Source organism: Pyrus communis, chromosome 6, assembly GCF_041283825.1.
Source record: "Pyrus communis isolate YQ-2024b chromosome 6, ASM4128382v1, whole genome shotgun sequence".
Lineage (NCBI taxonomy): Eukaryota > Viridiplantae > Streptophyta > Magnoliopsida > Rosales > Rosaceae > Pyrus > Pyrus communis.
Genome location: NC_142570.1, coordinates 20,164,294 through 20,236,382, shown reverse-complemented (window position 1 = coordinate 20,236,382; position 72,089 = coordinate 20,164,294). Strand labels below are relative to the sequence as shown.

The 72,089-nt window shown below is 37.7% G+C and overlaps 3 protein-coding genes, 1 long non-coding RNA gene and 1 pseudogene across 8 annotated transcripts; 4 read left to right on the top strand and 1 right to left on the bottom strand.

Moving 5' to 3' along the window:
- Nucleotides 1–2,933: 2,933 nt before the first annotated feature.
- On the bottom strand, nucleotides 2,934–5,601 carry LOC137709947 (increased DNA methylation 1-like). The gene is made up of 8 exons (XM_068448922.2): nucleotides 4,855–5,601; nucleotides 4,671–4,770; nucleotides 4,474–4,553; nucleotides 4,065–4,303; nucleotides 3,829–3,915; nucleotides 3,613–3,712; nucleotides 3,273–3,471; nucleotides 2,934–3,155 (listed from the first exon to the last, which is right to left on the bottom strand). Exons 1-8 carry the CDS (start codon nucleotides 5,599–5,601, stop codon nucleotides 3,046–3,048), a joined length of 1,662 nt encoding a protein of 553 aa, XP_068305023.2. The 3' UTR covers nucleotides 2,934–3,045.
- Nucleotides 5,602–26,032: 20,431 nt separating this feature from the next.
- On the top strand, nucleotides 26,033–29,998 carry LOC137709948 (ATP-dependent caseinolytic protease/crotonase family protein). 4 transcript variants are annotated; one of them, XM_068448924.2, is made up of 8 exons: nucleotides 26,033–26,229; nucleotides 26,340–26,376; nucleotides 26,469–26,707; nucleotides 26,842–26,878; nucleotides 27,083–27,318; nucleotides 28,256–28,292; nucleotides 28,502–28,776; nucleotides 28,934–29,998. In XM_068448924.2, the coding sequence occupies exons 1-8, from the start codon at nucleotides 26,146–26,148 to the stop codon at nucleotides 29,603–29,605; spliced, it is 1,617 nt and encodes a 538-aa protein (XP_068305025.2). In that variant the 5' UTR covers nucleotides 26,033–26,145; the 3' UTR covers nucleotides 29,606–29,998. The 4 variants fall into 4 exon arrangements, with proteins under 4 accessions (XP_068305025.2, XP_088552036.1, XP_088552038.1 ...); XM_088695910.1 differs by having other exon boundaries at nucleotides 26,106–26,229; nucleotides 28,502–28,785; XM_088695912.1 differs by lacking the exon at nucleotides 26,340–26,376 and having other exon boundaries at nucleotides 26,141–26,229.
- A 4,423-nt stretch (nucleotides 29,999–34,421) lies between these two features.
- LOC137709736 (putative enoyl-CoA hydratase 2, mitochondrial) lies at nucleotides 34,422–47,645 on the top strand (annotated as a pseudogene). The gene is made up of 8 exons (XR_015963673.1): nucleotides 34,422–34,714; nucleotides 34,826–34,994; nucleotides 35,194–35,268; nucleotides 35,766–35,856; nucleotides 36,010–36,061; nucleotides 36,420–36,523; nucleotides 36,603–36,679; nucleotides 36,999–47,645. The product of XR_015963673.1 is annotated as a putative enoyl-CoA hydratase 2, mitochondrial (transcript).
- Nucleotides 47,646–50,499: 2,854 nt separating this feature from the next.
- LOC137710685 (ubiquitin carboxyl-terminal hydrolase 3) lies at nucleotides 50,500–54,401 on the top strand. The gene is made up of 9 exons (XM_068449784.2): nucleotides 50,500–50,729; nucleotides 51,485–51,616; nucleotides 51,760–51,798; nucleotides 52,179–52,284; nucleotides 53,063–53,121; nucleotides 53,226–53,300; nucleotides 53,418–53,466; nucleotides 53,583–53,659; nucleotides 54,044–54,401. The coding sequence occupies exons 1-9, from the start codon at nucleotides 50,655–50,657 to the stop codon at nucleotides 54,140–54,142; spliced, it is 711 nt and encodes a 236-aa protein (XP_068305885.2). The 5' UTR covers nucleotides 50,500–50,654; the 3' UTR covers nucleotides 54,143–54,401.
- A 3,280-nt stretch (nucleotides 54,402–57,681) lies between these two features.
- On the top strand, nucleotides 57,682–58,192 carry LOC148696416 (uncharacterized). The gene is made up of 2 exons (XR_015963671.1): nucleotides 57,682–57,803; nucleotides 57,961–58,192. It is a non-coding gene; the product is annotated as an uncharacterized LOC148696416 (long non-coding RNA).
- The last annotated feature ends 13,897 nt before the right edge of the window (nucleotides 58,193–72,089 follow it).

The window sequence follows — 72,089 nt, the reverse complement described above, 5'->3', positions numbered from 1 at the left end:
CCAAATCAGGAAAATCGAACTTGTTACGGTATGACAATCCACTGAATGGAGGGAACAAGATTGTGATTGGTGCTATGGGAAGGAATCATCCATAAGCATCAAAGTTAGAACATTCGGATTCTAAAACCTGGTTTTCATGAAAAACGTCGGGTTTTCATAGGTGTATTGTTTTAAGAAAACTTCGGGTTTCAAAGGCACTAAATTTGAAACTACAGGTTCAATTTAGTTTATGAACGTTTAGTTCATAAAAGAGAGGTTCCTGCAAGAACACAGAATGCAATATGTTGATTTAAGTGTAGTGGATTTGAGGTTCTTTGAGAACTCAAGTGTGAGCGCTTCGGGAGTACGAAAGGATGTCGACGGTTCAAAGAAAAGAAATAAAGTATTGAATCGTTAATGTCCAAAAGTGATCTTCAGGTCAATAATTTTAGATTCATTATCAGATTAATAGACTACAGGTCACTTTTAATTAATTCAATAGATCGAGACCATTCGGGGTTGATCGTAGAAGCAAAAATAATAATAACATTCGGGTTAAAATTATTTAAAATGCCAAAAATAGCATTGGGTCGAAAAAAGGATGCAGCCCAACACACTTTGGTTGGTTGCAATACATGGCCCTGTAAAAATTTGCAGGCCTTTAGTTTCGGGTCATGGCTACAAAGCAAGGGTGGGCCACGGCTGAGATAAACAGCCCATCAAAGCAGGAAGAAAAAAACTTGGCTTCTTTTGGGCTTGGGCAAGGCTGCAGTGCAGCCCAGCGTACAAAGCAAGCTACAAACTTGCAATTGAAAATGGGTCGGGCTGGAGGAAGGCCCAGTAGCGCAAAGGCTACTGGCGATGGACTGAGGTGCGAGAAGCCCAACACATTTGCTGGCTTCTGGAATTGACAGGGAGCTTGAAGCCCGTGCACCAGTGCACCCAAGTTGCAAGCTTGATCAATTTAAGCCTAAAAAAACACAGTCTAGTCGCATCCCTAATTGCTTCTAATTTCTTTCGATTCTTTGACTCACAAATTCCACATAGCATAATTGAATAATGCATGAAACAAATATATATATTGACAAATATATGAAACATATACAATATATATATCGGAAGGTAAATATAAATGTAGGGGGTTCATGCATCATGTGGAACGTTTTCATGCTTCATGGTTGTTTCAAATATCTTACTTTATTTTAAGCGTACCTGATTGGCAGAAAACGATAAAAGCCTTTGAATTTGTAGAAGTTCCTTCTCGGAAAGCCGGAATTGCATCTTCAATGGGTTGTATCACGTTCAACAAAGAAAAAATAAATTGAATCAATAGCATGTAGATCAATTCAATAAAAAAATAAATTAATCATAAAAAGAATGATTAAAACGTAATACTCTCCTGATTGAAGAATAAACTCTCTTTAGTGTAGCGTCAAGAGCGTGCTAATAACGTGTTGTAAGTATAATTTACTGAACAATTATGGAGGCCATAAAGAGAGAGAAAGGTGCGGCAATAGTAGAGAGAAGAGAGTGATGTGTAATTGTGGGTGTGTGTTATTCCACCCCATTATGCCTTTATTTATAGTAGCAGGGAAGGTTAATTTCCTTACCCTTTAGGATTACAACATTTAATTGGTAATCTACTCCTAATAGGAATATAAGATACATTCTCATATCTACTAGGCTTTACACAATCACATTCTTATTCCTATAGGAATGCAACACATTAGGTATTATTTATATTTAATTTTAAAATGATTTATGACCGTACGATGTACAATGAACGGTCACGATCACGAAATCCCTAGGATCCTAGGAAAAGGATTTGACGAGGATCCTTTTCCCTTAATTAATAACCATGAAGCCTTCAGATAAGTTTTTGTGGTGATAAAAATGCAAAAAGGTAGTTGAGAGATTTTTTTTTTTTTAAGGAAAACTAATGAAAATTGTTTGAAAATTTTGGGTTTTAACAATAAGGACAAAATAAAGAATAAAGTGAATAGTATGAGTATTGACTTTTTAGTGTAAAAATATGATTTTTCGTTAAAATGAACAGTACCGGAAGCTTTTCGTTAAAGTTCTATTTTTTTTATGCCTTTCAATTATAAGTTACACTATTGAGATATTGACTAGCAATTATACGAAATTTTATGATCAAAATTGTTTCAATTAAATTAAAGCAAGTTAAAGTTTCATTATAAAACTAATTGGTAATAAGAAGTAGCTCACACTCTTATAAACCCTTGTAAGATTTCTCCTTTCACCGATGTGGGACTTTTTTACCTTCACATCCTCACACACCCCCTCACGCAGGGGCAAACCCATTAAGGGACAAGGGGGATCAGCTGACGCTCCAAGCTCTGGTAAATTACCACGGATGACTTTAGTGCTTCCCTTTTGAAGGTTGGAGTTGTTCTTCATATATGCCCTCCAACTATTTGATAAAATGCCTCAATAAAGAGTTGTTCTTCTTATTATTATTATTTTAAAATATTATATGGTCAAAGTGACGTAATTTTGAATCAGGTTACTTTATAAAAAAAAATTAATAAAACGACAAGCTGTAGCTTTAAAAAAACAAAAAAAAAAAAAAAAACCAGACCACAGGTTGCAGCAAGTCCCAAACACAGTTACATCTCCTATTCTCGAATCCCAATCCCACCAAACTCAATCCTAACGCCCAAAGTCCTAACACCTCGCATTGACTTTCTTTGTAATTTCATCATTGTTTGTTCGTTTGTTTTTTTGTACTCTGGTTTTGAACTCAATATCAGAGACGCAATCATATACTTTCAATCACCATGGCCACTGTGGCTAAATCCACCAGTGACCCCACTTCACTAAATTCGTCAATCCAACACAAAGGAACATATTTTATGCAGGTATTGTGCTTATGACTCATTCTGTACTTAAATGGGATTAAATCCCCATTTATTTTCTGGGCTTGTACGATAAATGATTTCAAACTTATTTGCATGCTTGACAAAGCTTCATGTAAGACAGAAATTACAGAAAGTATATACATGCAATGCAGTTCGCATGTTTAAATTACATTAAATGTTTGGTTTATGATGCATCAATATCCTCTTCTGAAGGGTCCTGATTTAAGTCAATGAAAGGCGGCCTTTCATATCTATGTTGATGGTGCTCATTTTGAACTACATCAACTTCCATGGCTGCAAAAGAAAAGCAAGAACAGATTAGAGGATGAACTTCATTACTTTATACAGTAAATTACTTCGTATGTCTGTTTGTGTAGTGGATGTGTGTGTATGTATGAGAGATAGAGAGACCTGCAGTATCTGCTTCCTGAGCATCCAACAAGCTTTTCTGTAGCCTGACAGCCTTCGGAAACATCAATGTGTTTGCAGAGACTATTTTCTTCTGCAGGGAACTCTTTATGTGGCAAAAATTAAATTTTTTAGTCCACATATCAACTACTTCTGTAGAAGCCGGAATGACCAGGTTTTCCACCTTTAAAGAGGAAAGGGCCTGAAAATAAAATCAGTACGAGGTTTGCTTAAGAAAACTAGGTCCATGACAATCACCAAGGAAAGGAAGGTTAACTAACATATAATCACAACGTCAAGATGTAAGGAACTTGTATATCTATCTACTTGTGAAACCACTTACAGATTCAATACAGACTAGAAGCTTCCGAAGCGCTCCTTGTTGCCTATACTTCGTTTGGGTTGCCACAAAGGGCATCTCTGCCATCTTCTTTCCATGTATTCTGTAGAAACATAAAGAATGATGTTCTTGTTCAAAATCATGTAAAACTATGAGTTAATATATATATCCATATGAGTGTGTATATATGCATCTTCGTCACACATGCATGAACAGTACCTTATAGATGCTGCAGAGATGATTTCATCATCCTTCTCCAGGATAGCAGTATAAAAACCTTGGAAATTTATTCGACTCAAATTGGACCTGAGAAAAGAAAGGATTTTACAGGCAAAACATATAGAACATCTGGAATTTAGTCATAAGGTGATGGTAAATGAATATTCACACTTCTTACCCATTTACTTGAAAAAAGGAACCAAAAGAATGAGATGATTAAGAACTTCTGTGCTTACCCCCGACTGTATATTACACTCTGAACCACATTGGTTCTAGTATAGCGGTCGATTATGGTCTCAAAGCATTGGTCCATAAGAATCCCTGCTACTGCAATCTTGGAATTGCATTCTAATTTTTTGTGCAAACTTTCAGCAGGACCTCCCAAACTTATATCTTCTCTCTTCAGAAGAGCCCAAGAATATCCCTCGTCCAAATGATTGGTGATCCCAGCTATCAACTCCAATTTATCAAAAACCTGTTACAGAAGATCATTTACACAAAATTTGATAAATGAATAAATCTCAGGATGCACTTGCTTTGCAATTGTTGCACTTGTTCAAAGACATTAATAGATTAAACATAATTCTCAAACAAAATTATGAGTGAGAAAGTTTCGAGGTATCTAAAATATACTAACGTGCGTACCTCACTGCAGCTCTCACCACAAAATGATGAACTTGAGCGATTGAGATCTATTTCATTTGGCACAGAGCAATTCCAATGAACTAGCATAAAAGTTCATTATTGTTAAGTAATGGCTATAAATTGTCTCTCATTTTGAAAGATTCACAATGCAAAAGCTAAGAAACAAATTATATGACAGTCAGGAAGTATAAACTTACATTTCTTCTCACACAGCGAACATATGAGGAACTTCCCGTCATCAGTTTCACAATGTTCGCAGATGCAGTAGGGACAAAACCATGCTCCTTCGGGAACACTCTGCAATTAAAAAGTTGAAGGAAATTGTAAAATAGAACCTTGGTCGTAAAAGATTGATGAAAAGATATAATAAAAGTCTCTCACCTCCATGTTCATGCATGAGGGATGGCATGCCGACGGACATTTTTCACAGCATATCAAATCTCCTCCATCTGCGCATATCATACATGAATCGTCGTTTTGGTCTGCTGCCATTGTTCGGTGCTTGATACGATTGAATCCAAATTGTGGTGCAGATTCAATGTGTTCTAGCCATGCCTCCTTCAAGCATTGTTGGAGGGATTTTCCATTGCTCTTGACCATCATGTGTTCGTAAGGCCTTCTCAAGTCACTTTTAGCATGTACCTCAAAATCCCACACCGTAACAATTTTGTAGCAGCAAGTGCACAAAATACCACCCCTTGTTATGAATCCAATCAATTCTGTCTGACCCGTATAGAAGACTGGCGAATTATCCTCAATCATATGTAGGTCAATCAACCATGATAAAATAGTTCTCTTATCCTCAAAATTATCTCTCCTGTGTCTTGATGATCCAGCACGATCTCTATTTGAAGATTGAGCTCGTGCTTTTGTCCTAGGCACACTACTCTTTCGAGGGCGACTTTGTTTTGGCCTATGCAACTGTAAATTCCCAGTTGAGCATGCAGTGAGCCCGGCCATTTCTGCCATTTGTTCAACATCAGTTGGATATCTTCTAGCACTTGAGGGCTTTCTTGTGTACTCAGGGTCAACAGAAATATCTGCTCCAGTTTCATATTCCGACTCTGAGCTGCTGCAGAAACTCGGATAGACCAAATTTTCTTTTCTCTCTCTCAGCTTGTACACCATTGTTTTAGACCAGCAATATTCCCCTTTTGTAATTTTGGTCTGGAGGAAAGAAAAGAAAAGCTTAAGAAAGAAACAATGAAAGAAATATATGCATAGATAACCATATAATCTGCAGGTTGATTTTTATTTGTTTCCATTCCTATTAATGGACTCCGTTTTCTCCTTAATTTTTATTCACAATTCACACTTATGTAATTGAATAAGCATAAAACTCAACAGCTAGCATTGAACAGGTATAGTCTGAGTAACTGTCAAAAGATATACAGGACTGGACAGTTACAAACACCCCCCCCCCCCTCCTTCCTCTCTATCTAGTATTAAAAGACTGCTTAATTGTATTATGACACGGAATACTTGGAGTTAACAGATGACGACTTGTTGCAAAACCGAGCTCAGTGGTGTTCTAGGATTCATACAGACAACCCCACTTAGTGGGATAAGGCTGTGTTGTTGTTATCAACTCAAACTTATGATGATCAACTGGCAAAGGATTTTCACCAGAGTGTAAGCAGCCTTGAAGTAGAGAAGAAGCCGCCGTCTCCATCCAAGTTACAAACGAAACAGATATTATCAGAGCAAATTTAGCTAAAGATTGAGAAGTACATGCTTCACAACTAGGAACGTACTAGACTGAAAAAGTAAGATTAATGGAATTATAATTGTATTCTTGACTCCGGGTCCGACCACCATTTCAGTATATTAATTCGACAGTGTGATCCATATCCGATAAATGATCGATCAACAATCAAAATACAGATCAAGAGTACTATCCAATATATCCAATCTCCTTTCAACCACATAACATATATGATATATAGATTGCCAAATTTAATTCCAATTCCTGAGTATGGTATGGAAAAATATTAAGCAGATTCGGATGTTAATGAAGGTCAATCTAATCCTAATCACATCACAGTAGAGAATAGCGAAAGCACAATCATCACTTATGCACTAAGAAACTTTTTACTGCTAACCACCACTTTTGTGCAGTATATATAATTTCTTTAGTTCTAATAACCACTCCCTAAAATTATCTAATATTTCATTTTCTTTTTTCCCTCCCAAAATTGATTTTGACTGTTAAGTCCTTAAGACCAAATAGAAAACAAATATTAAGATATATAATGAAACTATAAAATCAAATTTGTTGCAAAAAAATTATAAAATTAAAATAAATTCTATGGTTATGCACTTTAGTGTGGGTTCCATCCCCACCAATTTTCCTCCCTCTAAAAATATAAAATTAAAAATAATAATAATATAACCGAAGCAAAAAAAAAAAATATATATATATATATATATATTATATAATAACAAAAATCAAGGAAATTTGTTTAACAATTTTACCACTAACATTTATCTTAGATCATGTCTAAAATAAAATCAAAACTTTTACTTGTGAGATTTTTGCTTTAATCGTGAAAATCTAAACTCAAGAGACAACAAGGGGAACAATGAAGTAAATCAATCTTGAATCTTCTCAGGTCTATGAAAAATCAAAATGTAAAAGGGAGAAAGCATTACCTAAAATAGCTCAGAAAAAGACGTTACTCAAGATCCTCTGATCTCTTTCTTATCGGCGTCTCAAATGTGAAGCAATGATAACTACTAAAGTTCGATGGAACGGGGAGACCTACACCAACAGGGACGGCAGTCAGCCGATTCCTCTGTAGTCATCAACTTGTCTAAAACATAAAGTTAGGACATCCTAAACATCTCGATTTCAAACTTTCAGATCTGAATATGCGATGGAAATTTCTAAAGGAAAAAAAATAAAAACTAAATTGCCCTTTAATGGTGGTGGGAAGAAATGGTAAGTGGAAACGGCTAGAGACTTGTTTCAGGGAATACTGAAACACTGGGCAAAACTACGAAATTGCATGCAACTAGAGCCTAGTAAATGTCACATTTTAAAGACTTGGAAAAATGAAAAGTGTAAGGGATTTGGATCCTCTCCTGAGCAAAAGAGACGAAGCCTCTTGATGCAAATACATAGGCCGTTGGATTTTGATCCAACGGCTACAATTATTATAACTTTTAGAGGGGCTCCCTGTTTGTAGTCGTTGAATCAAAATTCAAAGACTCATGTGTTTGGGTCAGGAGGATCCGTCTCTCTTGCTCAAGAGAGGAGCCAAATCCAAGTGTAAGGACCAATAAATTCAAAATAAAATTAGTAACTACAATGAAATTTGAAAAAAAAAAAATTAAGAATCATTACTACAATTAATTAAAAAAAAAAAATCATGAAACACATTATATTGCCGCGAGGTTTTTTTCACATGACATAGTCTTCCTCGTGTTTCCATTTTTTTACACAGCGTTGCGTCGTATATGCTTAGGTGGATGACAAATGGATATCATGTAGACACACAACAAATAAAAAAAATTAAATTGTTTAAACAAATTAAAACGACTTAAGAACTTGAATTTTAAACACATATTGGTAACTAGATACTTTCTTACGCATAACGGTTCACTTCTTTGTTGCTGAGTTGTAACTAATGGAATCTCACAAAAAGCATGCCATAGTCGAAAGTAACCGTTAATTCTTTTCAGGAAAATTTTATTCAAATCAATTTATATTATTTCTACACCTAATTAATCTTTTTTTTTATCTTGAAATTTAGAATGTGCACAACTATTTTGTTTCTAGACCTAAAATAAAATAAAAAAAGAACAAAAAAATAAAAATAAAACTCCTCCATTAGGAAACTCTGACACACCCCCACCCCAATCGAGGTATGATGGCCGTCACATTAGGATGACGTAGCCATGTGCGCTGTGCGGAAGTGAACGTGATATGAAAATACGGATAAATAAAAACTTGCTCACTACTTAACTAGACTAACATATCAGTGCGAGTGAAAATGTTTAGAGTAAAGGACATACATAACCAGAGCGTAGGTATCAGAATGCAGTCTAGAAGTTTAATTACTAATTATACAGATCATAAAAGAAGCCCTACACTGGTGAATTTTTGTCAGAACCGCCGTGAAGTCCTCGTGAGCCACCGACACGAACTTCTATCTAGAACCTAGAGGGGCGCAAAACAAAAAGTGTGAGCGGGCAAAAAAAAAACTTTCAAAACCATTTATCTTTTCAAATGTAATAACCCCTCACTGTAAAACCCGTATAAGTTTCCCAAAAAAAAATACTGTAAACATATATGAAAACTATACTCGAGAATAACCAAACCATGTGTATGCCATGACAATCATCTCAACCATGAATAAGTAAGCCAAGTGAATTGCACTAATATAAAGTGACATATCAGCCGGAGTCACCTAACGTGACCTGTACAACTGAATCTATAACTCAACAATCAAATCAAATCTTGCACACAAGTCGGAACCACCTATGTGGTCTGTACGACAGGTTAGGTGTAAATAAGTACGCTCAAGTGCTACGATCACATGAAGGCTGTGCGAAGTATCGCAAGTCACCTACGAGTCGGAACCACCTAATGTGGTATGTACGACAAGCTGGCACCTGTCTTGGATCCAAGGTGAGCGTATAGTGCAGGGGGTGAGCAATCACATGAAGGCTAGGCCCTACCCTCGGGCGGAGCACTAACACCGGGGTGCAGGATATAAATCACTAAAAGCAACTCATCATAATCATACACGCTACCATCACAACCATCGCTATATACTCATCTGAAGCTTACATGAGCCTACACAGTGTTAAGCAGTAATATGCATAGCTATATTAAAGTATATTCTAATATGTAATGCATACGACATGGCATTTAAAACGTAAAAATCATTTAAACAGTTTCTGGGAAACATAAGGCATATATATGTGTGTGTGTGTGTGTGTGTGTGTGTGTGTGTGACCCAAAAGCCCACTCATTGGTATGTAGCCTGGTCGTAACCCCCAAGTCTCGCCTGTCTACGCTTGTCCTCTGGAAACGTCTCACCTATATGTGAAACAACATTTTTAATGTTATTTTTAAGCACATAACCATCACTATGAAATAGCTTCTCATACGTTGCTCAATTAGGGTGTTTGAATATACTATCGTGGCCTACTCAACACCCCGAGTATCCCCATGTTTTTAGAATAATTTTCCAATGTCTCACGTGCTGGCCACACGCAGTCACGTGTCTGGCACATTGACGGTAACCCTAACGCTATTAGGGAATATGCCGTTAAATAATAGGATATTCCATTAAATATACCTGACGCTGTTAAGAATATTCTGTCAAAGTTGACAGAATATGCTCTGTTTTCTCCGATGGTTCGTTGAATTCCGTCGCCGGCTGCCGTCTGAGTCGCTGAAAATTGGAAAATTCTTAAACCTTAATATCTTCTTCGTTTTTCAATCAAATTTCATGAAAATTATACCAAAATGAAGCTCTAAATGAGTAAAACATGTTCTTACCTGTTTAGAGTCCTAAAACCAACGGTATATGGTTGGAAAATTCTTCGATAGTCCGGCCAAATCTACAACTCAATAAACCCGAGTGTCCCAACGTCAAAACTGCTCCAAAATTGTTCCAAAGTGCTAGTAAAGCAAGAATAGTACCTTATTAAGTCCCAAAACTAGCCAAAACCTTCGCGATCACATCGGAGAAAATTACACCCCTCGTTGGAGCTTATAGAGTCTCGGGTTTTCGAAGTCAAACCACTCAACAAAAGGTATCACCGTGTTCTAGGGTTCAAGAAGAGTAAGAATCTGGAAACACCAAGTTCGATCCGTAGAGTTTTGGTTTAGTTTAAGGGTGAATGCTCTTGGTTGTACAAACGGGGTAGAAAATTTGAGAAAGACAGAGAGGATGTAGGTTGCACGTATGCGTGTGTGTGTGACCACGGGTTGGCCATATTAAAATGGCCTCAAGCCCTAATTGGGTTGCATGCTTTGGATTCATGCAATTAAACCTAACCCAATTCCTTTATTCTTGTACAACATCTCCACTATGTACCCAACTCGGCCCTAATTTTGCATCCACGTTCTCGTAACGTCGAATACCATATACTCACGTCGATGGAAAAAAAATGATTGAAGACTATATACATACATCCATGTCACAAGGCCCACAAGGGCAAAATAGTCATTTCAATGCACTCGAGGATAAAATATATTATAATTCAGGACGAGTCGTCACAACTACCCCCTTAAGAAAATTTCATCTTCGAAATTTCATACATTAACATAACAACTACTAATATCCAGAAAATAAGCGTGGATACATATCTCGTATACGATCCTTTGTCTCCAAGGTGGCTTCTTCCACCGAGTGGTTCCTCCACAAAACTTTCACCATGCGCACAGTTTTGTTCCTCATAACCTTATCCTTCCAATCTAAAATTGTTACTGGCTCTTCGTCATTGTCAAATTTGGATTAATTTCTAATGGCTGAGGAGGTAATCCGTGTGACGAATCAAAAACATAATGGTGAAGCATAGAAATATGAAAGACATCGTGCACTTTCGCCAGTTCTGGACAGAACTCAAGTCTGTAAGCAACTTCACCGACTTACTCTGTGATCTGGTAAGGTCCGATGTAGCGAGGACTTAGCTTACACTTCTTACCAAACCGCATTACGCTTTTCCCTGGGGATAATTTCAAAAATACCCAATCTCCAATTGTGTATGCCCTGTCAGTAGCGTGTCTGTCAGCTAGACTCTTCTGTCGATCCTATGCCGCTTTCAGGTTAGCTTTAATTACCTGAATATTCTAGGTAGTCTCATCAACGATCTCTAGGCCTACTAATGCCCTACCAACTTCTGACCAACATAAAGGAGTACAACAGGATTTTCCATAGAGTACCTTGAAAGGTTACATCCCGATGCTAGAATGATAGCTATTATTATAAGCAAACTCTATCAAATCTAAATGCTTATGCCAAGCATCACCAAATTGTAGTACGAAGATCTTAGCATATTCTTAATGTCTGGATGGTCTTCTCGGATTGTCCGTCAATCTGGGGGTGATATGTCGTACTATAAAACAATCTCGAACCAAGTGCCTCATGAAATGCCAGCCAAAACTTATAAGTAAACCTAGGATCCCGATCAGAAATGATATTAACCAGAACCTGTGGTATTTAACAATTCCTAATATAAACAACTCAGCTAATCGGCTTAAGGAATAGTTCTCCTGAACTGGTATGAAGTATGCTGACTTAGTAAGCCGATCTATATCACCCATATGCCATCATATCCATTTCGCGTACAGGGAAGCTTGTACACAAAATTCATGGTAATATTTTCCCATTTCCACTAGGGAACAGAAAGTGGCTGCATTAACCCAAAAGGCTTATTTCTCTCTGCTTTAATTTGCTGACAAATTGCACATCGACTCACATATTCAATAATTTCTCTTTTCATGACAGACCAATAGTAAAAAGGTCAAATAGTGTGATACATCTTGGTACTCCCAGGATGCATCGCATAGGCCGATATATATGCTTCATCAAGGATATCTTTCTTCAGTTCAGCAATATTCGGCACTTACATCCGTTTTTCCTGCATAAGCATGCCATCAGATTCTCTAATTCTAAGATCTTTCTTTTTCCCCCGTGACACTGCTTCAATTAATTCCTGAATTTCTCCATCATTTACTTGAGCCTCAAGTACACGAGCAATCAAAATCACCTTGATTTGAAAGTTAGCAAGTAAAGCTTCTTCTCGATCTTCCACCCCTAACTTCACTCCAATAGACCTCAAATCTGTGAGAAGAGGAATACGGAAAGCATGTAAAGTATTAATTTGGCCTTGGGATTTCCTACTAAGTGCGTCTGCCACTACATTTTCACGACCAAGATGATACTCAATCATGCAATCATAATCACTAAGTAATTCTATCCATCTTTGCTATCAAAGGTTAAGATCTTTCTAGGTGAATAAGTACTGGAGACTTTTATGATCTATGAAAATCTTGCACTTTTCTCCATATAAGTAATGTCTCCAAATCTTCAGGGCGAAAATGATGGTTGCTAGCTCGAGATCATGGATAGGGTAGTTCATTTCGTGTGGCTTCAATTGTCGCAAAGCATAAGTAATCACCCTACCATGCTGCATCAATACACAGGCTAATCCATTCAAGGAAGCATCACTATAAATCTCAAAGTTACCATCATCGTCTGGAAGTGCCAAAACAGGTGCATGAGTGAGACAATACTTAAGCTGCTGGAAACTCCGTCCACAATTATCGTCTCATTCAAATTTAACATCTTTCCTTGTCAACTTCGTCAGTGGTAATGCTATAATTGTAACAAACCGTCTATAATAACCTGCCAAGCCTAGAAAACTTCGTACCTCAATGACGGTTCGTGGCTGCTCCCAATTTTCAACGGTAGCTACTTTCTGAAGGTCTACCTGAATACCCTAGGCCGATATTACATACCCCAATAATGCCACTTGATCTAACCAAAATTGGCATTTGCTAAACTTAGCATACAATTGATGTTATCTCAATTTCTTCAAAATCAAAGTGAGATGTCGAACGTGCTCTACCTTAGACTTGGAATACACCAAGATGTCATCGACAAAAACAATGACGAACCTGTCAAGGTATGGTTTGAATACCCGATCCATCAGATCCATAAAAGTTACAGGTGCATTAGTTAATCCGAATGGCATCACGAGGAACTCGTAATGACCGTACCGAGTCCTAAAAGCCGTCTTAGGAACATCTTCACTTCTAATTTTTAATTAATAATACCCAGACCTCAAATCAATCTTGGAAAACACGCAGGCACCTCGAAGCTGATCAAATAAATCATCTATACGCGGCAACGGATAACGGTTTTTAATCGTTACCTGATTCAGCTGTCGATAATGAGTACACAGCCTCAAAGTCACATCTTTCTTTCGAACAAATAAAACTAGAGCTCCCCAAGGTGAAGTACTAGGCTGAATAAAACCTTTGTCAACCAATTCTTGCAACTGGGCTTTCAATTCCCTTAATTCAGCAGGAGCCATTCGGCACAGAGTTAGGGAAATAGGATCAATACCTGAAAGTAAATCAATGTTGAACTCGACTTCTCTGTCTGGTGGTAATCCAGGCAAATCCTCGGGAAACACATTAGGGAAATACCTAACTACTTGAACAAGAGTATCTTCATTCAATACTACGTGAGCCAAATACCCCTGACAACCTTTCGTCAACAACTTTCTAGCTCTCACGGCAGAGATAATGTTGTGTCTTAGTCCACCTCATTTGCCCACAAATGTAACCACAGGCAAGCCTGGACGATGGAAAGTAACTGCTTTTTCATAACAATCCAACTGAGCACGATTGTAGTGTAACCAATCCATGCCCAAAATCATATCAAAATCAACAATATCCAGTGGAACGAGATTAGCTGGCAACACGACATCTTCCACTAAAACAGGGCACGCTTGATATACCCAGCTAACATAACATGTCTCACCTCTAAGCATCGAAAACTCTAACTCGTAACCGAGAGGTGTAGGGTGTGGTTGTGTCGTCTGAACAAACATATATAAATAACAGAATGTGTGGCACCACAATCAATCAATACTCTAACAAAATAGTCAAGAATATTTAACATACCCATAATCAGATCGGGATTGTTCTGAGCATCCTACATAGTAATATGACGAACACGGCCTTGTGTCTACTATCATCCTCCACGACCTCTGTTACCTTGGTTTCCACGTCTCTGTGTACCTCATCCCTGACCAGGCTGGTTAAGCTGCCTTGATGATTCGGCACTGCTGGAAGCAACTTCAACATTCTGGGATGGTCCCCCGAAATACCACTATGATCCACCAGCTAGATATGGACAGTATGGTGCGTAACCTCTTGAATACTGAGCGTAACCGCTCTACTGATATGGATTGTGTGGGTACTGATACGGTTCTCTAGAATATAGAGCTATATCTCCCTGATAATAATATGCTCCACCATAACCTGTTTGGTTATGACCACTAGACCCTGGAATCTGCTGGATAGGAGTGGTGATGGCAAGGCAGATGGTTGGGATTTCTGCTGGTTTTATGGGCACTGAATAGCCTGATGTCCCATCTGGCCACAAGTAAAACATCCTATGTTACCTTACTTGCACTCCCCAAAATGTGGACTGTTACATTTACGGCAAAATGAACTACCATAACTACTAGAACCTCTTTGTCCCTGAAAGCTGGAATCACCTGAATGGCCTCCCCTCCGCGGCGCAGTGGCACTCAAACCCCTACTAGAAAAACTAGAACTAGTACCACCTCTCTTAAAACTCTGCGTCTTGTGAGGTCCCAGAGATGATTGACCTTTATCTTTACTATCATTTTTCTTCTGGCTATTATCTTTTTCTTCCTCTACATCACTGTCATTGGGCACATTTTCAGAATCCTCAATCCTCAATAAAATCTCATAAAACTCCTAGTATGTCAAATAGGGAGTCGTAGTCACCATTAAACGCCATTTCTTTCTAGTACCCAACTTAAAACGTCGAAGCATCCCTACAGGATTCTCAGCAATCTCCAGAAAATAACGAGACAAATCAGTAAACTTCTAATAATACTCATTAGATGACATCTTCCCTTACTTTAAACGTGTAAATTCTTTCTTCTTACTGTCTATATATGCTGGGGGTTCAAATCTCTTCTGAAATAACTGCTTAAAAATCTCACAGTCTGCAGCTTCCTCCGGTGTTAACTGAAAAGATTCCTGCCTCCACCAGGATGCAGGCTCCACACCTAAAAACCAGGTAGTCGTCTCAACCCACTTATCCTCAGGGAAATTTCCCTGCCTCTGCATCACTTGATAAGTTTTCTCGACATGATTAAGCCAACGTTCAACTCCCTCGAGCCCCTCAGTACCAACAAAGTTACTCAACTTTAAATTATATACTATATCCAGAAGAGTTCGTTCAGTAGAACAAAAGGATGACTGATTAGCATTAGCAATAGCTTCCCCAAGTTGAGTAATATCGAGGAAATTAGACTCAGAAGAAGTGCGGGGCTCTCTACGAGGCGGCATAGTTCTGACATAAGACATCAAAATAATCAAAATACTCACAAATTATGCAGGGTTGCCAAACCTAGGCTTTGATACCAAACTAACACGCCCCAACCCCAATCGAGGCATGATGGCCGTCACGTGAAGGTGACGTGTGTGATATGCGGAAGTGAACGTGATATGAAAATATGGATAAATAAAAACTTGCCAACTAATTACACTAGACTAACATATCAGTGTGAGTGAAAATGTTTAGAGGAAAGGACACGCATAACCAGAGCGTAGGTATCAGAATGCAGTCCAAAAGTTTAATTACTAATTATACAGATCATAAAAAAAGCCCTACACTGGTGAATGTCTGTTAGAACTGTCGTGAAGTCCTCGTGAGCCACCGACACGATCTTCTATCTATAACCTGGAAGGACGCAAAACAGAAAATGTGAGTGGGCAAAAAAAAAAACTTCCAAAACCATTTATCTTTTCAAATGTAATAACCTCTCACTGTAAAACCCGTATAAGTTTCCCAGAAAATAATACTGTAAACATATATGAAAACTATACTCGAGAATAACCAAACCATGTGTATGCCATGACAGTCATCTCAACCATGAATAAGTAAGCCAGGTGAATTGAATTAATATAAAGTGACACATCAGCCGCAGTCACCTAACGTGACCTGTACGGCTGAATCTATAACTCAACAATCAAATTAAATCCTGCACACGAGTCAGAACCACCTATGTGGTCTGTACGATAGGCTAGGTGTAAATAAGTATGCTCAAGTGCTACGATCACGTGAAGGTTGTGCGATGTATCGCAAGTCACCTACGAGTCAGAACCACCTAATGTGGTCTGTACGACAGGCTGGCATCTGCCTTGGATTCAAGGTGAGCGCATGGTGCAGGAGGTGAACAATCACGTGAAGGCTAGGCCCTACCCTCGGGTGGAGCACTAACACTAGGGTGCAAGATATAAATCACTGAAACAACCCATCATAATCACACTACCATCACAACCATCGCTATATACTCACCTGAAGCTTACCTGAGCATCCACAGCGTGGAGCAATAATATGCACAGCTATATTAAAGCAAATTCTAATATGTAATGCATACGACATGGCATTTAAAACATAAAAATCATTTAAACAGTTTCTGGGAAACATAAGGCATATATATGTATATGTATATGTATCTATATATATATATATATATATATATATATATATATATATATATATATAACCCAAAAGCCAACTCATTGGTATGTAGCCAGGTTCCCCCAAGTCTCACCTGGCTGCGCTTGTCCTCTGGAAACGTCTCACCTATATGTGAAACAACTATTTTAATGTTATTTTTAAGCACATAACCATCACTATGAAATAACTTATCATACATTGCTCAATTGGGGTGTTTGAATATACTATTGTGGCCTACTCAACACCCCAAGCATCCCATATTTTTAGAATAATTTTCCAATGTCCCACCCACCCCCTCGCGCCGGCCACACGCAGGCACGTGCCTGGCACACTGACGGTAACCTAACATGGTTAGGGAATATGCCGTTAAATAATAGGATATTCCATTAAATATTCCTGACGCCGTTAAGAAGATTCTGTCAAAGTTGACGGAATATGCTCTGTCTTCTCCGGTGGTTCGTCGGATTTCGTCACCGGCGGGCGTCTGCGTCGCCAGAAACTGGAAAATTCTTAAACCTTAATATCTTCTTCGTTTTTCAACCCAATTTCATGAAACCTATACCAAAATGAAGCTCTAAACAAGTAGAACATGTTCTTACCTGTTTAGAGTCCTAAAACCAACGGTATATGGTCGGAAAATTCTTCGATAGTCCGGCCAAATCTGCAACTCGATAAACCTGAGTGTCCCAACGTTGAAACTGCTCCAAAATTGTTCCAAAGTCCTAGTGGAGCAAGAATAGCACCTTATTAAGTCCCAAAACTAGTTAAAACCTTTGCAATCACGTCAGAGAAAATTACACCCCTCACCAGAGCTTATGGAATCTCGATTTTTCAAAATCAGACTACCTAACAAAAGGTATCACCGTGTTATAGGGTTCAAGAAAAGTAAGAATCTGGAAACACCAAGTTCGATCCGTAGAGTTTTGGTTTAGTTTGAGGGTGAATGTTCTCAGTTGTACGGACGGGGAAGAAAATTCGAGAAAAAGAGAGAGGATGCAGGTTGCACGTGTATGTGTGTGTGTGACCATGGGTTGGCCATATTAAAATGGCCTCAAGCCCTAATTAGGATGCATGCTTTGGATTCATGCAATTAAACCCAACCCAATTCCTTTATTCCTTTACAACATCTCCACTACGTACCCGACTCGACCCTAATTTGACGTTCTCGTAACATCGAAAACCACCTACTCATGTCGATGAAAAAAAATGATTGAAGACTATATACATACATCCACGTCACAAGGCCCACAAGGGCAAAATTGTCATTTCAGCGCAGTCGAGGATAAAATATATTATAATTTGAGACGGGTCGTCACAAACTCTGGTCACCCTATCTCTCCAAACCTAAACCACTCCAGGCACCCCATCTCTGCATGAGTTTCTTTTGAGTCTTTTTAATGGTGGGTTGTTAGGGGGATAAGGTTCTCCTAATTTTTAAATTGTTGTGGGTGGTAGGGAATTAAGGTTGCGGTGGGGAGTTGGGAAGAGGTAGAGCTTGGGCTTGTTGGGGTTTGGAGAGATGTGGTGAATGAGTTACCTATTGTTGGATTATTTATTTAATTTTTATTTTCTTGTTGGGTGTAGAAAAAGAATTGTTGAACACATTCAGAATTTCAAGATAAAATAATGATAAGTAGGGTGTAAAAGAGGAATAAATAGGTTTAAATAAAATTTTCTTTTTTGTAATTATTATCTAAGCTCATCTTGTGAAAAGAACCCAAAGTTGAAGTCTTGAATTTGGAGACTAATTATTGTGAAGCAAAATGGCAAGGAGAGGTGATAGATTGTTTTGTTTCAATAAGGGAGGGGAGAGAAATGGATAAAGGAGTGGGCAAGAAGGTGTCAACCCTAGGGTGGGTCTGGGTCCACGAACTGTGTGTGATGGTTTAAGTATTTTTTTTTTCAATTGAATTAGGAATTGCTATTGGTGCTTCGAAAATCTCATTTTGCACTCCAAACGGTCTATAATTAGAAAAACAAATATACTTGTGAGAAGTGTAAAATGAGATTTTTGAAGTGTTAATAACTGTTCCCTTGGATTTATACCCTTTTTCTATTTTTGGAAAACTTCAGTGGTACGAGGGAAATTTATTGATAAGAAAAAACAAAGTCACAACTAGTCAGGGGGATATAAACCTAACCACTGATAAAGCAAGAAAAATAAAATACAAGAAAAGAGGAGAAGGACAAACATCTTACCCCTCATGAAAAATAAAATACAAGAAAAAGAAGGGAGACAGAGACTTTACCCCTCTTGAAAAGGAAAACACAAGAAGGGGGGGTTGACACAAGACCAAATCCCTTAAATAAATTTTTTTTTTTAAATAATAAAAAATAAAAAAAAAACCTAAAAGGTAAGAACTTGTAAGACAAGGTGCCAACCAAAAAGCAAAATCCAAAAAGATTAGGTAAAAGCAGAAAATCACACATTAAGAAGGAGAAACAAACTTATAGGCCGGCACGCCCAAGAAATCTTGAAGCAGAAAAGGAAGAATCTCTATAGGAGGAGCGGCATGCCAAACAAGTGAAGACGAGATAAGCCCTAAATTGGCTAATTATCAGCAAGTGCATTCCCTTCTCGAAATGTATGAGAGTAACGGAATACCATGTGTTGCAATCGAAAAATACAGTTTTTCCAAAGAGTCTGGAGCCGCCAAGGAGGAGAAAAAGAACTATAAGCAAAGCAAGATATCATGCTAGAAAAGTCACTTTCAAGATATAAATTTTGCCAACCCCGCACATGAGCTAACTCCACAACATGAAGCTTTGTATAGAAAGAAATATGAGGCCCTAAGCTCATGGAAAAACCACCAAGAAAATAACATGCAAAATCTGAGAAAACCCACCACAACTCATTTTTTTCAGAAAAGTGGGCGAAGTCCAATGACTTCTCTAAGATTGACCATGCTTGTTCCGCAAGACACAATAACCTAATCCAGAAAGGAATTAATAGGTTTCCTATATTCTTGGAGTCCTTATAATCTAAGAATTGGCGTGCGCCACAAGTAATCATACTACTAAGAAGATGCAATATCTACTCCTAGATATACTTTGTAATTCACACGGGTTAATACATGATTTCATCTCCTAAAAGGTACATATCTCGACTAGTCTAAATACATCCTTCAAGGATTCATATTTGGTAACTCAATTATCACACATTTGTTCTCTTGCATGCTGCTTGAGTCACATAATATTACTTACTAACTTGACTGTTATAGAGTCTTTGATCGACATACCATTTGGTCCCTAGCTACTTATGGTTGTTTGTTCTTTTACAGATAAACGAATTTGTGCACCTTCCACTACATACGGTGGTGTGCAAATTTGGTTCCAACATCTTTGAAACTTGAGATTTTCATAAAAGTAATACACCCACGAAACCCAAATGTTTTCATATTTAATTTAAACCAAAACATGTCTATAGAACTAGAATGTTCTATTTTTTACAATGAATGTTTTTACCCATAGTATTGACCATGACCTTACTCCTTCCAGCAACATGTCAAAGCTTAACAAACTTGACTTTACCCCTCTGAAAGTCTTTGGAAGAACTATTTGAAGTGGGTTCATGATGTAATGATTCACCTAACCACCAAAAATCTCAGAATTGCCATTGAAAAGGCTACGGATGAACATGTTGGCGAAGCTGACAAATCAACCGTCATGGTTTTCATTAGAAGACATATGCACAATGCATTACAGATCGGATACCTCACTCAAGAGGATGCGTTCACTCTCTGGATCGTTGTGGCAGAACATTTTGATCACTAAAAGGATATCTTCTTTCCTAAAGAATATACGGCTGATAACATTTACGCTTCCAAGACTTCTAGTCTTTGAATGAGTACAATTATGAAGTTTGTCAATTCCGATCACTCATCAAATTCTAAAAAGATGACTTGACTAACAGGATATGTTGGAGAAAACCTATTCAACTTTCTATGCCATCAATATTGTCCTGCAACAATAATATTAGGGACGTAAATTCACAATATTTTCTGATATGATCTCTGTCTTACTACTTGGTGAAAACCAAACCCATTTTTTATGAAGAATCATGAAGATGTATTGGCTCAACACTGTGCCTGAAGCACATGGCAACACATCTTGAGGTGACAATTGACCCAAGAAGTGTCAAGGTCATAGCAAAAGGTCAAAGCACAAGCCGATCAAGCTTCTACTGATGTTGATATGTGTTACCGATGTAGTTCCAAAGAGCATTGGTCCTGTGTTTGCCGAGCTTCTCCTCAAGCCATTGTCGACTATCATTCATGTAGTCAGAAGATTGAGACAAATTTTGCTCAAGTGGATAATCATGAAGATGGAGATTTCTGACTTTTAAGAGGCATTCGCTCCCATGGAAGATTAGATGTTTTTAGACAGAGGCCTATATTGGCCGATTTCCCCTTAGTGGCTGAACCCCCCTCTTTAATTTTTGGCTTAAATTTTGAACAATGTTCTTTGTTTTGGATTATTCGTTTGCTGTTTGTTTTAAAGTTTTGGATAATTCCTTTATGTATATTATTTCTCGAATAATTAATTGAATGAATGGGATTCAAAATTGTCCTTATACTTGTGACCGATTCAATTAAGTTACTTTCTAGTTATGTCTTGTGGAGAAATTAGTTGTTTGGCAAATAATTCAACCATGCACACCATCTTGTGTGAACACCATTATTTTAGTAACTTCATACTTGAAAATTCACCTTTGACAACCATTTCAGGCTTATCCAACTTGATTAAGGGGTATGGCAATGGTCGTATAACGTTGTCCAGTGCTACTAATTTAACAATTAAAGAGGCCTTTTACTTACCTCGTTCTGGAAAAACATTGTTGCGCTTTAAAGAATATTCAAAAGAATAACTATCGTGTTGAAACCACCGAAGAATGTATTACTTCCAGGTTCCAGAGCACTTTCTTGCTTTGGATCTATACTTCAGGACATCCAAGAAGAGATATTGTGGGACCATGATTTTTTGGAGCCGAAATGGCGGATTAGAATACGAATATCTCATAAACAATTCTCTTAAATATTTTTTAGGGATTGAGGTATCGAGAAGCAGTACTGGAATTTTTTTGTCTAAGAGGAAATATATTATTGATTTATTGCACGAAATTGGCATGTCAGCTTGTTAACTAGTAACTACACCATAAGAGTAAGGATTGAAGCTTATTTTTGATCTATTATGCAATTAGCAACCTAATATTAAGCTATTAATTATTCATTTAAACTTGCAAGTCCCCAAATCAAACACATAGTATAAAAAGTAAGTACACAAATCAAACACATAGTATAGAAAGCAAGTACACGATCATTCCCACAAGGATTGCACTAATAGATATCTAGATTATGAATCCTAAAAACTTAGATTTTTATTCATAAAACTAACAAATATGTACAAAATAGATTTAACGGAATAGATTGAAGATGATTTGAAATTGAAAATAGAAAAATAGAAAAATAGAAAAAGATAAATAATTAAAAGCAAGCTAGTTTGGAATAAGAATTAGAACAATGAGAAAACTAGTTAGGGTTTCAGTATCCACCGCTAATCACCTTCCTAAAGTAACGAAACACACAATATTATAAGACACATTGAGATGCTCATGTTTGTCGATGCTCCATCTATGCAGCTTCGCTGGGAAAGTTGTTGAGTCCATGACCGGATTTCTAGGGTATTCGTATACCGATCAGCCTTACTCAGGTCCTAGAAAATCATGGTCTCACAAAAGGCACGAAATTCAAAACTACAAGTTCAATTTAGATGAACTTTTAGTTCAAAGAAAGGTACCTACAAGAAGACAAGATACAATATACAACTAGTATAGTGAATTTGGGTTGCCTTGGTGACTTAGCATAAGTATCTTCAAGACTACAAAAGGATATCAACGGTTCAAAGAATAATAAAATATTGATTCGTCATTTATTAAAAGTAGATTGCGGGTGAAAACAATATTTTTTTTAATTTCTGGAATGCGGTTCACTAAATTAATTTAGGGAGTTTTAACGAGAGTATTGTTCACTTTTAAAGAAAATGATATTTTTACTCTAAAAAGTCACTCCTGGTACTATTCACTTACAACACATTTTTGTTTTTTTGATTAAAACTCAAAGTTTTCAAGCCATTTTCATTAGTTTTCCTATTAATTTAATAGGGTAGGCTCAAAAAGGGGTTTCTTGTAGAAGCAAGAAAATATAGTGGTTTAGACCATATCAGGGCTGGATGGCTGATGGCCAAACAAGTAGAAGGCCCAGAAGCTGGGTGCGGGTTGAAGCAAAAAGAAACCCAATATGGGGCTTGGATCGAGATAGGTAGCAGCCCAGCAGTATCTGGTGCAAGAAGCAACAACAGGAGCCCAACAACAGCCGGGGGGGAAGAAAAAGGAAGCCCAGATATTAGGCTTTTGAGTCAACATGTAGCAGGCCCAAAGGATTGGGCTGCAGACTAGGACCTCAAAACAACGTCGTATTGGGATGACTTCAGGGGTGGAGTGGCTCGGCTCAGCGCGGCCCAACGACTAGGATTTATAAAGAAAACCTATTTTGCTTCTAATTTCTTTGGGTAAAGTACAAAAAACTACCTCAACTATGAGTAGAACGACACTTTCATACCTTATATTTTAATATTGACAATGTCATACCTCATCTTACGACTTTGTAACAATGTCATACATTCCGTCAGTTTGTCTGTCATCTATTCCGTTAAGTAGTGACATGGCTTAAAAAAATTAATAAAAAATTAAAAAATTAATTAAATATCAAAAACTAAAATTATAAAATCATTTAACAATTTTTTTGGGTAAAGTACAAAAAAATACCTAAACTATGGGTCGAACGACGCTTTCATACCTCATCTTTTAAAATTGACAATGTCATACCTCATCTTACAAATTTGTAACAACGTCATACCTTCCGTCAGTTTGTCTGTCATCTATTCCGTTAAGTAGTGACGTGGCCTAAAAAAATTAATAAAATAGTAAAAAATTAATTAAATATTAAAAACTAAAATTATAAAATCATAGAACAATTTTTTTTTTACATGGAGAGCCACCCCTTATCCCCCTCACCTTTCTTCCCTCTTCCTGTTTTCCCCTACCCCAAACCCAGATCCTATCCCCACTTCGCTCACCCTCGCCGTGCCTAGAACCACTATCCATCCCCTCTCTCTCCCCTTTCTCCCTTTCACGTTGCAACAACAGCCTCGTCGGCTCTGCCATTGTCTGTAAGCTCCAAGCCCTAAACTTCACAAACCTCGTCCTCTGCACCCACGCCGAGAGCTTTTCGTCTCCGAGAACCTGACCGATTCGGTCGTCGACATGTGCCTCGACAAGCTCGCCCTCTGCACCCATAGCTCCGCCAGTAAGTCTGCGTCTTCCGACGAGGAGTACCTCTAGCTATCCCAAGCCTTCAGTGATTTCTCCGCCTGCATCAACGACATATCGGGAGAATTAAAACGGCTTGCAAGCTTGCCGTCGCCGGAAAACGTGTTAACCTCTAAATTATCTGAGGCTGCGCCAGAATTGGAACCATGCCAGGGGTTTTTGCAGAGGGAGAACTTCTCAACCGAGATCATCGAGAGCATTTCGTCGGAAGATCTTCAACCGACGATCAAGATCTGCGTCGACGGCCTCCAATCGCCGTCACTTGTCGTGAAGCAATCTGCAATGGCCAAGCTCAGGCTTTTAGCGAAGAATCGGGTTGATAATCACGCCTTGATCTGCGAGTCCAGCACCTTTCTTGCTTTAATTCCTCTATTGCGATGCAGCAATCCATGGACGCATGAGCACATCGTCACGGCGCACACCCAATTTGCAAAATTCCAATTGGGATTTGAACAGGGGAGAAAGAAAAGGATGGATGCACAAGGCAGAGGTGTCAAAGGGGTAACAACAGAGCACACCCAATTTGCGAAATTCCAATTGGGATTTGATTTGTTTGAGTGAATTAAAAATTGGGGACTGAAATGGGGAAGAAGGGTGAGGGTGATGAGTTTGGGGGGTGGGTTAGGGGAAGACGGGAGCAGGTGGGGATGGGATCTCGGTTTGGGGTGGGGGAAAACGGGAGAAGGGAAGAAAGGTGAGGGGGATAATGGGTGGGTCCTCATGTAAAAAAATTGTTAAATGATTTTATAATTTTAGTTTTTAATATTTAATTAATTTTTTAATATTTTATTAATTTTTTTAAGCCACGTCACTACTTAACGGAATAGATGACAAACAAATTGACGGAAGGTATGGCATTGTCACAAATTCGTAAGATGAGGTATGACATTGTCAATTTTAAAAGATACGGTATGAAATTGTCGTTCGACCCATATTTGAGGTAGTTTTTTGTACTTTACTCTAGTTTTTAATATTTTATTAATTTTTTTAAGCCACGTCACTACTTAACGGAATAGATGACAGACAAACTAACGGAGGTATGACATTGTTATAAATTCGTAAGATGAGGTATGACATTGTCAATTTTAAAAGATGAGGTATGGAAGTGTTGTTCTACCCATAATTGAGGTAGTTTTTTGTACTTTACCCAATTTGTTTCTTTGTACTCACGTTAAGTCACCTTACTAATATCGAATAACATGATAAAACATAATATTGAATAGCAAAAGCAACTTAATAAAATATTCTGTAGGCATGAACAATATGTACAATAGAGCAGTATAGGCAATACATAAAGCAAAAATAATTTTGGGTTTCATGTATCATGATGAAAACCTTTAAATGAAAACATTTAAACGTGGTAGAAGATGCTTCTCCAAAATCTTTCAGTTTTTTAGCACAGCAACGGGAGTGTGCTTGTTAAGGCTTACGTTACTGAGGGAAAAAAGATGGAGATGATCGGCAGCAAAGAGTGGAGAGAATTTGAGAATTATGTAGTGTGATTTCTCACCTATTTGTACATTTATTTATAGTGATAACGAAGAAAGAATCTTGCTATCCAAGTGATACAAGTACAATGAGGAAACATCTAAAAGCTCTCCTAAAAATGCTACACTTAATCTATTACGATTTACACAATCACATTCATAATAAAATTAATACTTTAACATTTTTAACATATTAATAGTTATTTTTAGAATTAATATTTTAAAATATTAAGGAAAAAAAAAACAAAGGTGATCAAGATTGCAAACTGTGTAAAACACAATAACCAAATTGGTTAAATTAAAAATACATTGAACAAAGTAACTTTAGACCATAGCCACAATGATCAAAAAGATTTTTAACCAAAAATTTTACACTTTCCACAAAAATAATATAAAAATGTATAAAAGAGCGAATTTACATGATGCTTTCTAACAGGAAATAATAATAATAATAATAATTGGCGGGAGATTCAAACAAAAATAACAAATTTTTGCGGCGCCAGCGCTCAAACAAAAGTCTCAACACAAAAACACAGCCAATAAAATGGCCTGGAATCAGATCAAGTACTCGATGCTGAACCTTCGAAGCTCTGATTTCTCTACCCGTGAAGAATCCATGGATTCCCAGGTACCGATTCTTCGTTTCCATGCTTGATGGTCCACCTTATTTTCCACACTACAATTATAATCTCAGCAACTTTTCACTTCCAATGTGTTTTTTTCTTTGTGGGTTCACAGATTCTGAGCTCTCCACGCTCGCTCTCCATCGCTTCCGGTTTGTATTCATCTTTTGCAAATCTCTGAAACTGAAAGATTTTTTTTTTGTTTTTGTTCATTTTTTTTTTTCATTTCAATTTTTTTGTCCAGAGCCTTCAGATCTGAAAAACTGGTTCCCCAGCTACCAATATGAATCACCTGCACTGAAGTCCAATTCTTTTCTCTATGATACCGTTGTCCCCGAAACTGAGATGGAAGAAAACTCAGGTGGGTTCGAGAGAAATGGAACAAAAAATGAAGCTTTTATTCCTAAGAACGAAACCCCAAATGGGGTTGTGAAATGTGGCAGCTTTTCTGGATATGAGCACGAAAGCCATTTGTTAAGTAAGGTACGCTTGCTTCTTGTCCCTTTTTGTTTAATGGGTTCTATTTCAAAGTGGAACACGATCAAAACTTTCAGTAGATATTTGTGGTTCTGAATTGGAATTCAAGATTGTAATGTGACACAATTTTCCGGTTGTAGATCCCAAGTTCTTTGGAATCAACTTCGTTCGTTTCAGGTTTGTATCACTTACCAAATTTCTTCCTTTTCTTCCGCCACATTAATTAAATTGTTTGGCTGCTAAGAAAATCCGAATAAGCAATGTATTCTTTGAAGCATATCGTATGGTTCCATTTGATTAATAAAAATGAAATGTGGCTTAATTTTGTTAACAAAAAATAGCAACGAAGTAATTGAACTGTTCTGTTTTTTGATCTGTTAGAGCCCACCGACATCAGAAACTGGTACTCAAGCTATGCATATGAATCGCTATCGTTGGATACAATTGATGGTGTTGGAAATTCCATTTGCGAAGTGAGTAAACACGAGGAGGATGGCTTTTTGGTTGAAAACAACGGAGGAAAAGAAAAGGTTTCGGAGGATTTTAGTATAAACAGAAGTGATTCTGAAGAGGTTAGTGGGAGAGCTCCTAAGGAGGAAAGGCAGCCTGTAAGAGAGGTACTATTTCTGTATCTGTTCGTTTCCCTAGTATATTTTCGCTTTTCGTTCTTCCAGTTGTGTTCAGCAAGCTAATAAGTAAATCCCTATCCTCAACAAATATAAGATCAATCATCAATTATAGAAAACAAGGATGTATACTCCTTTTCAGGATGACATCCGAACGAGCACCGACTATCTGAATCCACTAAAACAAAGAAGTAGGAGAGCATTACAACAAAGAAACATATAGTTTTTTCGCGGACACAAATAGTCTTGTATCTTTTCCACCCCTTCTTCATAGAGAACCAAATGTACCCAAATACTCAAGCTTTTTGTAAGCGTCCACTATAATATCCTATGTACAATAAATAGGACTAGAGTTACAAAACTAACTCCATGAAACCTCTACATTAAAGGCATAAGAAAACCTTACAATCCCTACCTGGGAGAGAAATTAGTTTTTAACCTCGAATATGTTTCGAGATACATCAACCTTTATATCACATGTGCATTATGAATCCTTTACTCCATGTTCACTTTTAGCCACACCACAAAGAAAGTATTTTTGGTTTGTCTTGCGCAAACTTACCCTTTAGATGCAAACTCTTCTCTCAGAACATGCTTTGTATGGCCACAACCATTATATCAAAAATCTTTATGGATATCAAACCCGATGCATCATCCTTCAGTGGATGCACAACAGTCAGTTCCTCACTGCACAGAAACCTCGAACATCATCAAAGACCTCACACAGGGATCCGCCTAACCAAGTTGACCACTGAAAGTCTTCTCCTCTAAATTTAAATGGAGATCAATGAATTTCCCTAGCATCACTCGTCTTGTTCCGATTTCACCTGCCTTGGGGTTTGCACAAACTACATATTTTCAACTATTATTGTATTATGGCTGAAAATTTCTTCACACTTAATTATCTGACACAATTTTCTTCTTCTAGACTCCAGGTTCTTTAGAGCCGCCTTCGCAACTGTCAGGTTTTTGTCTCACTTATTTCCCGAAGTTAATATTTTTCCCCTTTGTTGAATTGTTTCGTTACTGATAAAATGTATGTAAGCATGGAATATTTGATGCGTATTCTCTGCTTGCATTATTCTCTTAGGCAAATGTAATATGTGGTAATTTATGTTAACAAGAAAACAAGAAAATGAAGTTATTAATCCGTTTTTTCTTCCTGTTATTTTAGAGCCTACTGACATCAGAAACTGGTTCTCAAGCTATGTGTACGAGTCTCCGTCCTATGATACAAGTACAACTGATGGTTTTCGAGATCCTGTTTGGAAAGAAAACAAAAGTGGGAAGGATGGGTTTCTGGTTGATAATAGCCACAGAGAAAATGAAGAGGGCTTGGAGGGTTATAATGAAAAGGGAACTTATGGCGAAGCGGTTTCTGATTTACAGTCGGAAGGGCTTGCAAAATGCATCACCTCTTGGAGAGATAATAAGCAGAAAACACAGCCTGTAAGTGAGGTTCTCTTACTATCTCTCATTTTCCAGTTCTCGCATTTTAAACCTTTCCTGTTTTTGTTTTCTTTAGTTATAATAGTTGTTATTCGTACATGATTGAGTTAGATGAATTGTTTAAGCCATTGATTGCCCTAACGTCTGTAAATTACAGGGTCGCCCTAGCTATGGAGTAAGCGAAAACCTACTTAGTCAGAATGATTTGTGTCTCAAGCATATGCCTAAATCATGGAGAACCAAAGTCATAGCCCAAGCACAAGATGTCGAAATGTCAATCTTGAAAAAGGAAGGTTGTCAACGCAAGCTATCGCCTAAGACTTTCAAGGGAACCAAAATTAAGCCATCGGACAACGAAAAAGGTCCATGCAGGAACTATGAGAAGTCTTCACAAGGCATGACTCCTAGCAAGGCCTTCACTTCACAGGAGAACTCAGAAGCAGAATTCCACACAGAAGTTGATTGTATATTAACTGGAAGTGATTCGGATTTAATTCCAAGCAATGGAGTGTCAGAACGAAAACCAACTCATGGAAGCAGAGACAGAAAAGATGATGGAAATGAAATATCGGAAAATGGTTTTATAACAACTAGGAAAGGCAAACTTACAAGAAACAATCAGGAAAAGATTGTGGAACGACCGCAAGAGATTAGTAAAATGACAGCTCCAATAGTCGTGAAAAGAAAAGCCTTGGCAGATGCAACAAATATTCATCATTCTCCTGCGGCGGGGATTACAGGGAAATGGAAGTGTCCTCAGAAAAGTAAGCCAAATCGAGGACCCGCTTTGAAGCAGCTTCGACTTGAGAAATGGGTTCGTAAGTTGTGAAAGCTTAGCAATTGGGTGTTTCGACATTGAGTAGATTCCGGTGGAATGTAGATGATTCTGATGCCATGATTGATTAGGCTAATTGCTCATAAGTAGCTATCATTTGAAAGAGGATCATAACTAGTTATCGAATCGATGATTTACCAGATAAGAATGTAATGGATAGGAGAAGGAAATAACCTTGGCTACTTGCTTTATCTGATTAATCATTGATTCGATAACATTTCAAGCAAACCAAAGCCAACCAAAGCCTTATGTTTGGACTTTCTTCCGGTCATATTGTACCAGATCATTGAAATGCCTCCAAAACTTCTAATCATGAGATATGAGGTTCTGTATATTGACAATTTGAAATCAACAAAGAGATTGAGAAACTCCAAATCTTCTTCTACTTTCGCTTTTCCCTTTTCATCTGTACCTCCTATCTCTTAATTGTGAATGGTGAAAAAATAACAATGGATGTCAGGGTTGGGTTCGGTTTCAGTCGGTTCGGTTTTTTGTCAAAATAAAAACCGAACTTAAACTTTGGTTTTGTTTGGTTTGATTCAATTTTTTTTCGATTTTTTTCGGTTCGGTTTCGGTTTTTATTTTTTATTTTTTATTTTTATCTTATAAAAACTTGATCTTTTTTTTAATATGGAATTTAGAAAAGAGGTTTGCATTAGTAGACTAATAAAAAGAAAATGGGGAAAGTGGAAAGGTACTTGTACATATACAAGATCATATAAATCAATCGTATTCTATCAACAACCTCAATTGCAAAGAAAAACAATTACTGTATCCATTCAAAAAGCAAACAAATAGAAACGCTCTTTCAAGTTTCAAAGCCTTCCAAAACTTTATTCTGTAACCAATGAAATATCTTCCCTAATTGAATTAAGTATGCTTCTTGAAAAAGTCCTAGGCTTAGTTTCAAACTTGTCAACAAAGTTTCACACAAAAAACATCATGGGCATACATTCATAAAGTGTAAAGGGATTCGGTTTGGTTCGGTTTTCGAACCCCCAAAACTGAAAATGAATCAATAAGGTTCGGTTTGGTTCGATTTTTTCTTTTTCGGTTCGGTTTTTTTGTTTGTTTTCGATTTGGTGTTTGGTCTTATTTTTTTCGATTTTCAGTTTTTTGAACCCACCCTAGATGATATTATGCTAATAGATGAACGATTAGCATGCAAGGATCTAGTTTGCATGCATTTGACATGCTTTAAGCATCAGTAAATTTGAATTTAGGGAAATTAACAATTTCCCAAAGGTTATATATTTTTTTCCTTTTTGTGTGTTCTATTTTTAATTTTTCATTATTTGTTCTTGGGTTGTTTTATTCACACTCCACGTTTTGTTGACTACACATCATATACTTAGTACACTCCATATTTACTTTTTAGACTAAAATTTATCTTAATACACCACACATACTTTCCAATACTATCCTCACACCCCACACTTTCTACATATACCACACACTCTCCATTTAAAATCCAAATCAAATCATGTGGTCGTCTCAATTAGGGATTTTAGATTTTACATGTGTGTGTGTGTGTGTGTGTGTGTGTGTATAACCATCTATACTGACCTTATTTGGTAGTTGTTAGAGTTTTGTTCTACAATGGATGATAGGAGTGACTTTGAGAGCTTGAAGAAAAAAATATGAAAACAATTTGGGGTGTGTTCAGAAATAATTTTATTTTTTAAATTCAAATGTGGCCTAACTTGTGACGACCTGTCCTTAATTTTATGTTTTTATAAATTTTAAAAGCATGATTTTACGAAAATGCCCTTAGAGGCAAGGGTATTAACTTTCATTGACCAACGTATAATGAGACGTATGAAATATTCTTTTGGCGTATTCCTGAAGTACTCGACGGTACAAACGCAAAGGCACAATCGGAATCGAAATCGGAGTTTTGGTTAAAATTTTACAAAACATCGAATACCGAAGAGAAATTAATAAATTTCATAATTGATAGATATTTGTTTTTGTGACTTGTTTTAGGGAGCCATGTGTGTGGCTGGGGTGGAAACAAGATTAGAGGAAGGAGAAGGAATTGACCAATAGGATAAGAAAGAAAGGAGGGAAAGGAGGGAACAGAGAAGGAAGGAGAAGAAATCGGGTCACCTCTTTGACTCATACACCTGCACTAACCCGTTACACCCAGAATGAATTTTGGCCACCTCCACCATTTTTCAAGCCAACTACACCTACCCATCACCTGCAACCTCTTCCATAACCTCTCCTTTATCATTTCTGCCCAAGATCGAAAGGTTTTAGGTCCCGATTTCGTGAGAACCGCACCGGTGGGTGCGAAGGGACTTTGACGGTGATCCACCATTTCTGAAGCATTTCTCTTCAATTACCACCACCAAAACACTTCTCAGGAGGTCAAGAACAATGTCCAATCAGTGGTTGGAGCGTCAGAGTTGATTTGAGAACGAATCAAGAACACCCAAATTCTAGGGTTCCGGCGAGTTCATGGCGATTTGAGGCTTTTTCGGACCAAATTGGACTTGGCCATAGGTATAAAACTTGCTCTATTTATTGAGATCTTCATTCCTGTGAAGTTTGAAAATTTTTAGAATTAGTTGAATTTTCCGGCGAGTTGGGGCGGCCGGTTGCCGTGTGTGGTGGCGCGTGGGCCAAGACCCCCAACTGACCTTCCTAGGCTAAATTTGATACCCCAATTCCATATGTGAAGTCTGACTAATGAAATTTCATCGTTTGAACATAGTTTTGATAGAGACCGCCACTTGACCCTTATATGAATCGACGATCTGACCGTTAGATCATCACCAAACCTTAATACATTATAGTACGTAATATTTAAGGAAGTTAAGAACTAACGGATCAGGAATCTGATGTACAGATCTTCCCGAATTGGATTTGTTAGTTCATAAAATAAAACATCGATCGCCACTTAATTTTAGCAATTGGCGGAGATCCGACCGTCGGATCATTCCGAAACTTTAGGATGTTGTTCTAGAAGTATAATGTAGATCTCTGGAAATTACGGATTGGAAATCCGAGGAGCATATCTTCCGGATCGAGTTATGTAGGGTTGTGGACCCTACCGTCGACCTTTGACCAACGATTGACTTTTGGTCAATAGGTTACCAATCATTCTAGAACGTCCTTGGGAATGTGTTTTATGTAAGTTACTTGTTCTATCGATAAGTATTCTAAGACGTGATTTGATAATTGTTCTAGATGATTGTTCGTGACGCCTTGATATTCGTGCTACAGAGTTGTAGCGCGGACTCCAGGTGAGTGGGCATTTGTTTTCTATATATATATATATATATATATACAGTTCCAGAAACATTTTTATATGGAACTATGCTTTATTTTCCATGTCATAAATAAGTTACATTTAAATATTGCATTGTTACACTTGTGAATAGTATTATGTGATTGAATAGGTAGTATTGCGTTATTATAAATCATAATTTATATTGTTTGATGATGCGAAGGGTCAGGTAAGTTTCAGGTGAGTATATTGTGTTGGTATTGGTTGCATTGCACATTGTTATGCATAGATGCATTTAGAGCTCATCATTGCTGCATCCCAGTGTTGGTGGTCTCGCCCGAGGTCAAGGCATAGTCCTTCACGTGATTGTTCACCTACCGCACCACATGCTCGCTTTGGATCCAAGTTTGGTGCCAGCCCTGTCGTACAGACCATAATAGGTGGTTCCGACTCGTAGGTGACCCATGATTATTTGCACAGCCTTCACGTGATCGTAGCATTTGAGCATATTTACACTCAGCCTCGTGTGCTAGCATATATTGATGAGCTATAGGTCCAGTTGTACAGGTCACATTAGATGACTTCGACTGGCATATTACTTTATATTGATTTCACCTGGCTTACACCTTTTAATGCGGAAATGTTATGACATGGCATACTTGGTTTTTACTGTCTTTGTGCATTGTTTTACGTATATATGTAGTATTATTTTCTGGAAATTATATGGGTTTTACAGCGAGGGGTTATAACGTTTTCAAAAGGTTTTTATTAAAACTTTTTTTTTCATGCCCACTCATCCTTGTTTTTTGCCCCTCCAGGTTTTAGTTGCTGAAAGTTTGTATTGACGAGGATTCTTGGCGAATCTCAGTATAGGTGGCTACCTCTGAGGGTATGATCCTTACTCACACTACTATTCTTTACTTATGCTCTAACGTTGCGTGTGAAATGAGTTCATTCCTGCTCATAGTGTACTCTTGTCTTTATGCACTTTTAGGTTTAAATTTATTCACATTTTCCACATCACTATACTTTATGGTTTCGTCACCTTCTAGATGTCGGCCAGCACAGCTCGATTCAGAGTCCTAGTGGACATTCCGAGTCGGGATGTGTCATAACTAGTCATTTCATAATAGGATAAATAAGTCATTTAATAATAAATTTTTATGTGGGGTGTATTAAAAAATATGTGGAGTGTTAATAGAAAACCGAAGTTGATATTTTAAATTATTTGTTTAATACATTCGATATTACCTATATTAAATGGTGGATGAGTGAGTTAGGAGTAGCCATAATCATTTAGTTTGAATTCGCATTTGAGGAAAATCGAACATAAAATCCGTTACATACAAATAAAAAACAATATCAATAGATGGTAGTATTAATGACATATTTTAATATGGGTGTGCTTCTAATTATGCGTCTAGATTCGAATCTTTCTTACCATATTATAAATTTAACAATAAAAAAGTTTCTCGTTAAAATTCAAACTCAGATGCAACTGACGAAGACGTTGGATAAATTGTTGGTTTTAGTGGGACAGGTGGCATGAGTTATTGGGTTGTGTCGTCTTGTCGACAGAATTTCTCCAAACGTCTCCCTCATTTGCAGTTTGAAGCCTCTGTAGCTCCATCAATTGGCGGAAGAGCAGTTTGAGCTTTGAGCTTGAGCTTCTGAACGAAAAATGGCGGGCGGTTTAAGAGTCCTAAGCAGGTCATTGAAACATTACAAACCCACAACCTCTATATTACCAGATAATTCACTCTCTCTTCAATCCAATCAATGGATTCACCAAACTCGCCGGACTCTGATTTTAGAGTCAACTCCGTCTCGCTCCGTCACTCTCCACCGACTCTCCGACTCCGATTCCGGTAGTTTCCAGTTTCAAAATTCGTATGAACGAGTGGGTTATCTCTGTTTATGCCAATTTTCTATGACCCAGAAAGCGTTAACCGAATTGGGTTTTGGTTATTTGGTAACAGGGATTGTTGAGGTTAGGTTGGAGAGGCCGGAGGTGAGGAATGCAATTGGGAGAGATATGCTGAGAGGTTTACAGAGTGCCTTTGAAACTGTTAGTGAGATTCCTCTGCTAATGTTTTGCAGATCCGCAGCAAAGTTTCCAAGGTGTTCTGTGCTGGGGCAGATTTAAAGGTCGGAATTTTGATTATGTTCTTCGTCAAATCGATGTTTTTCTTTTTTTTCAAGGAACTTGTACTGGATATCCAAAGAATTCTTCAAATTTATGTTCACTTTGATTTGCTTGAATGAATTATTTGTTTTGAAGAGGTGATATGTACAGGAGAAGATAGTGCTCACACAAGTTGTCCTTGCCTCTTAATTTGATTGGCAGGAACGGAAAAGGATGAGTGTGTCTGAAGTTCGAGATTTTGTCAACACACTGCGCGCCACATTCTCGTTTTTACAGGTTAATCTTTGTTGTTAACCTTTGTGTTTTTCTATAGTTGTTTTGTTATTAAAAAGGCCTTGAGGTTGATAGGAATTGAGTCGTTGTTTTGACACTCAGTGAGTTTTAGAGGTTAATCTTCGTTGCCACAACCACAAGTGTTTCAGATTCTGTACAACACTTTTAAAATGTTTTTTTGTTGTATGGTACATTCTACTTAGTATAACAGTGGGTATGAATGTATATGCCAGTGTTCTATAACGGTGGATATTGGATGCATATACATGAGTGTTGTTTAGTGGTGGACATAATATCAATATGTGAACGAGCAGACACTCATACATAGACGTGAGAGTCCAGGATACGTTCAGAATTATATTTGCTAATTTGATTTCATAATGGTGTTTTCAATTAGTGTGGTATGATCATTTAATGCTTAGTTTCGTTATTCACTGTTTATACGTTAGTTCTCCATAAATTGTTTTCTTCTTCATGACACTTCAGTTCATAATATTCAGCTACTTTCTATTCTGACTATTGCTGTCATTGAAGGAGCAGCATTGGGTGGTGGACTTGAAATGGCTTTATCATGCGATCTTCGGATATATGGTAATTCCATTTCTTTAATGATATATACTGAACCAAGTTATGTTCATTAAACTATCAATCCATTCAACCGTTTATAATGCTTACTGAACCGTACCCCGTATCTGGCAACTATGATGCTTAGTCTCTGATTGTTTTCCACCATTAATGGCTTAGGAGAAGATGCAGTGATGGGCTTGCCAGAAACAGGACTCGCTATAATTCCTGGGTAGGTGCTAAATTTCAGAATCAGTTCCCATTATAACCTATGACCTCTCCCCAAGAATTGCTGATCACCTGCATCTTGTTTGACGTACACAACATTCTTTTCTGTTTCAATTTTTCTAAGCGGGTCTCATAGCAGACAATTTCCGATCACAAAGAGATGGGAAGGATTTTAATTCCCATTCCAACTGATATTTAGTTTATGGAATTGTGTCATCCATATTGTCTACATTTTCTGGAAGAACTTTCCGCATGATTACTTCTTATTTTACTCTCTTAGTTTATTTATTTTTCTTTCTCTCCATTTTTCTGAAATTATTCGTCCAGTTCAGATCAACTCTCTTGATTATGTCCATTTACAGAGCAGGTGGAACACAGCGACTTCCTAGATTGATAGGAAAATCAATATCAAAGGAACTCGTATTCACTTGTAGGAAGATTGGTTGCAGGGAAGCAATGTCGATAGGTATGTGATGTATGTCTACTCAGTAGCTGCTTTCCTTTTGTCTTATTTTCTTTTGATGCAAGATTGTACGTCACTACAGGTTTGGTAAATTACTGTGTTCCTGCTGGTGAAGCTCATCTAAAGGCACTTGAAGTTGCTCGCAATACAAATGAGAAGGTACGGCATTATTTTATCCAGTATTGTGTTCATTTTATACTATTTGATGGGGACTGTTATAGGTTTGAGTAATCTATGAAACTGAACTTTCGCCTTCCAATGATAACTACATTCTAACGTCTCTATCAAAGTGGATGTCTATAGCTGAAACTTCTCTATTGCATAAAATCTGCTCTAATGAACAAATATTTAATACATGCACTGAAAAGGGGAAAAAGACTGTAGAAACTAAGCATCACTTGAAATCATCTTACTGGGCAAAGAAAAAAAAAGTGCAAGTAATTGTTGCAATCAATTTTATGAAATATAGTGTTAGCAGGGTCCAATTGCAATAAGGATGGCAAAAAAAGCTATTGACGAGGGGCTGGAGGTAGATAAAACCTCAGCTTTGGCTCTAGAAGAACAATGCTATGAACAAACGTTGAACACAAATGATCACTTGGAAGCCTTAGCAGCATTTTCTGAGAAGCGAAAGCCAAAGTATACTGGAGCATAAGATGATAAACTTGCTATAATAGATAGAAAGAATACTTTCTATATTTCATTTCTTAATCAGGAAGTAATTACAACTGAATTTGTATACACTTTGCTAAATAAGCTTAGTGACTAATAACACTAGATTAATGACTAATACAATGATTAGTTACAAAACAGAAAATATCTAAGTATGAGGTGTCCCTTTACCCTCCCTCAAGCTAAACGGAGGAGATCCGAGAGATAGCTTGGACTGCAACAACTTGAATCTGGCCTTGGAAAGTGCCTTAGTGTGAATATCAGCAATTTGGTGTTGAGTACCAACATACTGGATTCGAATCAGATTGGCTAAAACAAGTTCCCTGATATAATGACAATCAATTTCCACATGTTTCGTACGAGCATGAAACATAGGATTAGATGCCAAAGAGATTGCTGAGACGTTGTCACACCAAAGTTGAGGAGCTTGGCGAAGGGGAAAGGTGATATCATTTAGAATTTTGCAGATCCATGTCAATTCTACAGCAATATGGGCAAGAGAACGATATTCAACCTCTGTGGAGGATCGAGCAACAGTGTGCTGCTTCTTTGCACTCCAGCTAATTAAGTTAGTACCCAAATACACACAATAACCACTTGTAGATCACCGATAAAAAACGTAGCCTGCCCAGTCAGCATCTGAAAAGGCTGAGAGATGTAAAGAGCCTTTCTTGAACCACAAACCTTGAGTAACAGAACCTTTAAGAAATCTCAAGATTCTTTTGACTGCTTGAAAATGAGGTTCTCGTGGACAATGAAGGAATTGGCACACTTGGTTCACAGCAAAGGAAATATATGGTCTTGTCCAAGTGAGGTACTGAAGAGCACCTACAATGGATCTATATTCCTTAGGATTAAAAAATAAGGGTCCAGTATGATCCAACTTGATTGATCCAAGAGGTGTTGAACATGGTTTGCTGCCATCCATCTTTGTTTTAACAAGGATATCAAGTGCATATTTGCCCTGAGACAAAAATAAGCCTTCTGAAGTTCTGTGAACCTCTAACCCAAGGAAATAGTGAAGAGTCCCAAGTCTTTGATCGGAAAAAGAGTACTTAGTTGATGGATAAAAGCTTGATAGTGAGATGCATTTGGACCAGCCACTAGGATGTCATCAACATACACTAGGATTATAACTAGAGAGGGTTGGTGTTGAACAAATAAGGAACAATCTGATTTTGAGTTTGCAAAACCAAGAGAGACTAAAGTATGAAAAAGTTTATCATACCAAGCTCTAGGGGCTTGTTTCAAGCCATAGAGGGATTTTTTAAGCTTGCAAACAAAGGAGGATCTTGTGGAATCAACAAAACCAGGTGGCTGCTGCATGAAGACTTCTTCCTTGAGATTGCCATGAAGGAAGGCATTGCTTATGTCGAATTGGTTTAGAAACCAGTTGTGTTGGACTGCAAGTGTTAACAAGATTCGAATGGTGACTGGTTTTGCAACGGGGCTAAATGTTTCTTGGAAGTCAACTCCTTCTTGTTGGTGGAAGCCCTTAGCCACAAGGCGAGCTTTGTACCTATCAATAGTACCATTGGGTTTTCTCTTGATTCTGAAAACCCATTTTTCACCCTACAACATTGTGTACCATTACGCTGCAAAGCTTGAAACTCTTCAGACATTGCTTGTTTCCAATGGGTATGTTTGGAAGCTTGTAGATAAGTGGTAGGGACAAAGTTGGTAGGATCAATTGGATGCTTAATGGCAGCCAATACTTTAGGTTTAAAGATGCCAGCCTTTGACCTTGTGATCATTGGATGTGTATTTGCAGAAACAAGAGGTTGTGATGTAGTAGACTCTGAGGAAAAATTGTCTTGTGAGACAAATAGCACTTGGGATGAGAAAAGTGTTGGAGAAGATGATGGCTGTGATTGTTGGTCTGAAGGAGACAAGGATGCATTATTGCCCAAAGATAAGGAAGTAGATTAAGAAGAACTTGTAAGAGAGACGGGAAATGGTAGTGTGAAAGTTGCTGCAGATCTTGTAGAAACAGATTCGAATAACGAAGATCCTTGAGACTGTGATAAACCTTGAAAAGGAAAGTGGTCTTCATTGAAAATGACATGCCTAGATATATACAACCTTTGTGTTTTAATATCTATGCACCTGTAGCCCTTGTGTTGCAGACTATAACCAAGAAAAATGCAGAGAGTACTCTTGCCATCAAGCTTCGAAAAGACATGGTTTAAGCCAGGGGTAACAACTGGAACCAAAAACTTTAAGTTTGGAATAATCTAGAGCTTTTTTGAAGAGTAACTCCTAAGGAGATTTATCCAACTTAGATAGAGGCAATCGATTAACTAGATACAAAGCTGTGGAAAAAGCTTCAACCCAGAATTTGTGAGGAACATGTGAAGCCACCAAGAGAGTTCTAGCAATTTCTGTGAGATGCCTGTGTTTGCGCTCAACACAACCATTTTGTTCTGGAGTGTGAGGGCAACTACATTGATGAGAAATGCCATGATTCATAAGAAAGGAATTGAAAGCAGAACTGATGAATTCTCCCCCGGAATCGGATCTGAAGATTTTGATTTTATTTTCAACCAAATTTTCAACATATGCTTTGAAATTGACAAATACAGAGAACACCTTAGATTCTGCCTTCAATGGAAATAACCATGTGTACTTAGTGAACTCATCAACAAAGAGTACATAGTATTTGTAGCCACTAATAGAGAGCACTGGAGCTGGCCCCCAAACATCACAATGAATCAATTCAAGACTGGCAGAGACAATACTACTACTAGAAGAAAAAGGTAACTTGTGATTTTTAGCTATGGCACACTGGCTGCAAAAGAAATTTACATACTTGTCACCACTGTGACCAAGTGAAGCTTTAAGTAAAATTTTCCTAAACATTGCTATAGAAGGATGCCCAAGCCTCCTATGCCATGTTTGAAGTGTAGCTTTAGTACTGAAAAGAGCTGAGTGTGCAGAAGTGGATGGAATGCCTTGGAGAGGGTAGAAACCTTCTCTAATTGGTCCTTGAAAAAGCATCCTCCCCGTAGAGCGATCCTTGATTGTTGAACCATCAGAATCAAGAGTTGAAGCACACTTATTATCTTTTAAAAACTGATAGATAGAGAGAAGATTGAACTTCATCATAGGAACATGTAGAACATTATTCAATCGAAATGTAGCTGATGGTGTTTTAAGCACATAATTGCCAGAGTGATGAATCGACATACCTTGCCCATCACCTATGTACACCTTCTCTTCGCCAGAGTATGGAATAGGGGAATGAATAGCAGAGATATCATTAGTGATATAGGATGTGGCGCCAAAGTCAATAAGCCAAGTAGGAGAGGTAGCTTTGGAATTGGTATGCACACACATAACAGCTAATTTGGCATGAGGTATTTTACCAGCAAAAGCATGATTCATCCTTTCATAACAATCAATGGCTTCATGCTCAAAGGAATGACAGATTTGGCAAGGATGTTTACCACCAGAATAGATGTTATTGCGAGGAAATCCACCAGATTGAGAATGATTACCAGAGTGAGTGCGAAAATGGCTAGAACCATTGCCAGAATTATGAAAATTACCACGAAAATGGTTGAAGTTCTTAGAAGAGTTACCACGATAGTTGTGTTAAGACGATCCTTTGCCACGATTGTTCTGAAATATGGGAGGTGCGTTGAACTGCACAACATAAGCTTGTGGAAATGGAGAGTACTGTGGTGTAGGAAGGAGAGGGCCCTAAGATTGAGCGACAAAGGCCTAAAAAGGCTCTTGAGTAGAAGAAACAGTGCCCTTCTTTTTGCAATTCATGAATAATTCCTTGTTGATTAACAAACCATGAAGTTCATCCAAAGTAGTTGATGAAATTTGTAGCATAATAGATTCAATGAAGGATTCATATTCATCAGATAAGCCATTGAGAGTGACGGTTATTAGGTCATACTTAGAGACTGGTGATCCAGCCGCTATTAAAGCATCAGAAATACCTTTGATGCTTTGTAGATACTCAGAAATCGAGAGATTACCTTTGGTGACAGAGTGTAAACGAGATATGAGCTGATGAATATGAGTCGCAGAAACACCTTCGAATCGATTCTCAAGATTAAGCCAGAGATCACGAGATGAAGTCACACCAACAGTAAATGGAATAATTTCTTCAGAGAGGGTGGAGTTAAGCCAAATCAAGATATTTTGATCCTTCTCATACCAAGCTTCATAGGCAGGATTAGGAGCTGCAGTAGGGCGACCAATCGGATCAAGAAGATAAGGCAGTAGACAAGGCTCAGAGCCATCAACGATGCCGGTGAGCTTGTAGCGCTTGAAAATCGGAGCAAATAGAGATTTCCAGACTAGGTAATTGTCACGTTTTAGCTTCGTAGGCACCATACAACTGATGTTCTGGATCGTGATAGAAGAGATTGACGAATTTGAGAAATTAGGGTTCATTGAAGAGAAATTGGGGGCGACAAACTCAGTCGGTGCAGGATGTGGAGGAACAATTTCAGGATTCGGCGAAGAAGTGGACGATGCCATTGCTAAGAAGAAGAAGAAATTGAAGAATCGAGAGAGATCTTGAAGATCGAGAAGACGATCGGAAAGATTGAATCGCACAAAAAGGTGGTGAAAAGATCGAAAGGCGGTTAAGTAGAGAGGCGAGTGATACCAAGATAGAAAGAATACTTTATGTATTTCATTTCTTAATCAGGAAGTAATTACAACTGAGTTTATATACACTTTGCTAAATAAGCTTAGTGACTAATAACACTAGATTAATGACTACTACAATGATTAGTTACAAAACAGAAAATATCCAAGTATGAGGTGTCCCTTTAATAATGTGTCTGGAATAAGTTTCTTGGTTGGACCGAAATAAAATTGTCAGCAATGACAAAAATGACAGGTCAGTGGAAGTCTTAATTTTATTTGATCATACTTTACCATTTAATGAATAACTGATTAAATGTTATGTTTGGGTGTCTCTGGATTGAATGTGTTCTTAGTAAATATAATAAATGTACTCAATATCGTTCTTTTTTACACTTGACAACAAAATGGTCTTCGTTAAACAGAGGCTAGTTTCTTAGGAAAGTGTCTTTACTAAGAAAAGCTTGTGCTTGAACTCGCTCCTTTTAGTTTAAGTGTATACGGGATCTCATGCTTGAAATTAATGGCAGTGATGAAATGAACTATCATTAAAGGCTCAGAAATATGATTTTAGGGTATTTACAACGTGTCATTGTGTATGGTATATTTTTAGATTTTTGTTGAAAAATAATTAAGGTATAGTGACGCTAGTAATTTCTATTAAAATTCACATCATCAGTATGTCGACATTTAGAAAGAGAGGGAAAAAAAATTTATAATGCCAAAAAAGAAAAAGAAATTTAGAAGCAATGTATTACATCTATGCCAAAATAAAATTTAAACATATCAAACAGATTTGTATGGTAAAAATAGCAAAATATAATGCATCATTGTTGGAGTTTGACGACAGTTATCCATGTCAGCTATGTCGTATTCACTTCAGCACTACCCTTGAGTGCTTGTGCTTGCCTTCATTGGCAACAAACCTTTCGTAGTTGAAAAATATTGGTATGTCACTAAAATAGGATAAATTTATGTTAGTGTTGCCACAACCTCAACTCTTACTTTGTATAAAACATTGCATTCTAGTGGACCAATGTCATTCCTAGTAGGATTGGTAGACGTAGGAATTAGAGTTCCCAGCGTATGGCACTAATACCATTCCCCACAAAACATTGCTAATGTTGACAAACCAATGCCTACATTGCATCTAGTCCAAGAGCTTCTTTAGAATGTATTTTGAGCCAACAAAAATTCTATTTCCTAATCAACCCTCTTACCGAACTAAATACAACACTTAGCAAATAAAAGTTTTAACCATAAAGGAAATTGAATAAAATATGAGTAGATACACTGAATTTGTTAGTTTATGCCTAATTGGTGGATTTTTCAATTTAAACTCCATCCCAAACCCAATCCACCAGGCGCCATCATGCCCTCTCCCCCACTTGGGGATCTTCCCACCCAGCCCCATCGATTCTTCTAACCCTCCTCCGCCCTTTCCTACCCCCCTCGCACAAACACCCCAGGATTTGTCGTCACCAACAACGACCAAATAAAGAGGGAGAGTTTTTTGTATAACATTATCTTCCAAGTTGTAACGTAAAGGAAACGACATGTGAGATAAAAGGGTGGTTAGGAGTCATAGGAAGTTAGGAACTACTTCTACTAGGAATCTAGTTGGAGGAGGGAGGGAGGGGTTACTGGTGGCCGGTTTGTCGTGGAGAGTTGGGGTTTCTGATGGGTGTGGTGAACAACTTGAATACTTTCTTTTAGTCTCCAGTCATGCAATCAACCTCTAATTCCATGTTGATATTTCGTCCTTTACGCTTTGTGTTCCTACCAAGGAGAGAATTTTTCATGTTACTTCTGTGATAGTCTACCATGTAAAATTCTCTCCCCGAGACCATCCCCTTCGTATTCACAACTATAAAACAGTACGTTGTCTTTTCGTTCAGGTTGTTCATTTTGATAAAGATACCCCTACATTAGTTGTTTCCTTGTATGATCTTCTGCAATTTATAGCTAAATGGTATTATTTTTAAGTTTATATGGAAACATCCGCCGATTAGGAATAGGGTAACAAATTAGGTGTATCTATTCCTACGAAAAAAGTACACCAAATTCCTAGGAAAAAAATAATTTGTTGAGTATTTTATTTAATTTGTTATGATCTAAATTAGGAAATACAAGTTGCGTTGGCCGAAAATACATTCTATAAAAGCTCTTGGACCAGATTGAATGTAGGTAGGCATTGTATTGTTGGGAACGTGTTAGTGTCATATGCTGGTAACTCTAATTCCTACGACAATTGGTAGAGTATTTGTCCACTAGAACGCAACATTTGTACAAAATAATAGCGAAAGTTGTGGCTACGCTACAAAAATTAGGGTCTTATTAGAGTGGCATAGCAACTGTTTTTAGCTACAAAAGGTATGGCCCAGTAATTGCTTGAGTCCTATGAGTTTCGCCTTTGTATTGTTTGTACCTGTGGTATTAGCAAGGTTTTTTCCTCAGGAAGTACACGGTCTAAACCCCAAGAATCCAAAATTATACATGTATTGTGGTAAATGTGATATGTTTGGGATATTAGTTAAATTATATTTGTGATTCAAATAGATGTTATGTTACTAGTGAACATACCCTAAATTCATATTTGCAAACGTTTAGTGATAGATTATTGCATCATCACAAGTTCATACAGATATTAAATGAATGAAATATCATACTCTTCTTAAAAAATAAAAAATAACAAGGTGAACTAAGAAATGAATAAATCATGAATCTTCTTAGATCTATGAAATATCGAAATGTAGAAAGTAAGAACGAATTACCTAAAATAGCTTCGGAGAAGAACGTTACTTCCCTCTAATGCTTTTTCTTACCATTGTCTCAAATGCCAAGCAACGATAATTATAACAAAACATTAAAATCCTGTAAATTGATGTCAAACTTTGATATCTAAAAATGTGATTGAAGATTTCTAAAGAAAAATGCTAAGTTGTGCTTCAATGGTGGTAGACAAAAATGATATTTAGTAAGTAGAAACAGTTGGAGACTTGTTTTAGGGAATAGTGAAACATTGGGCACAACATTGCATGCAACTAGATTTTGCCAAGTGTCTCATATTTTAAAAACTTAGAAAAATGCAAAGTATGAGGACTAAAAATTCAAAATCATTTTAACACTAAAGGGAAATTCGAAAAAAGTTTAAGAACCATTGATGCAATTAATTAAAGAAAACATGAAACACATACCGCCAGCTTTTCGTCACATAATAGAGCCTTTCTTGTGTTTTCATTTTTTTTTTTTTTAACAAAATGTTTGCTTCCTATATTGCTTAGGTGGATGACAAATGGATATCATGTAGATGGGGAACTAATATAAAAAGCAAATTATTTAAAAAATTGAACGACTTGAGAACTGAAATTTTAAATTTAATATTGGATGTGGACCTAAACATTGTTCTTTAAGAAAGTATTTGGTTACCAAGACAAATTTTAAGTTCTCAAGTCGTTTAAATTTTTTTTTTCTATTAGTTCTCTATCTGCATGGCATGCATTTGTCATCCACCTTAAGCATATATGAAGCAAACATAATGTCAAAATGAAAACACAAGGAAGATTCTGTTATGTGAAGAAAATCTCCCGATAGCAGAATGTGTTTCATGCTTTATTATTATTATTTTTTTCAAAATTAATTGCATCAATGGTTCCTAAACTTTTCCCAAATTTCACTTTAGTCCCTAAATTTGTTTTGAATTTTTTAGTCCTCATTCTTTTGCATCTTTTTAAATCTTTAAAATGAGAGACACTTAGCAGGGTCTAGTTGCATGTAATTTCATATTTCTGCTCAGTGTTTCGCCATTCCATAAAACAAGTCTTGAACCGTTTCTACTTATCATATATGATTTTTATCTACCACCATTGAAGCGCATTTTCAGATCTCAAGGTTTTTAGTCCTCATTGAACCGTTTCGCCATTCCATAAAACAAGTCTTCTTTTGAAATCCTTCGTCGCATTTTCAGATCTCAAGGTTTGAAAGCGAGATTTCTTGGAGTTTTTTATTGTATTGTTTTAATCATGGTTGTCTAGCATTTGAGACGCCAGTAAGAAAGAGTATTAGAGGGTCTTGAGTGACGTTCTTCCCCGAAACTATTTTAGGTAATTATTTCTTACTTTCTGTAATTGATATTTTGTAGATCTAAGAAGGTTGATTCATTTCATAGTTTTCCTTGTTCATTTTTTTTTTAAAGAATAGTACGATATTTCGTTCACTAAAAAAAGGGCATTACGTATCATGAAGAACTCGGCCACAAAGGGTCCTTGCAAACTAAATCCAAAAATATTATAATAAAGCATCGCCAAGCAATGACTAGACTTTAAAAACCCGATCTCATCAGGGACTGTAAGATTACAGAAATCAATAACCGTTAAACCTCGTGTTAAACGAAGATCATGTGAGTCTTATTTTATGCGGAAGCAGATTATAATAAAATACCAAATATAACGTTGTAAGTGAAAGCAAAAACAATTTCAAATGGAACTTAAGAAATTTACATGGTTCGGCGAAAAACCTACATCCACAGGCAAAGCACAACAAGGAATTTCAGTAAACAAAAGGAGATTACAAAAGAGTGTTTAAACTCTCACAATCCAAAACCTATAAATTACAATCCCTAACAAAGCCAAACGAGTAGACAACTTGAAACAAACGGAGAAGGTTCTCTCAAATTGCTCTCTACATCACAAATTGACTCTTAACAAATTGCCACACAAATGATTCGTACTAAATAAACTATGTTTAAGGTCCTATTTATAGAGCATAGGACTTAGGTTTATATAGGAATCTTAATAGGAAGTAAAATATAAATCCTAATAGGCAAGGAAATCAAATCATTATCTTTTAATGATAAAGAAACCAACAAAGAAGTAAAAAACCCAACCAAATAGGACACAATTAGCCTAAATAGGAGGTAATGCAAACCAAATTTTTGCATCATTCGAATTTTGAGATGCAAATCACAATAGGTAGAACAAAAATCTCAATCATAATGGGATAGGGAGTACGATGTCTATTAGTCTAATTGCATCACCTAATCACCAACATGATCACAGAACACCAAGTGAAGTAAATCCAACAAACTAAACTTGCTCCACCCTTCACACATAGATCCAAACGAGATGTAGCACACCAAAACAAAAATTAAAATGAAACAACTCTCCTATAGAGAGAAATCAAACTAGCAAACTCTCCTAAAGGGAGAAAACCAACTCTAGGACAATTCCTAAAAATTATCAAATCAAACAGAAATAAAAAGATAATAAAACCATGATGCAGCTCCACATCCTCTGGGCATTTGAGATCCATATATATCACCGCACTGGCTAAACCCATAGTGTCATACTGGCTAAACTTGATCCCGATGCAATTTTACATCTTTCATGGCTTCCAACTTCAACCGCATATTGAAGGTGAACTAGATCCAAAACCTTGGGTAAACTGTGTACGTGAGCCAAAAGTGGACCAAAAGATGACGACTATCACAACAACTATAACGTTTCATGACGACAGTTCCACACCAAAACAAAGTACATGGAAAGGGAGAGAAGGAAAACACAAAGAATGAGTGTCAAGAAGATTGCCTCCGGCACCAAAGACAAAGGCAAATAGTTTTTCTTTGATTTTTGCTCTAGACGTTTAGGGTAGTCCTGTTAATTTTTTTCTCATTTTTCTTTTTCTTGTTATTTTTTAATTTAGATTTTCCTGATTAAAGCAAAAAATTACATAAATATGTTGCAATCCTATTAGAGATGTAGTCCTATTAGGGTAAAGATTCTACCTATCCTACTACTATAAATAAAAGCATAAGAGGGTGATACAACACAGACCTCAGAATTACATATCTCTCTTCTCTCTCTGTTGTCGCCAACCCCTCTTCCTCTGTCCTTAATTTATACAGTTCAGTCAAATAGGTCTACAACAAAATAAAAATTTTAAATTTATTTTTAACATGATTTAAGATCAGTTTCGGTGGTAAAATCTTTAAGAAATTTTCCTTGATATATATTGATCTGGTTTTTCTACCAATCATTAACACTAAATTACTTTTAAACAATGTTTAATTAATTTTATAGTTTTTTTTATAATTCCATAGTTTTGGTATATCTTTATCTTGATAGTTGTTTTCCAACTAAACAATCAAAATCATTTATTGGGATGAAAAAGAGAACTCATTTTGGATATGTAGTTCTTAGTTAATTAAAAAAGGATGAGGAACTCATTTTGGATGAGTTACTTTCGTCTTGGAAGATGACGATTGAAGTATGGAGGCCAATGGTAGAGAGGAGTGGGTTAAAGGCTCATAATTAAGGTAGTCATAGTGGAAACTCAACTAAGTTGACTGAAGATTCTAAAATCTAGGTTCAAAAGGAATAACTAAATTATGACAACTTGGAGTAGCACTATGGAGAATATATTCTCCTTCTACCTATATCCCATGATGATAATAGTGTTGTCTGCCATTGAGATTAGTGTTGTCTGCCATTGAGAATGTATTCTCCTTCTACCTATATCCCATGATTATACTCTATTTTTCCAGCACAAACGAACTCATCCAAGGCAAGTTTTAGCAAGCTTATCATCTTAATCTCCTGTAAAACAAATGTGGCATTTGCCCTCTTTTCATGTAATAGAAAAGTTTCAGATATAAGCGCCCACTTTTATAGAGATCTTAGAAACTTAGAATGTGCAAATGAGGCTCTACTACAGCGGCAGAAAGCATTAATGTCATGTACCATAGTGCGGGTTTGATTCTCACCGATTCTCGTCTCCTAATGTTTAACAATTTAATCCACTAATGCTATCGGTTGTAAAAATAAAAAAACTTAGAATGCAGTTATCATTGGAAGGAGAAAATTGCTTCTTAGATTGCTGAGATTGCTCAACGCCAATTAATTAACCTTCCTCTTCACACCCAAATTCGAATTTCTCTCTTTGTAGTTTAGATGAGTGTTGAGAGTAGAAATCTCAAAATGAGAAAAGATGAGACATTGCATGTGCTTTAAGGTAGTTAGGCTACTTTTCATATGGTCAATTGATTTGACGATGAAACCTCAACTTCTTCAATGAGATTAGTGCATATTCTTCAATAGTTTGTCAAAGAATAAAATGAGCATAATAACTTAATAAGGGCAGCTCTAGTGGATCAAATCCAATTGTCCTAGTAGATTTCCACATATTTCTTCTAACAGTGGCAAGAAGCGAGTGAACTGCAGGTTATCATATTTAGAATGTCTCTCTTGTCCTTCTGTTTCGAGCCAAAATTTCAGTGGCGGATGAACCGATTGGAGGGAGATACTGCAACTGTAAGAACCATCTTTGTGTTGTGTATGATACTTAGACCCAAACATGCTGAGCTGAAGTTGTTGAACTCATGTATGATATCATGCGCTCTCGTAGTTGTTGGAACATATGAAATGGGATTAACTTCACAATGCTTATGAAGAAGCACTTACCAAATGTTTCGCGACTAATACAAAATGTGATTCTCTAACTTGATGGCATTTTCGGAAATCTAATAGCATGGCTGTTACAAAATTCAAAATATTTATGTCGAAAATTTGATAAAATAAAAGAAAACCTAATGAAAAAGGTTTCAAAACTTTGAATTTTAACCGAAGATCGTCTAATAACCAAGAGTCTCGATGATGATTTTTGGTCGTGTGCACTGTTTTAACCGCCCTCGAGAGCACACGAGCATGCTCGACCCTTTACAAATCTAAAAGCCAAAAGAAAAATTATAATCTTGTTTATTCAAGCAAATAGTGGGAGAGAAGAATCAAGTCTATAAACTAAGATGTAACGATAAATGGTCTTAATCACTTGAACTACAGGTTGGGTTAAAAATCTTTTTGTTTTTGTTGATGCAATGAGATATTTACACTAAGGGATGAAAGATTAAATTGGTTTTGAACTTGCCATTACAAAATTCAAACCTAAGACCTCTTACTTACAAGTGAAGAGGAATACCACTATACTGTAATTGAATAAAGTTGAGATTTCACTATAAAACAAATTGACAATATAGAAATTAGCTCAATTACTTATAAAGAAATGTAAAATTCTTTTTTTTTTTCCTATGTAGAATTTATACTCTGATAAGTAATACTAACGCCATCTCCAATAGAGAGGGCTAAGTGTCCAAAAGCCAAAAAATGGCTTAATTTGTCCAAAACTCATCTCCAACAAATGACATGGCTATAATTCTATGGAACCCACCAGACCGTTATTTGGCCAAACGGGCATCAAGCTGGACAAATGTAGCCCCTTTCTAAGCCCTTTTTTTGGGGCTAGCTCCTCAATTGCAATAATTAATTCAAATTCAACGCCAAAATTTGAAAACATATAGTTTAATTAAATTAACCAATAAATTTAAAATATAAACTTAAAAATAATAAATTATTGAGGCGCTATGTTTAGCATCTTGGTTGGAGATTGTATATGAATATGGCCTGACATCTATTTATTTAAAAATAATTTTTTATAAGCTATAATTCTTAGCGGAATTATGTTTAGTCTTTTTTATTAGAGATAACATAATTGGCCCAGATCGGGTTAAAATCTCTAAAAACGCCCAAAAACTTTGGGAAATGGTACCATCACACTGGGCATGGGCCTTGAAATGGGGGACATTCGCAACGTAAGGCCTTAGGTGAATTGATAAACAGTGTATCAAGTGGAAAGCCCTATTTGAAACCCACCGCCCCAAACCTATATATTAACCCAAAACAGCGTTTCGCAAAATCCCAGATTGTCCAGCTTCAAACCTCACCAAACGGAAAGGCACAAAGAATATAAAATCGAATCGGGGGGAGAGAGAGAGAGAGAGAGAGAGAGAGAGAGAAAGAAAGCCATGGCTACTTTCGACGAAGCCCCGTCGGCTAAGAGATGGCTTCCTCTCGAAGCTAACCCTGATGTTATGAACCAGGTACTTCAAACAATCGCCTTCCCTTTCAAGCAAAAATTAAATTAATCGTAATTATTTTTGTATTTTCTAGATTATCCTCTGTTTGTTTCTCGAGAAAACGTCGGAAAAGAAAATAAAATAGTTTAATTTTTTCTTGGGAGCAAAACGGAGAGCTAGGGTTTGGTGCGAATTTGATGTGGAAGATGGAGCCTTTTGATTCTTCTGGAATTAGGGTTCTAGTTTGTGATTAACAGGTGGCAAAGAGATGATCAAGTATGCTGAAGACGTATCGGTTTCCTTTGTACCAAAAATTTTAGCGAGGGAGACCCAGTTGGTGAATATTAAGTAAACATTTGCTTTTGATAGAAAGCTAAACGGGAATTTGGTATTCGAAATTAAAATGTAATACAACAACAACAACAATGCCTTATCCCACTCAGTGGGGTCGGCGAAATTAAAAGGTAACGAGTAGCGAAAATCATTTGCACTGAAGAAAAGTGGAAAAGTGTCTGGACTATTCTATCAGCTGTTAAATGATCAAATTCAGCAAATAATACAACCTCCTAAATAAAGAACAGAAGTTGGAAAATACTATTCTTCGTCGTTTTAATTACATGTACTCTCGTTTGTGTGTTATGTTGCAGATTAGATTTATAATTTTTTGTAAAGTGATATATTCAGGAAGAGCACCATTTGCACCATTGTACTTTACAATGGTTTACCTCATTGTGCAAAATACCAAAATCAAATGTAAGAAATATATTTGGTCATTGCAGTTCCTTTGGGGCCTGGGTCTTCAAGAGGATGAGGCAGAATGCTTTGATGTTTACGGGTTGGATGGAGAACTCTTAGAAATGGTTCCGAAGCCTGTACTTGCTGTCCTGTTTCTTTATCCTCTAACCGCAAAGGTTTTGTCTCTTTCCTTGAAGTACAAGTTCATAATTCTAAACTTTATGGTTGGTGTGCAACTTAAGCTCTCGGCATCTGTCTTTCTTGAACAATATTAAATCTAGTTGTCTCTTGATTTGAGGGATGTTTCTATACTTTTCAGACTGAAGAAGAGAGAATGATGCAGGCAAATGAAAAACAGGTGAGTGATAGGAAATTTGATTGGATGCTCTCTATAAAATGAAAACCTTGTATTCTTGCGCGGGTTGTTGGACCTGTGATCTCTCTCTGCATATATGTGGATGGTGCGTATCTGCATATTCATGCGATGATAGTAACTATTGAGAGATCAGTTGTGTATTGAAATTTATGTTCAGATTCAACTATGTTTTATGTTTTCTTATCATGCTCACTTATTTTCGATTGTGTTAATTCGTTTTACTGACTTCTTGCGTACTTGGTTTGCTTTGTGTTTCCAATGATTTACTGATCAAAAGAGAATTTTGTATTGAAATACATTCTGTCTTGATTTGAAGTAGTATGATTTAAGTAGATGTTTTGCAATGCATATCCCGGCTGTAGGAACCCAAGGGTAGTGTTTATTTTATGAAACAAACTGTGGGCAATGCTTGTGGAACTATTGGGCTTCTTCATGCTGTTGGAAATATCACGTCAGAGATCAAACTTGGTAAGTTCTATACTGTTTTCCTGTTATGGGTAAGTTCTGATTAGATTTATTCATGGAAGCTATGCGTTCTCCGTCCTTTGGCTTTCTTTTTTCTCGTATTCCTGTTTCTCTTACCTAACAACATTTGGATCACCCTGCTTTTCGAAAATGCAAAACGGTTCATCAATATAATTAAAAACCTAAGAGTGTTTAGTCTAATGGTCAGGCCCTTGGTTTGCTACCAAGAGGTCTGGGGTTCGACACCTCTCAAGGTACCCACCTAGCAATTGCTGGAGTTTCTAGCTCCCTAAATGTTGTGGGGTCAGGCAGGGGGCCTAGTGATTAGTCGGGTCAAAGATCCGGAGACACTAGTTTCAAAAAAAAAAAAAAAAAAAAAAAAAAAAAAAAAAAAATATATATAATTAAAAAGATAATTAATAATATAGAATACCTGGGGAAAGTAGCATACCATTGGAAATGAGCTTCTTGGTAATTATCACCCAGGTGTGTGCCATTCTAGTTTCTAACTAGGACAGTACATGTTTGTGGACCACCTAGCTGTGGAAATTAGGGATATAGAATCCCGAAACCAGAGAGTTCTAGATACCAAAATTGTTCCCTTAAGTAATTCCTGTGGAGGAATGAGCTTGATTTTTGTTAAGTATGCAACCTTGGAAAACATGCTTCCCCGTTGAAGCCAAAATTAATGAATTAATTTCTTTCTGGACGATTGCTTACTATTTCTTTTTAAATTTTAATCACAGTTCTTTTTTCCATGTTATCCCCTTTTTCTTTTCAGTTGAGGATTCATTCTTGGATAGGTTTTTCAAAAAAACTGCAAGCATGGATCCATTGCAGGTTCTATTTTCCTTTCCCTCATTATTTTGTTCTTTCAGTTTGACCAATAGAGCCATATTATTCTTCTTGCCTCTTATTGTCATCTATTTTTCATACAAATGTAGCGTGCAGCATTCCTTGAAAGTGACACAGAAATGGAAGTTGCTCATTCAGTAGCAGCTCATGGTGGCGATACAGAGGTGATATATTTTAAGTAGCATAGAATATTATATAAAGTACCAAGCTCTCCACTTTTCTTTTCTTCTGTTTGGTTCAGATGGTTTGTACTTCTCATGTCTAACCCTGTTTCTTTGCAGGCATCCGACAATGTGGACACTCACTTTATTTGCTTTGCATGCGTGGACGGTAATGCTTTTTCTATATCTGTTTATTAATGACTTAATTGATCAGAGATGGTTCTTGAAGAGTTTTTTTACCCTACTGTATGATTTGTGATTTCAATATCATCTTTTAATATGTAGGGGAGCTTTATGAGCTTGATGGGAGGAAGTCAGGTCCAATCTCTCACGGTCTGTCTTCACCTGATAGTTTATTGCAGGTATTTAAGATGCCACTGTGCTCTCTGAGAATTAGAGGAAGAACACACAATCAATGCCTAAACATATAAAAAGTTTTAACTGTCCATTTAGTAAACTTTCCTTTTTTTGGTCAAGTAAAGAGAGGGAAGTGGCATAATATCCTAAGATTATAAATGGATGAAGTTTTGAGGGAGAGAAGAAATTATAATTGAAACTGTTTTGAACTGATTTAAAAGTTAATGCGTCTGTTTTGGAAAATTCGATCATAACAGTTTAATTAGTTATTCTCATGTGTTTAGTTTGGCTCATTTCAAGTGGGAACGTGTTGGCCTTCTACCCGAGTCTTTGTGTACAGTTTGCAGCCCTTCATCACCCATTTTGATAAGTTTTTTATTGCATAACAGGATGCAGCTAAAGTCATACAGGGCATGATCCAGAAAAATCCCGACTCCCTCAACTTCAATGTGATTGCAATTTCAAAGAAATCCGGTGGGTTTTCTTAAGTTGGAATGCATCCATGTCCTTCAAAAGTGGTCAAAAGTTTAATGCAGTGGTAGCACTTGATGTACGCATCTTTACACTGAACAGATTTTGTTTTTCCTGGTTAACATGTGTGCTAGCATCTATAGCATAAGCTTACTCAACTGCATTAAACTGGCTGTGAAATTCTGACTATAGCCTTGGTGTGTACCGATCACGCCTGTTGGGCATAGAATAGAGTTCCGTGTTTTCATAAGGGAAGTGTTATTGACATTCCAAAAATCTCATTTTACACTCCTCACAAGTGTATTTTTCTTTTCAAATATAGAAGGTTTGGAGTGTAGAATGAGATTTTTGGAGTGGCAATAACAATTCCTTTTCTTAATCATGCAGTGTTAATGATCTCGGGAAACCAAAACCAAAACCAAACTCATTTCCAACTTCTAGTTCCCTAGAGTGTCAAATGAGTATGATTGTACGGCGTGAAATGTGTCTATTGCATTGGTGTGACAGCATGCTAGATAATTAGATTTTATGGTCATTTGCACGGCGTGCTCAGAATATTTCGAAGAGAATGCATAGAAACCGAGCCTCAGGGATTGGTATGGAACTAAAGTAAGAGCTCAGAGTGAACAACTATTACACACTAGTTCTTTCTTGGCCGTTGCAACCAATTGTCATATTTTAGTCTTCGTTTGATGTCCATCATCATGTGTACTGTGTATCATTTCGGATGCTGCCTGGACTGCTCTGCTCGTTGGTTCTTGATGTTCCTAACATTGCATGCCAACGTTGAAGCCAGCCGGTCCAAGTTTGTCAGCGCCAACTGGGTGCTGTCCTGTCACATAATTGTAAGCCCAGTAAAATACCACCATCGCGGTTGCCCCAAGCCCTCCGGACATAACAAGGCCGGTAGTCAGCAGAAGCATTGCAACTGCTGCTGGTACCAACACCTTGCTGAAGATCACCAGCAATGGTGGTGCTGCCAGCAAAGCAATAACAACCGCCGTGAGTGTCAAACCATTGAGGACGGAGAGAGACCGGAAAAGGTTATTGCAGTTGAGGTCTTGGCTAATTGATAAGAGAGGGTTTTGTGGATTTTGAACCATTTATGTGCGTGTCAAATTATGATTTGTTTTCAAAGGGCCATCTGAAGCGGCCTTTGAAGGGACTTACACAAGGAGTTTAGGCATTATTCATGATCCTTTGAAGGGACTTGCACAAGGAGTTTAGGCATTATTCATGATCTTAGACCCAACACGACGTGATGAGGAAATAATCAATTAAACCCCATGATTTAGAACTTCATTCCCACGAGCCAATTACACCAAAAGTTTTCATGATAAACTCCTATTCCAGCATTTAACAAAACCAAAGTTTATACGCTTTCGGCAGGAATTTCATGATCAAGGTCTTTCTTTTTTATGGGGAATTTTCTTCAAGACGTGGAACTTGATTTCGTCGTTCAGAAACAATTCCATAGCTTCCCAACCGTCAGCTTCATCTAAATCTGGAACTGCAGTCACTTCAGAATATACGTCATCAACAGTCGGTCATTTTTTAGTTAAAAGATTGCATCAACTTGGTAAGAGCGTTAGCCAACCTCACAATTTCAGTAGCAAGGATATCATCTGCTTCGCTTTCATCATCCTCTTCACTGCCATCATCTACTTCCCTTCCATCATCTTCTTCGCTTTCATCTTCCTCTTCCATTTCTTCTCTTCCTCTTCGCTTCCATCATCATCACTTTCATCATCTTCTTGACGTTGATACCAAACCACTATTGCAGCTAACAGAGCAACGATCTAAAACAAGTCTACTCACAAAAAGTATACGACGACATCAGTTTCTCCATCCATTCAACTTTAAATTCTTAAGCAATGTAACATTACTGACACGACGAAGAGTCTAGTCCATTTTCAGATTCACAAAAGGCATACATAATTTGACTATTATTCATGTGCCGGCAGACTTAGGATCGTTTTGCAGTTTCCGGCTTTGTTTCATTCGCGTTTTCTTCATGCCTACTTTAAGTGCTGCAATCAAATGTAGAATTTAACACCTACTGGAGTAACAAAAGCATCACCCGAATGTCCAGATTAAATCAAAACTCCTTCAAATTTAGTTTACATAAGCCATGAGACCTTATGCTTTATACAAAATTTATGTAGTTTAGTGTACTTGAACCTCAATCATAAAATATTACTAAGACTATTTTGACAAATCAATATTCTAAACTACTCTAGTCTACATAATACTTTAATCTATGGGAGGAGAATTCGAACTTGGGTGCAAGGGTGCGCACACTGCCTTGACCAACTGGTCTAACCGACATTTGCAAGATTTTATTTTTCAATGAAAGGATGATAATGGATTAAGCGAGTCGAACTATAGATAAGTTTGGTTGTCGGACTATAACAATAGCCTTACTTTCTAAACCCACACAAGGCGGTTAGAAAGAATGAAGAGTTTTTCGTTTAGGAAGTTTTAGGGTTTAGGAGTCTTGCGATTGTAGTCGAGGAAGGAACTCATCTCAGCCTTTGGGTTCTATAGCCTGAAGACAAGGCTGCTAGTTTCTTCGAAGTTCATGAATCGTTGGCGCCGGGTTCGGTCTTAGTAATTATATTTGTGCAAATATAAGTACACAGAACTAGTATTAGATTGTACAGACACAAAAACTCAAAAGAGATAAGTGTTTTGATTGTAAATGTGGTTTGATCGTCTGAATGCCAAACTCTAAAATGTACTTGCGAATATCCAATCATAAAATAAACTCAGCTTTCAATGTGATGAGCCTGATAACACATCACTTCGCCGAGAAAGCTGATGAGATGACCTATTCCAAGAAGGACACGGAAATCCTTGTTGACTGAGACTTGGATAGATAATCAGTCGATCTCGAAGTAGTGCTGTTTATCCACACTGAATGTGCTTCTTGGTCGGCTAATTCTATGGCTTTTGTGCTGTTTTTCCAAATGGAAGATGTCGCCGGTTGCCTCCATAGTACTGTTTATCCAAACTGAAGAAGTTTTGGTGGGAGAAAAGAAAATAAAAATCTCAACGTGTTTGAGAAGTTTGTGGGCAGTTGTGTATTGAATTGGAGAGGGTTAGAATGATGCACTCCCTTCTCTATTTATGGCAGCAATTTCCTTAATAACCAAGTTAGAATTTTACTCGGACTAGAATTCCTCATCCTAATCTGATTAGGTTTCGACCAATCTTAACTCCCATAGGATTTTGAATCAAGCTCTTTAATCACTCAGATTTAAGTCTTGATTCTCGGCATATTTTATGATTCGAAGCATCCTTAACTTCTAAAGAATCCTTATTACACTAGGATTCGACCACTTCACCCTTATCCAGGCAAAACCATCTTCTGATAAGATTCGGCCGAACTCTTATAGACTTGGCCCATAGCAAAGAACATTCCCGATATTCCTTATTGGATCAAGAATAGTTCTAGGCTCAGCCCAAAGTATTATTTTGGGCCAAATACTTTGGGCCCAAACAACAATAAAACTAAAATTTATCAACAAACGCATATCCAATAATCAAACCTATTATCACCGAATCTTTATCCTCCGTTCATTCTAGCTAAAACTCTAAGACGTTCTCATAGAGAAAGACAAGCTCTTTTTGAAAGATGAAGATGATGATTTTGAAGTTTTGAATCCTCCAACTAAGGTATGAATCGATTTATGCAATTTTTTTTCCGTTTGATTTGACAATCAACCCCTTTTTTCAAAGCATAATTACTAGCAAAAACATATGTAAGATTTAAAATTTTAAAGTCTAGCTACTTGTGTGAATATCATGCTTTCTTTTCGTTTCATTCGTGAAGGGTGGAGGCTATACTTTGCTTGTAGTTATGATGGCAGTGCATAGCAGCAATATAGCGACTGTCCTTGAATTTGAAGGTGTTGAGTTCTTTCTATCTAGTGAAAGAAATGCATGTACATTGTCTCCAAAAGATTCCGCGTCTTCCTTTTGTTTCATTCTGTCATAATTTATTTCAGTTGTTAGATGTTGAAGATGTTTTAATTTCATGAAAATATTGGAACGTGATTTTCAAGTAGGTTTGTAGCATAGAAAAACATGCCTTCAATTTCAGAGGTGAACTTTTTATCTTGATAATGATAATTAAAACATAATCTTGTTTTAATTACGAGATTATTAGGTACCCTTATCCTCATGTAATGGGAAGATGGTGTGCCTCTACTTCTCTGCAAATTCGTGTGGGCCTTGTAGGGCTCTTACCTCTCAGATGGTGAGAGTTTATGAAATGCTTTGAGTGGAAGGCAAAGAGTTTCAGATAATTTTTGTCTCCTCCGACTGTGATGAGGAAAAATTCAATGAACACTTCCAAATGCATAAACGTCGAAACGTCTCTTCATAATGATTGTGCCTTAAAGTTCGTCATTACACACAATTATGCAACCTCGATTTGCATGCTTTTTGGCCCATTCAACTAGATTTTTGGAATGATTGCAAAACATTTATGCATTTACCCCACAACTTTTGAATCTGAGACCATCGATCTTCTTTCCTAATTGCCTATAAATACTAGTTCCTGCCTTATTCTAATTTTACACTCTCAAGAAATCCTAGAAGTCTTGCCATCTTGCTGTCAATTTTTTTGAAACCCAGAAAACCTCAAAACCCTTGCTCTAATGGCTATCAACACTTTCATTACCAAGGTTGCAGAAGAATGCGACAAATGTCGCGACTTCATAGATCATAATGCCATCAAATCTCTCCGTTTTGAAGATGAAACAGTCCTTTCCCACCAAGCTCTGGGACCTTTATTGAAGGACAACATCCTAGAACCCATTAATGAGATGTTGAAGAAGCACTGTTTAAACCTTATTTTCCAAGGCCATGATTGGTAAAAATGGAATTTGGCTAAACCCCAAGGATCATGGTCATCTACTCCCGTGGCTTGGGTTGCTTGGGTAAACCGAATAGAACCTCATTTCGGCACTACCTGGAAGGAACTTGATATCTTTGATGCCATCAAACTCTCAACAATTGAGATCATCATGGACCAAGAACTCTTGATGGCCGCTCTAATTTTCTGGTGTACGACTACCAACAACATGATACTTCCTCTTGGCCCTATAGGGGTGACCGTATTAGATGTACACCTCCCTAAGTGGCCTTCCAATTGATACCGTCCTTTCTAAGTATCAATTCGACCTGGACTTGAAAATGGTCTTTGAGGAACGAACTTACGAGGTTCTAAAGAAAAAAAGATTAAGAAGTGTCAAAGGATGAGGCAAGCAAACTTCACAAAAACTTCTTTAACTATAACACGCTCATCACTTACTTTGCTGGTCAAGACAAAGATGGCCTCAAGAAAGGAGAACATGAAGCCTTCTTATTTTATTGGTACAATAAGTTCATCTTTTGTACAAAGTCAAACAAGTACCTTATTAAGAACATGCCAGTGGCCGAGGCTCTGGCTAGTGCTCATCACTTGGTGTTCAGCCTTGCCATTCTTACCAATCTCACACGATGCCTTGCCGAAGCCACAGTCGAGAAAATCGACCTACACCAGAAGAAACCATTATGGGTCTTCCAACTCTGGTTATAGGTTTAGTTTACAACCTTAAGGCCAAAATGTCTTGGCTTTGATTCTTTTGAAGCCATGGACCTCTTCTTGGCCCCTCGACCATCCCTAACCTACTCGGTCGAAGAAATATTCACATACTTCTTCGGCCTAGACGACTTTCTTAACGACAAAATTCTGATATGCCGTCAAAGAAATTATCCCTTCTTCATCCATCTCCCAACATCAGTTTGGAAAGAAACTAAAGACACAACTTTTCGGCAAAACTAAGGATCATTTTTGCTGGCTCGTGACCTTCCGTTTGGTTGCAACGCGCGTGGAGCTAACTAGGAAGTATACCATCCACACTTCTTAGCTCGGCAACTTGGTTATCTACAGGGTTGTCCCTTGCCTTTACTCACTTCTCACTCTCTTCTGAAAACGACTTTTCGGCTCCTTAAAAAAGGAATGTAACGAAGCAGAGAAAGAATTTGAAGAATGGTGCACCAGATTCTGTCTTCGACCATATTCTCTTGGGACTCATGATACCCGTACCTTCGTTGACTGGTGGACCGTTTATATTAAGGATTTTTTGGCACACCGGTCGAGGTGGCTCAAGGTATTTATCAATTTTTACATATTTTAATGCATTCAATTGATTGTCTTCGCCGTTAATTTCTCTTCAGTTTATCTAGCTGTTCATTCGATCAAACGTTCTGAAGTAGTGGTGATGGTCGCGACGAAGAAAAAACTTGCCCCACCTCTAAAAAAGGTAGTTGCAATTTCGGTTGCTACCTCCATGCATGCCTTGGTCTTTCCAATCTTGGTATGCAACACCATTGTGCCCCCAGCAAAGATGAAAAACCTCATCCTCATTCATTAAATACTTCAAACCCAGTAGCCAAACGCCAGAAATGGATGAAGGAGAATGAGTGAGTACTCCTGAAGTCACTTGTCCTGCTGCTGTTGTGGTATAAATGAAAACGCTCCCAGATCCCTCGGCTTTAATTGCTGGCCAAACGATCACTGTACAACCAATGGCATAACCTACCGTCTTGGTTGAATAACTGACTTAAAACCCGATGGCCGAGGAACTTGCAATTCAGCCCTTGGCCAACCCTTAAATTGACATAGCCATTGTCGACTCAGAGCTAAACACTATTCCGGACGAGGCGATGGCCAATTTGGCCCTAATGGCTCCTCCATCTAATCCAAAGACTACTGTTGTGCCGTTTATTCTAGGCGAATATGGAGATATTTTAACACTTTACATATACTCCTAAAAAACCTGAATCTAATCCTGTTAAGCATTTCTTTGTAATCAAGAATATGTTGACGAGCCGATTCCCTTATGAGGCGCCCTCAAACACCTGAGTAGCCAAGTGCAGCTTCCTTGCCTTTGGACAAAGGCAAAAGGCCATTGTATCTTTAATGATTGGTCTCAACCAAGATGTGACTCTTCCTTTGGTTGACGCAACTGGTATTGCTGCTTCCGAGGTGGCTGTTGAAAGACCAGTGGTCGAGCCAGCAGTTTCTGCAGGGCATGAAACGACTACAGAGACGTCGTTTCATCCTCAGGATCAAGACCTCATATCCCTACTCAAGATGTTACTTATGCCTTTGTGAGTTTTTCTTGACCTTGATTTTGACCATTTATTCTAGAATTCTAAAACAAAACATTAAATGTCAGATGCCTAGTCGTTCATTCCACCGAAAATTTTATGCGCCGAAGGGCGTTGTCTATATTTCATGGCCGCCCACTTGGCCATCAAACATAGATAACTTTCATCGGCCATATGAATTGCATGGCTGTGTTAAACATTAGGCTCGACCATTAAGTTCTCTAGGTTCCACTAATAGCCTAGAAGATATGGCTGAAGACTCTTCTCGACAGGTTTAAAACACTTTTCTGTTGTCCTTTCTTTTTTGATTTGCTCATCTAATATTTCTTTTTGTGCAGCCTTCAAGGGAAGTTGAGCTTGATGCCTATCTTGCTAGTACATTTGGCCCTTATGTTGCCCTAACCGAGTCCAATGCTCTGACTAAACTTCAAGAAACTATCTCCTTCTCGGCTTTGCAAGCTCTTCAAAAAAAGCCTCGGCTCTGTAGGAGAATGTTTGAACCCTTGCAGTTGATGGTCTGGTAAGTAATCAAAGCATTGTTCACCTGACGGTCGTTTTGAAGCGAACTCGGCTATATTTTGATATTTTCGAGAAAGCTCTAAAAACTGACGAAGATCTCAAAGCTGCGGTGGGCGCTCAAAAAGCTATTTTACTGGAACTCGAGGCGATGAAAGCGAAGAAAGAGAAAATGGTAGATCTCGACTATCAAATTGTCAAATTTTAATCCCAAAGGTCTGCCATTGCCTCTGAGCTTGAGAGAGACTTCGAGGCAAACAAACCTCGTTTGGCAGAGTACATGGCCATTGCGAAGCGGATACAAACGCTGAAGGCTGACAATAAGACTCGGCAAGTCGAGATCATTATGGGCGAAGTAAAGTGGCTGGAGTTAAAAGCTACACTTTAAGCCTTTATTCCTTAGACCCCATAAATTATGTTCTTGGTGTCGACCTGTGAGCCATTCGATTTTCGTATGTATCTTTTGTAGTACCAATGAATATTAATGAAAAATCTTTACTATTGCATTTCCCAAGTAACTAGATAATATTTCTTTAAAAACTTCCCATTAATCGGTAACTTGTGTACCAAACTAGTGTGATCTTTAAGATGGTATGCCCCCTTGCAGAGGACCTTATGAACGATAAACGGTCATTCCCAATTCGGCGACCATTTCCTAAATTTGGGGTCCTTGATCCCGACTAGAAACACTGTTTGCCAAACCGAGTTACCTTCGCTGAAAGTCTTTTGCTTTACTCGTTAATTATAAGCTCCCTTAGTGATCTTTTTATGTGCCAATAACAGATTATAGGCATAAAGTCGAGCCTCCTCTAGATCTGTCTCATTGCTTGACTATATTCGACGGTGAATAAACTATTTTGCTCTATAATTCGTAATGAGTTTATACTCAGCTCAACCGGTAAAATTACATTGTGCCCATAGGTCAAAGTATATGAAGTTGTTCCTGTTGCCGATTGAAGTGAAGTTCTATATGCCCATAATGTCTCATTTAACTTTAAATGCTACATGCCAAGCCTTTCCTTTATCATTTTTTTGAATACCGATCAAAACTTTGTTACTCGCTTTGGCCTACCCATTCGCCTGTGGGTAATACATCGTGGACTGTTCGAGCTGAATTTTCAAATTCGTTGTGTAATCTCTGCATCTATTGGCTGTGAAGATCGTGTTGTTATCCGTGATAATCATTTATGGAATGCCGAATCTTGTTACAATATTCTCTTCTATGAAATCACAAACTTCTTTAGACATTAACTCGGCATATGAAATCACAAAAATATCAGTGTCACCGAAGCAATCAATGCATTTTCAAGCCAGATTGATGGGCACCGCATATTCCTTGAACTTTAGCGATCACTTGATTGGCTTATTCTAGGCCGAGACATAACAACAACAAACCATCCTCGCCTTTTCGGTATAATTCGTTCTGGTATACCACATAATTTGTAGCGTGTACCCTTGTTTTATGGTTGTGTTTGCTACTAAGATTATCGAGATATCGTATGATCGACTTTCTCCAATCATCTGGCAGCGTTTCGACTGTGCAGATACCTACAGGAGCCTCTCATTCAAGTAATGATGGCAAAGACATCACTCGTGTTTGAATTATGTCATTCGGTTTGAGTTTGTTGATTGACCAAGGCCAGGTATAGGCGTCAAATAACTGGTGTGACCCAGCCTACCTTGCCCTCCCAAGAGTTATGCTCTGAAGGTGATTTGAGCCAACTTATCAGCATCGGTATTATGAATTTGAGAGATATGCTTGAATGTGATGCCTACAAACGATTTGGCTAAATAGTTGGCGACCATGTGATACGACGCCAAAGTACAGCTCATGCAACAGAAATTCCCGTTGAGCTAGTTAATCACAAGCTTTGAATTACTGAGGATAAGTAGTCGAGCTGCTTTCAAGTCAGGAAGAATGTTAAGGCCAATAACAAGGGCTTCGTATTCGGCCTGGTTGTTGGTACAGTTGATATCTAACTTTGAGAGAAAAATATCATCTGTAGTGGTCAGGTGATTGGATGACAATGCCGACACAGGCCGAGGTCGTAGTATTAGACTCGTCAAAATACATCGTCCAATAATTGTCACATGTTAACACCATGTTGATTTCTACATTGTTGCCCCCAAATTCGTATGGAAAAGGGTATTGGGCAAGGAAATCGGCCATGGCTTGACTTTTGACGGCTTTTTAGGGAACATACTACAAATTAAATTCAGATGAAGCCATTGTCCATTTTCCAATGCTGCCATTGACTATTGGCCGAGTAAGCATGTAATGAATAACATCGATTTAGGCAATGATGTGATGCATGGGCTTGGATGCGGCAAAGAATAAAGCCAAGCTATAAAGCATGGATACAGATACAAATACGGCAACGACACAGCGATACAAAAAATCTCTAAAAATTAAGATGCAATACGTTGTGGATGCTACAAATAAAAATGTAGATAGCAACAAAAATATACATTTTAAAACATAATTCATCATTCAAATTCAAGTACATTTGAGTTGTTAGAGAAGAAAAGTTCAAAATCTAATCCTCTTTATACAGTAAAAGAAGTGTGAGTCTCGTATTCATGGTTTTAATTAAAGGGAATCTCTTTGTATTCAGCAACTTTCAATCATAGATGTCTCCTATTAATTTTCTCCTCCTCATTACCTTTTTTGAAAGTGTAAATGTATCCTAAAAGCCGGATACGTGTATCCCAAATGTAGGATACGTGTATCCATCATGTCAAATTCGTGTCCATTAATCAGGATACGTGTCGGATGAGTATCTAAGAGTATCAGGCAAGTATCGAATACAAAATACGAGACCAAACAGAAGTATCCATGCATCATAGGAGCTAAGCATAGTTTCTTAACAGCCGAATAATTTATTTCAGCCTAGTTGAGATTTCGTCTAAGGTAAAAGATGGCATGTTCCCGACCGGAGTCGTTATCTTGTGTTCGGAGACAACCAATGGATTCTTCGGCAGTTGAGATATACAACTTGAGAGGCTTACCACACTGAGGCGACATGAGAACATGAGGGCTAGTGAAAGAAACCTTAATTTGTGTAAAGGCATTCTGATGTTCTTCTCGCCATTCCAATCGGTCAGAATCTTTGAGTTTTAGGAGCGTGAAAAAAACTTTCATTTTTCCCGCCGAATTAGAAATAAATTGACGAAGAAAATTGATCTTGCTGAGCAAGGATTGCAACTGTTTCTTTGTCGTTGGGGGTGGAGCATCGATAATTGCACGAGCCTTGTTCTTATCTACCTCGATTCCTCGATGATGCACATGGAAACCCAAAAAAATTCTTGCAAATACACCAAAAACACATTTAGCAGGGTTCATTTTGAGTTTATGTTGGCGTATGCGGATGAAAGTTTGCCGAAGATCCTCTAATTGTGTTCGACGACGTTTGGACTTGACTACGTCATTGTCGATGTATACTTTAACAGTTATGCCAATCAGGTCGTGGAAAATGGTATTCATGGCATGTTGATATGTGGCGTCGGTGTTCTTAAGTTTGAAAGGCATGACGAACCATTCGTAGGTACCTAGTGTCCAAAGGCATCCAAAAGCAGTTTTATAAAATTGGCGTGGTTGTCCATGAAAGATAAAATCTCGTGGTTTGCTTGTAACTGGCGTGGCCGTCCATGAAAGATAAAATCTTGTGGTTTGTTGCGACATCGATTAATAAATCTGAAATCGGCATTGGATATTCATCTTTAGTGGTTGCCAAATTTAAATTACGAAAATTGATGCAGATGCATAAAACACCATTTTTCTTTAAGACTAGGACAATATTTGCCAACCATTCGACGTATCGAGCAGTTCGAATAAAGCCGGCTTTTAAAAGTCGAACAAGTTCGTCTTTTATGACGAGCTGAACTTTGGTCGAGAATCGTCTTAGAGGTTGGTGGAAAGGTTTACATCCAAGTTTGATACACAGTTCGTGTTCAACCAGTGCTCGATCAAGTCCAGGCATCTAATGGTAACTCCAAGCAAGACAGTCTTTAAATTCCTCAAGTAATTTACAAAGTTCATCTTTCATAGGCTAATCAACAAGGAACTAATAAATAAAGGCCGAGGTTCGTTGGCCATTCCAAAATTTGTCTCTTCTAAAGGATATTTGACTTTAGGTCGATTATCTTCGAGCTTGGCTGGTACAGCCCGTATTTTATTGAATGACAACTCTGGGCTGTTATTCCATTCGACGAGGAACTCTATTAACTTCATGCCAAAATTTAATTGCTTGGATATAGTGAGCCAGTGGGCCAGTAGCCGTTCCATCGTAGATAAAACTACGGCCCTTCGTTTGTCTCGTCATGTTGTGTCAGTCATCAGGACAATCTTGATGGCTTTATGGATAGAGATTCTGGTCGGCATTCCTTCTTCATTGAAGCCTTGTAAAATGATATAGCCGACCTGGTCATCGTAATAACAGGCTTGAATCATGTTGGCTTCAAATGGCTGGTTATTGGCTATATGAACTACGACTGATTTATCGTCCCAGAAAATAAGGACATGGTATAATGACGAAGGAATACAGCTAGTCTGGTGGATCCAGTCGCGGTGGAGCAATGCATTGTACTCAGTTTTTTAATCAATTATAAAAAAAAAATGGTCATATGATTTCGACCTGCAACATTTACTTCTAAAGGCATGACTCTTTTAGTCTAAGATTTCGCCAACAAAGCTGCTCATGGTCATGCCGAATGGAATGAATTCATCTTTAGAGCATCTCAGAGCTTTCATTATAGAAACAAACATGATGTTGACTGTTGCCCCACAACCAACAAAGACTTTGGATATCAGATATCCTTTGATATGAGACGTTACGGACAACGGCTTCAAGTGATGAAGGTTGATGGTTGAAAAGTGGGGAAATAGCTCAGTTAAGGCTGCTCAGAGTTTGTCATCCTTGTTAATTGGTTCAGCTTCTTTAATAGCCATGAAGTTGACTTGTATGGTCTTTTTGGCAACTACATCACCATCTAAAAAGCTTGGTTGAGATGTTGTTAGCTGGAATTCTATAGATAGGACATAGACCATGCTAATTTCCATGTTGTCGAGGATCGAGGGCCCCAATGGGTCACGATCTCCATCTTCTGGATTGTTTGGCAGAATATTTTAATCTTTGGTCACACTAACTACGTCATCTTCAACCATAGGCAAAATATGTGCACCTGATGTACCTAGCATGGCCGTTTCATCTTCGGCTTCAGCAACTGGTTCCCCTATCGCTGGAACTTGGTTTTGTGTTTGCAAATCTTTGTGAACCCGCTCCTGATATACGATGCGAGCATCTTGTATTTCTAGATAAACGTCTAACCTTTTAACTCGCTCCATCTTTTCGACCGTGAGGCCGAGTAAGGATACGGACGAGAAAACCTCAAAATGATAATGATGTTACAAATATTACAGACCATCTGGAGAGAATGAAAGGTATGTAGGGTTTAAATTGGTATATGGGTCGACGTAGAAGTCAAGAACATTGGCTTTGCAAATGTGTTGAAATCTGGCCTTCATCCTCAAATCTGACCATTTTTGGATAATTTGTTCGGTGTCAGAGCCGATCAAAACTAAATCGAGAGACTCCTCACATGCCTTTGGGAGGCTGTATAGATTGTTTATCAAATTTTGCTTGTGAAATTCCGGCATATATTCTAGAGCTTCACCAAAAAGTGGCGGATGGCGATTTGTGGGGACTTTAATTAATGGCTCTTGTGGCTGTAATGAAGGAAGTTTGCACTCGGCCTCCTTCTTGAAAGGCCCTATACAAGCTTTCATTTCTCTAGGCCGAAGGAGAAGTTTGATTCGTTTCTAAGATTCTTCAATCTTTGGTTCAAAATTACGATCAATTACTTTCTTCCGTTGAAGTAACTCGGTCATGGTCGCTGAAGTTTGTTAATCAACCTCATTCTTTGCAATTTCTTTAGGTTGCCATTTTGTGATCGAAACTTCTTAAGTTGCTTGCCGACAGGCCATGCAATCCATCCTTTGTCGACATGTTTCTAGGATTTAGACAAAATGGTATATGCACCGGTAAGGGAGTTGTAACAATACCAACCGTGGTCGTGTAGCTCAGGTGGTTTGAAGGTACACTGGGTCGTGGATGTACTTGAACTTCCAGAGTTGTGTACATAATAGTCCTTATCATAAAACGACTCGTTGAAATTAAGTCGTCATATAGCTGAACATGGTTTGTAATTCTGCTGTTAAGGGCCGAGTATGTTAAAAACCATTTACTGGTGTTGACCCGAGCTAATCATTGGTTGAGATTTTGCCGAAACCGTTGGTGCGGGTTGTGGTGATTCGGCCCAAGGTTTTTGTGGTTGTGGCTCAGCTATGATGACTTCCAATCAACATCTATTACACAAGATCATTGGGCTTTCAGACTTATATGAACATGAGTCAGATACTGGCTCAACATAGGCTGGATTTGAGAAGAAACTAGGTGGGTCATTTTGGGATAAGAAATCTATCCTTAGACGCGGCCAGGGATTCTATCTTAGGACATGGTATGTTAGGATATACTTAGCTTTTCCTTTTTTCTTATCCTTTGGCAGATGGGCATTTACCATGTTCACCGTTGCTGAAGGAAAAAGATCAGCATCAACCAACATTTGTGTTTTCTCTAGGAACTTCAGTTTGTCATTGTCAATCCAGCTTTGAATGGCATCACGGAACACGATACAGTTATTCGCCGTGTGTTTATTTGAGTTGTGATACTTGCAATGTGTTTTCCCTTTTAAATCTTTGGCCTTAGGAATGTTATGCTATGGCCAAAGCTTAATGATCTTTGCAAGTAATAGCTGGTCGAAGATAGCATCAGTGTTGGTGATGTCAAAAGTGTATACCTTTGATGTTTTGACGACTGCTTCAACAAAGGTCGAGTGTAATGATCCGTCCCAAAAAATTATAATTTTTATAATTTTAAAATGTGAATTTACAAAAATGCCCTTCGAGGAAAATACATTGACTTATGTTGATGACCTTGTCGTGTCATGTAAGGTTTATTTTCTTGGCGTAATCTTGTAGTAATCGTCACTACAAATGCGTGGGTGCAAACGGAACGTGATTTGGGGTTATAACGAATGAGATATGAACATTTAAAATTGGGGGCATTTTAGTAAATTTAATATTTTCTGGAAGGCTCTAGATTTTTGGAGCAAAGAATGATCATGCCACATGTGTGGCTGTGCTGGAAAGGAAATGAGGAATAAGGAGAAGCGCGGACCAATCAATGAAGGGAGGAGGGAGAGTGACCAATAGGGAAAGCAGGAAATGAGGGGAAATGAGGGAGAGAAGAAACACGGGATCCATGACCCGTTTCTCCTTTTTTCGACCTAACCACCTATAACCAACTCCACAACCTTCCTTCTTCACATTTCACCCAAAAATCGAAGGAATTGGGCTCTAAATTATGAAGTTCGAAGCCGTCGGCTCCGACAGCAACCCGTGAGTCTCTAGGCAGCGATTCACCATGTCTGAATGCATTCTCATCGATCCCCACCATCAAATAACTCCCTTTGAGCTCAGAAACAATTGCCAATCATTGGTTGGAGCGCTGAAGTCGATATGATGACGACTCAAGAAGCACCATTTTTAAGGTTTCTGACGGGTTCTAATGAAAATGGGGCTTTTCCCGGCCAAATTGACCTTAGTCACATGTATGAAAGTTGTTCTTCTCATCGAGATCTTCCTTTCTGTAAAATTTGAGAACTTTTAGAGTTGTTGGATTTTTTGGCAAGTCGGGGCAACCGATCGTCACTCGTAGTGGCGCATAGAGGAAAAACCCCGAGGTACCTCGACATGCCAAATCCGAATCCGCCATCTGCTTCCCCAAATTCTAGCATTTTAGTAGAGTTTTACTAAAAGGTCTTTAATTGTGTTTAGGCGCGTTGGCGGGAAACGACGTCATCCTCACTAGTTCGAGCGGTTCTCGGGCAATAAGTGGACCCCTTCTAAACTTATATATTTTTATAAAATATTGGCCTAGCATGCATTTCATATTTCGTGCATTTAATACGTTTTACAATACGTTTTTTTGGATTTTCTATAATTATGGTTTATATAGAATTCATGATTTAATTGCTTTTACGGAATATTCATGATTTTATCGAAATTACACTTATGAACGGTTATGAATTATGGGATTTGCATATATGGATTTCTATTGATCTTGAATATAACTTATATTATGGATTTATGAATATGATTTATTTTATGGACTTATGAACATGATTTGCCGTGGATTTATGATACGAGATTTTGAGATATGTTTTGGTACTTACCTAGTAGGTTATCATACGGCACATCCGCACACCACATGTATTATGTCTATAGCCATAGGACACAGATGATGGACGAGTGAGATATGATATATTATATACCTCAAACTTCACCGTCGAAAGCGGTGTCGGACAGCTTCACTAGCCAAGGTTAGTGTCGGTGTGGATGTTATGCTATTTGATTCAGCTTCACCTAATGGTGATGGACAGGTTATTCAGCTTCACCTTCGGGTGATGGACAAGTTATACAGCTTCACCTTCAGGTGATGAACAGGTATTTCCTTCAGGCAACTATGATACCTCTAGTTGAGTACCTCACTAATGACATTTACGAATTTACCTTTAGGCGTTATTACCATTTATGAGCACGGGTTTTTACATACATGTTTTGACGAATGGTTTACATGGCAGGCTAGGGTTTTTCATAAAACCTATATGTAGTATTATATATGTATTTTCAAAACAGAGTGTTATTATGTTCATAAACAAAATGGTTTCCCTATTATTAGTATTATTATAAACTTTAGTCCACACACCTTTTCTGGTTTTGCGCCCCTTCATGAGTTAAGATTGAGGCATTTGATCTCGGCGTCAGGACATTTCAAAAGAGGTATCCTCGAGTCTCTTTAGTATCAGTATCATTCCCTTGTTCGTATCTTTTCCGTAATCATTCCGTATTATTTTTAGTAGTTGTATGCTCTGAATACGTTCCTGCTATGGTTTAACCATTCTAATTGCATATATTTTATTTGTATGCATGTTTTAAATGGCTTCGTCACCCTCGGGTGTCGGCCAACACGTGTCTACCTTAGTACGTGGGGATATGGTTTGGGTATGTCACCGAGCATGTTTTGATGTCTTTGGAACTAGAGTGAGCCAATGCCTTGCATACATAAAGTTTGTCAATCAACCACTATCTCGGCCACGTCTATATTGACGTAGTGGGATTTGTCACCTCACGGATGCATAACTTATCGTTGGATTCTTATAAATCGTCCCACGGGTTAGGGTGTTCGAGATTTTTTCTTCTTTAAGAAAATAACCATATTGCTCGACGTGTTGAGCCAGGTCATACATATCTCGAAAGTTTGCTCCAAAGAATTTCTTCTTGTATTCCACATCTAGGCCATTCTGAGCGAGGTTAACAAATTCGACCTCGGGGAGAAGTACTTGGCACTAATTCACGGCCGATTTGAACTTGGTAAGAAATTCCATTGGGGACTTATCAGATGACTGAGCCATCATAGCCAAAGAAGATACTAACACTTCCATTCTGAGTCGATAAAATTGCTTATGAAATTTCTCAACCAGTTCCTCCCAGTTTTGTATAGAATTTGGTGGACGGTTGATGTACCATGCGAACGCCGTGCTTGTCAACAAGAAATTAAATAGCTATAGTTTATGGAAATCACTATTGACATCTCCACATTAGACAATAAATCTAGCCACGTGTTCGAATGAGGACAAAGATGATTCCCCAACAAAGAGACTGAAATCTGGGATTTTGAATCCTTAGGGATATTCAAACCTTTCGACAAAGGCTGGATATGGATGGATAAACTTTGGGAATTTTCGCCCTTTTTTCAAGGCCGAATTGATCATTCTGTGGACTTCACCCATATCCATGGATGTCATTTATGTTCTTAGGCCAAATTCGGTCGAACTCATGCTTGGCTCATTGTATGTTTTTTCAAGATCGATCGTCTTGGGCCAAGTGAGTTCTACCTTGGCCTATATTGGCAGCATCCTTTTCCTTCTTAATGAAGCATTTTTTTAAAAAAAGGCACTGCCTGGGTTGATCGACGGGGTTATTCTCGTGAGCTTTGTTAACTAGAATTTCAAGCAACCTATTATTCACCGAGTTGTTCTCACGCACTGCTTCAAGTACGCTTTTCATCTCTCGGCCAAAAATTTGCTTAAATTGTTAAGATTGTTTTTCCAACCATCATCGAAAAAAAAATTAGACAGTACACCAGAGGTTTCATCGTCATCATC

Bases quoted from the DNA above. Each gene is read 5' to 3' on its own strand.
- LOC137709947 (XM_068448922.2), bottom strand. From the start codon at position 5,601: ATGGTGTACAAGCTGAGAGAGAGAAAAGAAAATTTGGTCTATCCGAGT. The intron at 4,771-4,854 runs GTGAGAGACTTT...TTTTAATTGCAG, and splicing joins CCTCATGCATGAACATGGAG to AGTGTTCCCGAAGGAGCATG. The intron at 3,472-3,612 runs GTAAGTGGTTTC...TTTTATTTTCAG, and splicing joins TTCTAGTCTGTATTGAATCT to GCCCTTTCCTCTTTAAAGGT.
- LOC137709948 (XM_088695910.1), top strand. From the start codon at position 26,146: ATGGCCTGGAATCAGATCAAGTACTCGATGCTGAACCTTCGAAGCTCT. The intron at 26,708-26,841 runs GTACGCTTGCTT...TTCCGGTTGTAG, and splicing joins AAAGCCATTTGTTAAGTAAG to ATCCCAAGTTCTTTGGAATC. The intron at 28,293-28,501 runs GTTTTTGTCTCA...CTGTTATTTTAG, and splicing joins GCCGCCTTCGCAACTGTCAG to AGCCTACTGACATCAGAAAC.
- LOC137710685 (XM_068449784.2), top strand. From the start codon at position 50,655: ATGGCTACTTTCGACGAAGCCCCGTCGGCTAAGAGATGGCTTCCTCTC. The intron at 52,285-53,062 runs GTAAGTTCTATA...TTTTCTTTTCAG, and splicing joins CACGTCAGAGATCAAACTTG to TTGAGGATTCATTCTTGGAT. The intron at 53,122-53,225 runs GTTCTATTTTCC...ATACAAATGTAG, and splicing joins CAAGCATGGATCCATTGCAG to CGTGCAGCATTCCTTGAAAG.